Source organism: Balaenoptera physalus (genome assembly GCF_965194825.1).
Source record: "Balaenoptera physalus genome assembly, chromosome: 1".
NCBI lineage: Eukaryota > Metazoa > Chordata > Mammalia > Artiodactyla > Balaenopteridae > Balaenoptera > Balaenoptera physalus.
This window is the reverse complement of record NC_138882.1, coordinates 12628632-12700720: the sequence shown is the minus strand read 5'-3', so window position 1 is coordinate 12700720 and position 72089 is coordinate 12628632. Positions and strand designations below refer to the sequence as shown.

The 72089-nt window shown below is 34.0% G+C and overlaps 1 pseudogene across 1 annotated transcript; it reads right to left on the bottom strand.

Annotated features, from left to right (window-relative positions):
* Positions 1-44952: 44952 nt before the first annotated feature.
* LOC309644472 (cyclin-dependent kinase 2-associated protein 2 pseudogene) lies at positions 44953-58567 on the bottom strand (annotated as a pseudogene). Its single transcript has one exon. The product of its transcript is annotated as a cyclin-dependent kinase 2-associated protein 2 pseudogene (transcript).
* Positions 58568-72089: the final 13522 nt, after the last annotated feature.

Here is a 72089-nt window from a genome sequence, read left to right as displayed (position 1 = left end):
GAGAAAAATTTTAATGTAATTTAATATATTAACCTATCACTTTTGTCCTTTGGTATTGTAGTATATTTTAATGGCTTTATAATATAAATTTTAATAAAAGAAAATTCTAGTGTTTGAATATTTTTTGCAGCCATTATCAATATTTTTACTTCATAAATAAGACATTTCAAAATAATCTTGCAGTATAGAGAAGAATATATTAAAAAATGATCTGTTCCAGGTGTTAAATTTTACTTCAGAATGTATAACTATTGGTTCTTTGCCTCAGGCGTTCACTTTTAAAGTTATCATTCCCCTCAAAAGCTAACTCATTGCTTTAGTCAATGAATGTACCTGAAATTTATGTCCATTTAAGATCACTTTTTTTTTTTTTTTTTTTTTTGCTGATCCTACCAGTCTACCAGAAATTACTACTTTGAAGAAATTTTAGAAGTTGCATCTTGAATTTCTTTTAAGAAATGTTTTAGGAGCAGCGATCTAGTGAATTTGCATATAAGTGTATTTTTCTCTTAAATTTTCAGTTTTTCAGGACCAGTTGATGGTGTTAATGAGATTGTATTTATACAGGTGCTCCCTAAAGCTATTCCTTGGCATCTTGCTGAAAAAAAGAAATGTATGAAAATACTTTAGCTCATCGCACAGGATAATAACATAATAAGAGCATTTATTTTTCATAAGGAGCTTTTGATCCCAATTATTTGGGTAATCTGATTTTATGGTGTCAAGGAAACTTATTTTCTTCTAAATGCATAAAACAAGACTTCAGCCATCTGTCCACTGAGCTATGTAGAGGCAGAAAACCTAAAGGTGCATAGGCCATTTATTAATAAATTTGAAAAGGGAATAAGAGAAGGAAGATATTTAAATAATTCTACCTGATTTCATACTCTCTATATTTTATACTTACACTTTTTAAATTCTCATTTTTGTTGGATAATTTGCTGGTGATTTCATGTTTACATATTTCTGGTGGTGAACATCTATGAAAATAAAACGTTTCACTTATTTCCAGAAAGGAATCAGTATCCACATCAAGTGTATGTTACAGTGTCTACTACAGGGACTCGCTGAGGGTAAAAAAATCTTAGTCCAAGGAACATTGAATCTCTTCTTTCTTAGCCACAATTTATGGATATAATTTGAGCTACTATTTATTGTAGACATTTAGCCTTCTCCCTAATTTCCATTTTGATTGATGAATAAAACTCTTAAAAATATTTTGATTCTAAGAATAATTGTGTTTAAATATCAATGAAAAGATAGATATCCAAAAATACTGAATATATTTGCAAATGTACTTCTCTAAATATATCATTAGATCCCAGGAATAAGATAGAAATATGGATTATATTTGCTAATAAAGTCAATATTATTTTTGTTTTTTTTACTGTTAAATTTGGTTAGTTTTTTCTCCTTAAGGTTTATAATGGTTTTCTCACCACTGAGACCATGAATTTATAGGCTATTCTGCAGGAGATATTAATTATGATGTTTACTAAGCTGAAAAGAGTAGAATTCTTTCTTACTCTTACTCTTTTTTGCAGCTCAACTCAGAATTTAACACCTGTTTTGTGAGTACAGAATTTTCTCTCAGTCTGATTAAAAATACCTGATTGTCATCCACCCAAAATTAAAGTGTAATTTTCTTAGATTTTATTTGTCATTGTGTTTTTTTTTTTATGGTCTGCATTACTTATAAATTCATCATTACATAATAGTTGAAATGACAGGACTTTTAAAAAATTAAAATGGAAATGAAAATTTTAGTAAATTAAGTTATGAAAGAAAGGATTGGGATATTCCAGATATGTACATATTAATTTATCTTTGAAACACTGAATTGATATTTAATTATCTTTCAGAAGGTGAGACAGTTATAACATTACACATTAACACACATATCAGTTAGTTAGAATTAGTACAGATTCTGAATTTCATTTAGAGCTGTACTAATTGCTGATTAGCATTGAAAGAGGGAAATAGTACAATAGTATACATACAAACACACGTTTCAAATTATTCCCACCTAAACAAGTTGGACACATTGTGTGTGTGTGTGTGTGTGTGTGTTTTAACTAGCATTTACAGTACCTACATTCTATAAGCAAAACAATTTGGAGCAGATGAACATTCTGTAAATGAATCATACTAATCAGTGAACTCATTTGCTATGGTATGATTTAAAAAGATGGTATGAGTCTCATTTATTGGATATGATTCTACAACTGAAACTTAACTGAAAAAAAATGACCTTTGAAAAATGTTAAACACTTGCTATTTTCAAAAATATGTGATGAATTTTACTAAATAAATCTTTAATTTTTATTACCTATAATATAATCCCAAGACATAAAGCATAAGACATAGAATACACCAAACCAACACACTGAAATTTATTCAAAACGAGAGGAATTTGTTAGGTGTCTTTTTGAATTGGCAAACTTACTCCTAAAACTTTTAAACTCTAAAACTTTAGACACTAATTCTTAATACTCAACCGGTCAATTAGCAGATTTTCTGTTATGTTACCCAGAGATTGTATGAAATTGGAAATAGATTCTAAATATTCGGTGCTTACGGTGATGCAAGTAAATTATTGTGAAAACCATGTTGGATAAATACCCAACATTAACTAAATTCATCTCACTATAGATAAGGTTGTATTTTTTATAAATGAAGAAATAGAAAAGAAATTGTGATCATATTTTCAAGACACAATCAAAATTTTCTATCCATTCCTCAGTTAATTGGTTTCTTCCATTTAAAGAGAAAAATCTAAAATTGTTTTTTTATCTTGGTATTATTCTTGGAATAATTGGCTCTTTGTCATAGTTATTTTGTTTACAATACTTGGAAACGCATGCCTATGTATAATGTTCTCACAAAATAGGAGGAAATACGTTTTTTCCAAATTGCCAATTTTAATTTTTTAATTCTTTTATTAAGAGATGTTTTTAACAGTACATATGGGGACCTATTTAAGGTTTATGAAATACATATGGTTTATGAAATACATATTATTTTGTTTAGATATATTTTATTTTGAGGATAAAACAGAAGTTAACTCCTTTAGAAATAATAGTTCTAACATCTAGCATTTAATAATAAGAAAAAAATTACTCTAAAATCACATTCATGTTTGGAATCCAGTGTTAGCATATACTTAACTCACTAACAAGTATTAAAAAATTCTTTCTTTCAAGAGTCAATATTTCATAATTTCATAAGCACCACCACTGCAGCTTATTCACTGTGTCAGTGTTCACCATGTTTTTGACTAACTTTCTGAAAGTTAATTATTCATTTCTGCTTTCAAATGTTTGGAAACGTACCTGGAATTTTTCACACATTCGGATAATATTTTATGAAGATTTGAGAGTACTGAGAACACATTGGAGTTCTTCCATCTCCTCACTAAATAGCATTAGGAAAAAATCCAAGTATGTGGCTGATAGTGTTGTGAAAATTGTGTCCCTACTTCTTAAAATTGCTGAAACCCCACCAAGTTTTCAAGGTGGCCCACATCATAGTCAAATAAACCCTGATTCTCCACATCGGTCGAGTTAGTCATACTCATCTCAACATTTTTGAAACTCAAGAATATCTTCTTAAATTAAATGACTTCTAGTGTTTTGTTCAAGTTCTTGAAAAATGGCATCAAGAAAAGTTCAGTCTATCACGTCAATAAATTTTACTCGAATTTACACAATTTGTATAAATAAATATTAAAATCAAAAGCAAACTGTGGTCTCCCCTATTTTTTTTCATAGGGGATATCTAAATTCTAAATCTCTAAAATATTGTCATTAATTTTTTTAAAATAATTGCAGACTGAATAAAGTATTCATTGATTCAACATAGAGTTTTGTAACATCGACTCTGTGCATGAAGGCAGCTACTAGGGGTATAGCAATAGGAAAAAAAAGGAAAAAAAAAACAACAACAACAGAGAAGATCCCTCACTATATTCAGGCAATAAAATATAAGATTAATAAAATAAATTTATTATAATGGTCTTCAAATTTTGAGCATGTATGTTTGCATATTGATCTAACCATTTCATCACATTTGAATAAATAATTGTAAAGGATATACTTTTGCTTAGTATAAGTATTATAAATGTATTTGTGAAGAACTGTAAAGGGTCTAAGATTTTACCCTACTTGCAAGCTGACAAGTTAGCATGGCACAGTTTTATAGATGCTGGCAAAAAACTTGAGACTCCTGAATCATTGACAAAGATCTTCATTATTCTTGGCTGAGCAGAAAGCCTAAGCTTCAAGTTTGTAAATCTTATGTGGGCCATGCAGTGAGGCCCTGGTGGATGCTGCATGCATAGCCGAGAAGTAGTGACTATAGAAAACCCCCAGTGTGGGCTAGCAAATCTGTCCAAACTTTGCTGTGGATAGAGATCTTTATTATACTGCTCAGGACAGCAATGTGAACTCTGTCCCAGAGGGAGATACTATCTCTATCTTCCAAGGCTATTTTCTACACAAGGGTCTTGGAAAGACAGTCTGAGACAAAGCCTGTCACAAAAGTCATAGAATTGTTTTATTATAATGTACCGAATCATTTTACTATTATGGTACAATAAAACTGTTGCAATACTTTTAAACATATCCAGTGGAATCTGAAAACTGTTATGATTGTATAGCTGTCATTATTACTCCTTTTTTCATTTGACTCAAATTTCTAATTATGCACCATCAGAATACTATTCATGTATTATATTTCATGCAAAAGAGTATGTAAGTTGAAATTTATTTTTTCCATTGGACGTAAGACCCCAATTTTTTCTGCATTCAGTTAACTTGTAATTATTATTAATAGTAATTGATTAAAATAATACACTTATAAAAACATATAAATATGTTATGTAATAATGTTATAAAATTTAGATAAATTTTGTTTAACAAAGAGTATAATTTTATTAAAATGTATCTCTTAATTAGATGGATACCCCCTGTCCCCAATATACCCATTAAGGAATATTACATACTGATAGACTGAATCAAGTTTCAGCAGAAATTAACTTTCTGTTTAAACAAACATTAATTTTTAGTGTTAAAATTTTTGCTCATATAAATAAGTAGATGAAGATATATGTTTTGTTATAGAATTGTCACTAAGTTATTTGAATTTTTTAAAATATGCAAAAGTTATATAGGAATTAATTAATACATTTATTTTTATAAGATATTAACTAACAATTAAATAAGATTCTCTTTCAATTTGTTGAAAGCAAAGATTTGAAAATCAACTGACTTGCAAAAAACAAAATTGTTAGTGTGCCAACAGAATCATTCATGCCCCAATTTCTGGGAAGTAAACCAAAAATGATTTACCAAGTATTATCAACTGACTATTAATTACATCTGTTATTTTTTCACCTAGAGACCTGTATTTAATCTTATGTGTTCAAAAAGGGAAATGAAAACTGGAATACTTTTCATTCTAATTTACATTTACCAATGCAATATTTGTTAATAATGATTTGATCCCTTCACATAACCCAATTAAGAAAGCCAGTCTTCACTGTTAAACTAATTAGGCAAATCATAGTTGGTTTCTGTCAGAATAAAGGCCTGACTTCATTGTACAATTCAAATACCTATGTTAATACAAAGTTCAAGATATATTATGAAAACCACTGAGAAAACTAATTGGACATCAGCAAGAATGTCATTTTGTATTATTTGTTAATAAGAGATAGAGAATGTTAAGCATTTTATAAAACATTATTTCCCCTTTAGAATCAAGTAATGCTTCCTTTAATGTTTAATATTAATATACGATATGCACTTGAAAAAAAGGTTTTCTGTGTGTAAGTGAAGTGCTTTTTTTAACCAATCCAGGCTGCCATGACAGGATACTATGGACTGGGTGACTTAACTAAAATTTACTTGTCACGGTCCTGGAGGCTAGGAAGTGTAAGATTAAGGCACTTAAAGATTTGGTGATGTCTGGTGAGAGCCTTCTTCCTGGTTTCCAGAAGACCTTCTCTCTGTACCCTCAAGTGGCAGAAAGCAAGCAAGAGAGCTCTTTGGGGTGTTTTTTATAAGGATGATAATCCTCTTCAGGGAGTCTGAATGATCAAATTACCTCCCAAAAACCCCACCTCCTAACACCATCACATTGGGGTTAGAATTTCAGCATACAAATTTGGGGACAACACAAACATTCAGTGCATGACAGTGCCCCTTCCACATTTAGTAACTGAGCGCATTGATTACACTGCTCAGATCTTCAATGGCTCTATTTTATATTTTTAAAAATGTGTAGTCTACCTCATTTATAACTCTCTGTAATAATTATCACATTTTATTAAATTTTCCAGCTAGAATTGAGGATTTACCTGTTTCTCCCTTAAGTCCCTCAGTTACTATTTGAGGATCACTTGAGTTTGCATTGTTTGGTGGGTATGAGTTTAAGGTCAATGTATCTTTTTGTTATATTGTGTCATTTGCCAGTATATATTACCCTTCTTGGGCTCTTAATACTTTAACACATAATCATCCAAAGTTCATAGTTCACCTTTGATTCACTCTTGGTGTTGTACATTTTATGGCTAGCACAAACGTGTAATGACATATATTCACAATTATAATATCATAGGAGTATTTTTACTGTGAAGCCTAAAAATCCTCTGTGCTCCACGTATTTATCTTTCTCCTCCCCCAAGTCCTGGCAGCCACTGATCTTTTTACTGTGTTGCCTTTTCACAGAATGTCACATAGTTGAAATCATGCATTATGCAGGCTTTTCAGATTGGCTTCTTTCACTTACTAATATACATTTAAGTTTCCTCCATGTCTTTTTATGGCTTGAGAGCTTATGTCTTTTTAGCGCTGAGTAATATTCCACTATCTGGTTGTTAACACAATTGATTTATTCATTCATCTACTGAAGAACATTGTGGTTGCTTCCAACTTTGTGCAATTATGAATAAAGCTGCTATAAACATCTGTATGCAGGTTTTTGTGTTGGCATACGTTTTTCAACTCCTTGGGTAAATACCAAGGAGCAGGATCACTGGATCATATGGTAAAAGTACGTTTAGTTTTTAAAGAAACTCCTAAACTGTCTTCCAAAGTGGGTTTACCCATTTTGCATTCCCAGCAGCAATGAATAAGAGTTCCTGTTGCTTTATATCCTTGCCAGCATTTGCTGTTGTCAGTGTTCCAGATTTTGGACATTCTAATAGATCTGTAGTGGTATCTCACTGTTGTTTTAATTTACATTTCCTTGATGACATGTGATGTGGAGCATCTTTTAATATTCTTATTTGCCATCTGTATATCTTCTTTGGTGAGGTCTGTTAAGGCCTTGGCCCATTTTTTAAATTTGGCTGTTTTCTTATGTTCACTTTTAAGAGTTCTTTATTATTTTGAATAACAGTCCTTTATCAGATGTGTCTTTTGTAAATATTTTCTCCCAAACTGTGGCTTCTCTTCTAATTCTCTTGATAGTGTCTTTCATAGAGCAGAAGTTTTTAATTTTAATGAAGCTCAGCTTATCAATTATTTCTTCCATGGACTGTGTCTTTGGTGTCTTATCAAAAGGACATCACCATACACAAGGTTATCAAAATTTCCTTCTACTTTAACTTCTAGGAGTTTTATAATTTTGTATATTATGTTTAGATCTGTGATCAATTTTTTTTTAATTTATAGAGAGAATGTTTTGCTTATCTCTTTTAAATTTTATTTATTTATTTATTTATGGCTGTGTTGGGTCTTAGTTCCTGTGCGAGGGCTTTCTCCAGTTGTGGCAAGTGGGGGCCACTCTTCATCGCAGTGCGCGGGCCTCTCACTATCGCGGCCTCTCTTGTTGAGGAGCACCGGCTCCAGACGTGCAGGCTCAGTAATTGTGGCTCACGGGCCCAGCTGCTCCGTGGCATGTGGGATCTTCTGGGCCCAGGGCTCGAACCCGTGTCCCCTGCATTGGCAGGCAGATTCTTAACCACTGCGTCACCAGGGAAGCCCTGTGATCAATTTTTAATTAACTTTTGTGAAAGGTATAAGTTTGGTGTTTAGATTAATCTTTTTGCATATGGATTTCCTGTTGTTCCAGCACCATTTGTTGAAAATACTATCTATGCTCCATTGTATTGCCCTTGCTCTTTTGTCAAAGATCATGTGACTATATTTATGGGGTCTATTTCTGGGTTCTCTATTCTGTTCCACTGATATATTTAACTGTTCTTTAGCCAATACCACACTCTCTTGATTACTGTAGCTTTATAGTATGTTTTGAAGTCAAATAGCATCATTCCTCCAACTTTTTAAATCTCTTTCAATATAGTATTGGCTATTCTGGATCTTTTGCCCCTCCATATTAACTTTAGAATCAGTTTGTTAATAGCCATAAAATAACTTTCTGGAATTTTGATTGGGATTGCATTGAGTCAACAGATCAATTTGGGAAGAACTGAAATCTTGACAGTATTGAGTCTTCCTATCCATGAACATGGAATATCTCTCATTTGTTTAGTTCTTTGATTTCATTCATTATAATTGTGTAGTTTTCTTCACATAGATCTTAAACATATTTTGTTAAATTTATAGCTAAACATTTTATTTTTCTTTGTGCTAACATAAATAGTGTAATATTTTTAATTCCAAGTTCCACTTGTACATTGCTGGAGTACAGAAAAGCAATTAACTATTGTATATTAACTTTACAGCCTTCACTTTGCCCTAATCACTTATTAGTTTTGGAAGTTTGTGCTTTTTTTTTTGTCAATTCTTTGGGATTTTCTACATAGATGATTGTGTCATTTATGAACAAAGACAGTTTTATGTCTTCCTTCCCCCGTGTATATGTTTTAGTTCCTTTTCTTGCCTTACTGCATTAGCAAGAACTGCCAGTATGATGTTGAAAAGTAGCAGTGAGAGGGGACATCCTTGCCTTGTATCTGCTCTTAATGGAAAAGCTTCAAGTTTCTTATCATTAACTATGATGTTAACTGTAGGTTTTTATGTAAATATTCCTTATTATGTTGAGAAAATTTCTCTCTATTCCTAGTTTACTGAGAATTTTGATAATGAATGGGCATGGATTTTGTCAAATGCTTTTCTGAATCTATTGACATGATTGTATGATTTTTCTTTTTTAGTCTCTGATGTGGTGAATGACAGTCCATTAGTTGATTTTCAAGTGTTGAATCAGCCTTGTGTACCTGGGATAATTCCTACTTTGTCATGGTATATCATTCTTTTCATTCATTGCTGAATTTTATTTGCTGATATTTTGTTGAGGATTTTCATGAGAGGTATAGGATTGTAGTGTCTTTACTTGTAATGTCCTTGTCTGTTTTGGTATTAGGGTAATGCTGGCCTCATATAATGAGTTAGGAAGCATAGCCTCTTCTTCTGTCTTCTGAAAGAGATTGTAGAGAATTGATATAATTTCTTCCTTAAATGTTTGCTAGTATTCACCAGTGAATCCATCTGAGCCTGGTGTTTTACATTTTAGAAGGTTATTAATTATTGATTCAATTTATTTGATATGGGTTAATTCAGATAAAATATTTCTTCTGTGAGTTTTGGCAGATGGTGTCTTTTAAGAAATTGGTCCATTTTTCTAGGCTATCAATTTTTGGACATGGATTTGTATAAAGTATTCTTTTTGATCCTTTATTTTCCATCATATATGTACTGATATTCCAGCTTTAATTTTTTATGTTAGTAATTGGTGTTGTCTTTCTTTTTTTTTCTTAGTTGGCCTAGCTAGAGTCTAGTCAATTTTACTCATCTTTTCAAAGAACCAACTTTTACTTTTATTGATTTTTTTCTGATTTCCTGTTTTCAATTTCATGGATTTCTGCTCTAAATCTTATGGTTTATTTTTCTTCTGGTTCCCTCAACACAGTTTCTGCTAGTGACTCTCAGCTCAATTAAGTGGACTCCCTGTATTTGCTTATCTCTCCAATCTTGGGGTCAGTGGTTTCCCCTGCATCTTCCACTCTCACAGAACCAAGAAGAGTTGGTGATTTTTCAGCCTGTCCAGCTTTTTATTTGTTGTTAGAAACAGAGGGGCTACTCTAAGTTCCTTCCATGTGGAAACAGGAACTGGAACCCTTGTGTCTTTTTTCTTATTTTTGTCTTATGTTGCTAGTATTTTATCTTATACCGTTAAGAAATAATCTTACTCTTAATTATTTGTCTTTCTCTTAAAATAGCTTCCTTTCAGTGGAATATGTACTTTATTGTATTTTATATTTTTAAGGATTTGTATTCTTTAGGTATTTAGTTTTGGTCTATGAGTTTGTGCTCTCTTGGTAGCATGTTACTTTGATAATAAGATTGGTCCAGCAACAGGCTCTTATCCATGAGTTTGAAGAGGAGTGGAAGGCCCCAGGCACCTCCGATCCAGTGTGATCCCTCCTACTTGTGCCCTCACCTTAGTACTCCTCCTTCCTCACCCCCACGTGTCAGGTGAATATCTTTAGTCTTGGTTTCACCTTTAAATTCTTAGGGAGTAGCAGCATTTGTAGAGCAATTTCCTGGGTATAATTTACCCTGAGAGGGGAGGTAGAAGTGAAAACTCAAGAAGCCAAAGCTCTGGCCTTTGAACAAATTTTAAAACCAACTCTTTACTGCACTAAAACCTTTGCATTGCCTTGATATCCTGTGGACACCAGTATCAGCCGTTTTTGCCAATTTCTGCAGCAAAAGGACAGGTAGTCATTGTTCCAAAGCAATGTGGAGAGTAAAAGCAACAGCCAATTTTTAAAAGAATATCTTCAACCTAATCCCAGCACTTCATCTACTTGCCCTCTGATCCAGGCCAGCAGCCATGCATCTCCCACACTTACTGGTCATCCTGCATTGTCAGTATGTATACTTTGTTGTTTTTATTAGTTTCTTAAATCCGTGTTCTCTTCTTGCTTCTATAATTTCTTCAGGTTTGATTTTGGGTAAGGAAGCCCATATTCTATGCTATATATCCTCCTGACAGTAACTAGTAATCTCACTTTCTGAAATATCTAGTATTTTTTAACTATAACCCCTACACAATATGTATATACAACTCCCCACTTTATATAGATATAGATTTTTTAATGAAAATTACTGATAAATAAATCCTAAGATGTGGCAAAATAGCAAATGTATGGAATGCAGTAAGAAATGTGTGTATGAAAGGAGGCAGGGCTAGCCAGGTTTTGAAATGAGCAAAAGATGTTTGCAAGGCAAAATACCAGATTTAGTCAAACAAGACACTGGCAAAGTCAAGAAATCCCAAATGAAGGGTTAAGGCCAAATAAATATCAACAAAAGTGCTGATAAATGTTTATTACATTGTATATATTATAAAAATAACATATATAACATAATAAATTCATATTTAACAAGCTGATTAAAATGTACAACTTTTACATGTAGCAGACAGAAAGATGAGTTGAGATTTACAAGTTAGAAATTTGATCATCCTGTACTGTTATCAGTATTTTTAAGAGAATTTTAAATCCCCTTATCCAGAAAACTATTTTCAAAATACAATTTATCTTTTCCTTGACTGTAGAAAGTTCAGCTTTAAAAACATTGTGTCTATTTCCATTTTAATGTTCTATGTGCAAACTTATGCATATATTTTTCAAAGTAGGTACACTTTAATGATAAATGAAACATACACGTGATGCACAGAGTTTGTTTTTACTGAGCAATGCATTCAAACAACGTTAAATGTCTTAACATTCTATTTCTACAGTCAGTTGTTGCATTCATATGGCAGATTGCAGAGGCAAAATTATTTCGTTTCTTTTTTTTTTTTTTTTTTGGCATGCAGTATCTTAGTTCCACATCCAGGGATCAAGCCTGTGCCCCCTGAAGTGGAAACACAGAGTCCTAACCACTGCACCACCAGAGAATTCTATTTCTATTTTATGCTATGGTAAAATTTTGCCTACCTATAATCTGATTGGTGAATTATTTCAGAGAATGGAAAATATTTGTATGGTTTTCCCAATAAAAATTCCAAGAATTAAGTTTAAATAATAATGCTAGACTTAAAAATTACAACTTTGAAATAGTTGTAGAAATTGTGTTCTCTTAGCCATCAGCTCTCTTTACAATACCACAGTTGCACATCTTCCCCAGTCTGTATTTCATACTCCACACAGCACTTAGTGCATGTACTACATCTAAATTGTCACCTAATTAGAAATTTCACCTAAGTTTGCTTAGTATGGATCAATTGCTTCTTCCTTTGAAGATGCCACTTCCCCTGGAACTAAAAACATAGACCCGATGGCATATCCTATGTTTTTGGCAGTGATTCCAGAGAAGGCTATGTTGTCTTTTTTTTTTTTTTTAACATCTTTATTGAAGTATAATTGCCTTACAATGGTGTGTTAGCTTCTGCTTTATAACAAAGTGAATCAGTAATACATATACAATATGTTCCCATTTCTCTTCCCTCTTGCATCTCCCTCCCTCCCGCCCTCCCCATCCCATCCCTCTAGGTGGTCACAAAGCACCGAGCTGATCTCCCTGTGCTATGCGGCTGCTTCCCACTAGTTATCTATTTTACATTTGGTAGTGTATATATGTCCATGACACTCTCTTACCCTCTCACATCTCACCCCACCCCCTCCCCATATCCTCAAGTCCATTCTCTAGTAGGTCTGTGTCTTTATTCCCGTCTTGCCACTAGGTTCTTCATGGCCTTTTTTTTTTTTTTTTTTTTTTTCCCTTAGATTCCGTATATATATGTTGTCTTTGAGTTAGTTATTACAGTTGTAGTTCTTTCAGCTTCAAAATGTGCGTCACGTTAAATTTATGGAAGAGACAGTTTGGAGCATAGAAATTTACATGCAATGTAAAGAATCACACTCTTATTTGAAGAAATCTGTCATACAACAGTAGTCTCTGGGTCACAAATATAGACTTCTGTAATCTTTGTGTACCCAGGGACACCTGTATCTGAAGTGGCTTTACAGCTATGTTTTAAATTTTATATTACCATCTCTACAGTTACTTTTGAAAATTAGCTTTCAAAATATTGATTTTTAAAAGATTCTTAGGGAACATTTGGATTATCTTACTTAAAACTTGGAATTCACAGCTGCCTGTAAGAAAACAAACACACACCATAAAACTCCAAAAGAATACCCCAAATATTGACTTCTTCAACTTTAACAACTTTAATTTGTCTCATAAAATATAATGCTAACCAATAGTAAAATCTCTCTATGGAAACCCACCTCCTCAAATATGGTGGTTAGTTGATTTGTCTATGAGTCTGTCTAGGTTAGTTCACTTTAACCTTACCTTTTTGACTTCTGTATGTGGCCAAATGGGAAAAATATTTATGGTTTCTGCCCTTACAAAAGAAGAATTCAGTAAAAGCATCAGGTATAGTGTTGAGCTGAATCCTGCTTACTTTCAAATAGTGGTGAAAGTTGAGGGGCTTGTTGAGGCTGACACTTTGTTGAAGAAATTGACCTTGAAACAATGGGAAACTGTGAGAGACCCAATGAGTCTCAGGAACACTGAAAATAGACACATTTTATCAGTTTAATTAACATTTAAAAATATTTCCATCATTTTCTGGAAATTCTGAAAGTTACTCTGTTATATATAAGAATACTTGAGCAATTTATGAATCCCACAGAACTTTGGTTTTGTTAGGCAAGCATTATAAACTTTACCCGACCTGCTCTTCTGCAGGCATTCTTTCTGAGATCTGATAAGCATTTAAATATAATCACTCATTATGGTTTCAAAGACAAGTTAGCACTGGCGTATTTAACTAGATACTTGGAAATATTTTGTTCAGGGATTTAACAATGATTGTTGTCTTAGTTACTCTGGGTTGTTATAACAAAATACCAAAAACTTGCTGCCTTATAAACAAAATCAGTGTGCCAGCACAGTTGGGTTCTGGTGAGAGCCCTTTTCTGGTTTTCAGATGGCTGTCTTCTCATTGTATCCTCACATGGTAGAGAACAGAGCAAGATAAACAAGCTCTATCATGAATCTTATAAAGGCAATAATCCCGTCCTTGAGAGCTCTGCTCTTATGACTTCATCTAATTCTAATTACCCAGCAAAGACCCAACTTCCTAATACCGTCACATTAGGGGGCAGAATTTCAACAAGTAATTTGGAGAAAAACAAATATTCATTCCAGAACAATTATATATGTATTAAAATAATGATCAATTTACAAAGACTGTGTGTTGTTTTTAATATTTATATTTATTAATATTTTCCTGAATGCAAACACATGGTTTCCGGAACAAAGCAGATCTTTATTTACTTACAGCCAATAACCACACGAATTCTTCAAGGCCCAGTTTTCCTTTCAGGGCAACATAATGTGAGCAAGATAAGAGATCATCCCAGAGTTTGTACTGTAGGCAAGACCTTGAAAATACGAATCTAGGGGATTATATAGGAGTGGGTCAGCTGTCCCCTCCTCTCTTCCTTAAAGATGGAGAGAAGACTTTTGCTCCTAATATAAACAATTCTCTTGGAAGTTCAAAAGGAAAGGAGCTCGGAATATAAATTTATGTTTCTAGGGGGAATATCAAACTAGTATCTCTAAGCTTTAGAACCTCTGGGATATCTCAATGGTTTTGTGCCTTATCCCCCTTGAAATGCAAACAGATACAGCTCTGGAGGTAAATCTCTATCTAGAATTCTCTATTTAGTCAGTCATAAGTTAATTTTCATGAGCTCTTTTAATTCAGGTCCGAAGTTTTAGTAAAATTTCACAGAAAGCCCTAACTGTGCAGAAAGATACAAACATTTTCTCCATAGTTCCTTATTATAACTTTAGCTAATAAAAATAGCACAATAGTGTTGAAGAGACAATGCATGCTTTGTCATTTGGTTCACAAAATTGGCAACATTTGATATAACAAAATGAAAAATCCTTAATAAAATAAAAACATATCAGATAAAACACATCCCTCAATTATTCATAAAATCACTATAAAATCTATTCCAGACAGTTGAACAAATAAAGAAAATGTGGTCATTTATTTACTTTTGCTTCATTCATAGAATAGGGAACTCTTCTTCTATAAAAGACAATTCATAAAATTATTTTCATAATTATTTTAAATATTTTATTGTTTGATGGATAATCTTAAACAGAAATACAATCTCATAATACTTAGGTGTATAGTTTTGTTATTTTAATATATTCATTAATGGATAAAATATCTTGTGGTTCAAGAAGAGAATATCCCTCTTTGGAGAGTCTTAAGTAGGTAAAGGTCACAGCATATATAACTCTGCATTACAAAGAGGTATCCATATGGATATGATACTGACATTGCTCATCAAAAAACAAGGGGTCTTTTAAAATTTTTTTTTAATTTAAGACTATCCTTTGAAAAACAAACTTCAAAAATGTAAAGAATACACTGAAGCAGAAAGAAAAAAAAAAACCACTTGGTTTGTATAACATCAATGCATTTTTGCGTTTGTATTCAACATTACCCTAATAACTCAAATATATTGTTAACCTCAGGAATTTCATTAGATGATTTTTGTGTGCGATATCCAACCACCAGCGAATGGAACCATCACAATGGGAATAAAGAAAACAATAAATTGCCTCTTTATTTTTCCAAGAAGAGTATTAGAACAAATCATAAGGAGAGACAATCATTTTAAAACATTTCTTCTGTAAATCTAATAAAAAAAAAAAAAACTTGTATACTGATGTACAAGAGGGGAAAAAATGAATCTTATGAAGTATTTCTTAGGAAAAGTAACCAAACTTCCAATAGCATTAGGTAATTGCATTTGTATTATAGTGGTATTGATTGATAGTCTTATTTTGCTAAAATAAAGAATTATACCAATGGGAACAGATAAACATTATACAGATAAACATTATACCCTGTGAATAATGCAGATGAAATACACTAGAAATGATGATACACATGGCTAAGTAGAACTATCTTTCTTTAAACTATAATTTAAAAAATTTTAAAGCAATCCTAACTAAGTTCGTGCTATGAGTACCCTAATCTATACACCTTGCTCTTCCTGAATGTACACTTTTCAGTATCCACATATTCCTTGTCAGAACTATGCTTTAGCATACTGAGAAGTCAGCTTCTCAATCTTCTGAAAAGAATATTGCTGTAAGTGTTAGTAAGCTAACTTGATTGCCTTTTTATGTTTTCAATAGGTTAGCTTGAATAGCTTCATAATGTCAATAGTCATTTAGAAAATGGTGTTATTTGGAGAGAATGTGATCTCCTTTTCCCTATTGGCATCGTCAGGCCAGACTTCCACAGCCAAAGGAACGAGGAGCCATGAGGCAATTAAACAATAAATGTGAAGTCAGCCTCCTCACTTTTACTCAGAATTGGACTAATTCCATCAAACAGATTGGGACAAACACCCATGAAAGCCAGAACCAGAGGCAATGACTCCAAAGAAAAGAAGGTGTTGTAAAATTCCAGGCATGTCCTCTAGGCACAGGCCAAAGGGAGAATTTTCTAATGGTTTATGTGAAGGTACAACCCTCTTTCATTCTTAATATTAAGTGATTGCCTCAGTCATCCCCTTATTTCATCTGTTCACAGAAAAAATCGTATATACTTTTCTACTTTTCTCAAACTGACAATCCAAATCCAAGTTAAATATGAAATGTTCCACATGATAAACCAGAACTATATAGACAGGTAATGTAAACACAAAATCATCATTACATTTCCTAACCTTTTTTTAACGATCTATTCTTTCTCTAATCCTTGATGTAGAAATACTAACATTGTGTCTTCAAAATTTGTAACCTCTGAGCAACCTCTGAGAAATCTTAGTTTTACTCTGACTTTAATCTGTCAGAGTTAACTACATCTTCTTGTATATTATTCCTCTTACATTTCTAAGGGAAAAATTATGCTTCAATGGAAATCTATGCATTGTCTATAGCACACCCTCCCAGGTTACCTCATTCTGATTTTATGAGAACTATTTTTATAACTTTGCAAGTTGTAGGTAACTGACAACAATGCAAACATCATTCTTTTCTGTAGACATAGAAGTGATTTTTGTCCTGTGGAGAAAACACTAAATAATAAAAACTTTAAAGTGTGTTCCACTTTACATTTGTTTGAGAGTCACTATTTCATCCTTTAAAAAAACTCTCTCTGTTCATGTTGGCTCCATCATGGCTGGGTATACTTTGCCCAGTGGTCCCCATTTTATGCAGCTAAATTCACCAGGACTGCCACAAGTAGAATGAAAGGACATTTAGTATCCAGTACAATATTTCATTTCTTTACATGGTCTTCAAACTTCTTATGTAAGAATAGACATCATTATAAAGTTTCATTAATCACCTGTTACAGCAGGTTATTGAGTTAGTCAAGAAAAAAAAATAGGCAAATAGACTATAACCCTCAATATAATGGAAATGACATGAACAAGCTCAAGGAGATCAGAATGCACAGTGTAACAGTAAGTACATCAGATTAACTGGAATTCTGACTAAATAACTAGGAGAACTTGAAATGCAAAATGTCAGAAAAATTTCAGGAAAATATTTTAAGGAGGAAGAGTGACCGGTTGTATACAATACTTTGTCTTAAAAATTCCCTTTATTTTTGTATTTGAATAATAGAAATGATGGGTGACTTTAGTTTATACTTTTCTTTTATATGTAAAAATACTGTAATTAAATTAATTACCCAAGGAGCTGATGTACTGTGTGAGCTTTTGGCTTCTCAGATTTTCTATTAGCTGCAGCATTACAATGAAACACATGCATATTTAATTAATATATGAAATACATTATCCAATGATTTTGACAATAGTTAGTTAGGAGAATCATGCACAAATAGCTAATTATTTCAATGTACATTGAATAATGTACATTTTCTACATTTTTCCTTATTAGTAATAATTACTGTCCACACTATTGTCCTATAGTAGCATATATTTCTCAATTTTCTTAACTCTGTAAGTCTGTAACATATAGTGACTCTACAGTGTGGAGTAAGGATATTTGTGAAATGCTGCTTTCAAAAATGACAAATGAAAATACACACTGACAATGGTATAGACTTTAGTATACAATGCTGGGTGCTCTCTTTCTCTCTCTCTATTTAATGGATTCTGTCCCAGGGTACTGCTCAGAGAAGGAGCAGTCAAAATTGCTTCTTCCTTTGGCTCAAACATCTTAGAAAAATTGAGAACCCCACAGAGCTCAAAGCAAGAACACCCATAGGGTTGTGCAACTTTCTCATTTTTAGTTTTCTTTTCCTTTGTTATGGCCCTTTAAAAACTAAGATTTGTTATAGTTTAAAGAGGAAGGATTTCAAAGAAAAGAAAAACATTTGTGAAATGATAAATATTATGTTTATACCTTGTTAGTGAGCTTCTTGAAAGTGCTTACAGCTTTGAGATAGAGTAAAGAATATTGGGTAAATAATATTCCCTGCAGAGTGAAAGTCATGCATAGAGAGAAATCAAGCAGAGAAACTTAGAAAGCCTACATCACACGAGATGCTTTTCCACAGGAAATTCTCCCTCTGAACTTACACATAGTTCGGAATGACATAAAATGCTTTTTTATTGATAATGACAGAAGTTTAAATAATTTTCAGGTGATGTCTATACAAAAATTATAAATTGAATCATAATTCAAAGTTTCAGTTCAATCCAGTAATCCTACTTCCGGAACATAGAACACTTCTGATGTGATAATTCAAAGTGGAATACAGAGTTGACACAGTTTTCTTGTGAAATATTGCATTTTTTTCTCAGAGAACTACTGTATATAAAAAGTTAAAAATCAAACTAAATTTGACAAAACTATTCAACAAATATGTGTTACTTACCTACTATGTGTAGGCATGATTCTAGGATCTGGAAATACAATAAGAACAGATATAATATCTGCTTTCATTGAGTTACATTCTATTGGAGAAGGCAGGCTCTAAACATATAAACAAATGATACATAATATAATTTTAAAGAGTGGCAAGTGTTGTGAAGAGGAGATAGAGTAGTTGTAGGGAAGGAATAACTAGAAAAATTGAAGAGTGGAAGCTACTTTGGCTAGAGTGTCCAGAAAACTCTGACAGAATAGGTGAAATCTGAACAGAAATCTGGATGATGAGAAGGATTTAAGTATATGAAGATCTATGGCAGGAGTATTCAGACAGAGAGAGTAAGATACACAAAGATTTTGAGGCTACAATGAGTTTATATATTTTGGAGATGGAAAAAATTCCAGGGTGGCCTGAAAAGCATGAATATTGAGGAAGGGAGAAGTAGAAATGAGGACAGAGTTGGCTTTCTCAGGAAAAGGTTGACAAGATCCAAACAAAATGAAGGACATGGGTCAAAAAGATGGAATTCTGCTAAACAAATCTCCTACCCCCTCCAAAAATCATACCTATTCAAAACTAGGAGACAGGCTTTCTTCAAAACCTGTGTTTACATACATGTGACAGTTAATTTTATGTGTCAGCTTGACTGGGCTAAAGAATACTTAGATAGCTTGTAAAATATTATTTCTGGGGGAGTTTATGAGAATGTTTTCAGAAGAGATTAACATTTGAATCAGTAGACTGACTAAAGAAGATCTGCCCTTACCAATGTGAGGTGAGGCATCATCCAAACTGTTAATGGCCTGAATAGAACAGAAAGGCAGAAGAAGGGCCAATTCTCTCTTTCTTTTTGAGCTGGGAAATCTATCTTCTCCTGCCCTCCAACATTGGAGTTTCTGGTCCTCAGGCCTTTCATCTCTGGGACTTTATTGAGAAATGGTCTAAGAACCATTGAATCAGAGCTGAATACTAAGGAATCTAAAAGCTTAGTGTGGTAAGTGTGTTCACAGGCACAATAGTGTTTAGAAGATACTACTTTTGAGGAGGAGGAAAGACACTTGGAAGAGAAAGGCACCACTTAGAGGCCTAATGGTGGGGGAAAAAAAAAAAAAAGAACAAATCAGAGGATGAAAAGTAAGGGTCCCATCACAAAATCAGCAGATTCACCAAAAATTCTCAATCAAGAAAAGGTGCCATGTATTTAAGAAACTTCGTTTAACTACCAACAGGAAAGGGTACATAGAATTTTCATCCAAACAGAAAATAAATATAGAAACACAAGCTTTAAATGACAGAGTAGGGTACATAGAATGTTGACTTCTCTTTAAAAAGATTTGTAGGGCTTCCCTGGGGGCACAGTGGTTGAGAGTCTGCCTACCAATGCAGGGGGGTGTTAAAGTCACCTGCTATTTTTATGTTACTGTCGATTTCCCCTTTCATGGATGTTAGCATTTTCCTTATGTTTTGAGGTGCTCCTATGTTGGGTGCATAAATATTTACAGTTGTTATACCGTCGTCTTGGATTGATCCCTTGATCATTATGTAGTGTCATCTTTTGTCTCTTATAATAGTCTTTATTTTAACCATTTAACCATTGACCATTTCCTTTCCCATATTAGGGAAGTTTTCAACTATAATCTCTTCAAATATTTTCTCAGACCATTTCTTTTTTCTCTTCTTCTTCTGGGACCCCCTATAATTCAAATGTTGTGGTGGTTAATGTTGTCCCAGAGGTCTCTGAGACTGTCCTCAATTCTTTTTTCTTTATTCTGCTCCATGGCAGTTATTTCCACCATTCTATCTTCTAGGTCACTTATCCATTCTTCTCCCTCAGTTATTCTGCTATTGATTCCTTCTAGAGTATTTTTAATTTCAGTTATTGTGTTGTTCATCACTGTTTTTTTTTTTTTTTTTGCTCTTTAGTTCTTCTAGTTCTTTGTTGAATGTTTCTTGTATTTTCTCCATCTTATTTCCGAGATTTTGAAATATCTTTACTATCATTAGTGTGAATTCGTTTTCAGATAGACTGCCTATCTCCTCCTCATTTGTTTGGTCTTGTGGGTTTTTACCTTGCTCCTTCATCTGCTGCATATTTCTCTATCTTCTCATTTTGTTTAACTTACTTTGTTTGGGGTCTCCTTTCCACAGGCTGTAGGGTCATAGTTCCTCTTATTTCTGCTATCTGTCCCCCGTGGGTGAGGTCTTTAAATGACAGAGTAGACCAGATAGATTTAATTGATATTTATAGAGCATTCCATCTGAAAACAGCAGATTACACATTCTTCTCAGGAGCACACGAAACATTTTCCAGGATACATCACAACTTGGGTCACAAATCAAGCCTCGGTAAATTTAAGAAAATTGAAGAAATTTAAGAAAATTGAAATCGTATCAAGTATCTTTTCCGACCACAACGCTCTGAGACTAGATATTAATTACATGAAAAAATCTGTAAAAACACAAACCCATATAGGCTAAACAATACACTACTTAATAATGAAGAGATCACTGAAGAAATCAAAGAGGAAATAAAAAAATACCTAGAAACAAATGACAATGAAAATACAATGACCCAAAACCTATGGGATGCAGCAAAAGCAGTTCTAAGAGGGAAGTTTATAGCAATACAATCCTACCTTAAGAAACAAGAAACATCTCAAATAAACAACCTAACCTTACACCTAAAGCAATTAGAGAAAGAAGAACAAAAAAACCCCCAAAGTTAGCAGAAGGAAAGAGAGCAAAAAGATCAGATCAGAAATAAATGAAAAAGAAATTAAGGAAATGATAACAAAGATCAATAAAACTAAAAGCTAGTTCTTTGAGAGGATAAACAAAATTGATAAACCATTAGCCAGACTCATCAAGGAAAAAAGGGAGAAGACTCAAATCCGTAGAATTAGAAATGAAAAAGGAGAAGTAATAACTGACACTGCAGAAATACAAAGGATCGTGAGAGATGACTACAAGCAACTCTATGCCAATAAAATGGACAACCTGGAAGAAATGGACAAATTCTTAGAAATGCACAGCCTTCGGAGACTGAATCAGGAAGAAATAGAAAATATGAACAGACCAATCACAAAGCACTGAAATTGAAACTGTGATTTAAAAGCTTCCAACAAACAAAAGCCCAGGACCGGATGGCTTCACAGGCGAATTCTATTGAATATTTAGAGAAGAGCTAACACCTATCCTTCTCAAACTCTTCCAAAATATAGCAGAGGGAGGAACACTCCCAAACTCGTCTACAAGGCCACCATCACCCTGATACCAAAACCAGACAAAGATGTCATAAAGAAAGAAAACTACAGGCCAATATCACTGATGAACATAGATGCAAAAATCCTCAACAAAATACTAGCAAACAGAATCCAACAGCCTATTAAAAGTATCATAGGGCTTCCCTGGTGGCGCAGTGGTTGAGAATTTGCCTGCCAATGCAGGGGACACGGGTTCGAGCCCTGGTCTGGGAAGATCCCACATGCCGTGGAGCAACTAAGCCCGTGAGCCACAACTACTGAGCCTGCGCGTCTGGAGCCTGTGCTCCGCAACAAGAGAGGCCGTGATAGTGAGAGGCCCGCTCACCGCGATGAAGAGTGGCCCCTGCTTGCCGCAACTAGAGAAAGCCCTCGCACAGAAACGAAGACCCAACACAGCCAAAAATAAATAAATAAATTAAAAAAAAAAAAGTATCATACACCATGATAAACTGGGGTTTATCCCAGGAATGCAAGGATACTTCAATATACGCAAATCAATCAATGTGATACACCATATTAACAAACTGAAGGAGAAAAACCATATGATCATCTCAATAGATCCAGAGAAAGCTTTTGACAAAATTCAACACCGATTTATGAAAAAAACCCTCCAGAAAGTAGGCACAGAGGGGACTTTCCTCAACATAATAAAGGCCATATATGACAAACCCACAGCCCACATCGTCCTCAATGGTGAAACACTGAAACAATTTCCACTAAGATCAGAAACAAGACAAGGTTGCCCACTCTCAGCACTATTATTCAACATAGTTTTGGAAGGTTTAGCCACAGCAATCAGAGAAGACAAAGAAATAAAAGGAATCCAAATCAGAAAAGAATTAAAGCTGTCAATGTTTGCACATGACATGATACTAAACATAGAGAATCCTAAGGATGCTACCAGAAAACTACTAGAGCTAATCAATGAATTTTGTAAATAAGCAGGATACAAAATTAATGCACAGAAATCTCTTGCATTCCTACACACTAATGATGAAAAATCTGAAAGTGAAATTAAGAAAACACTCCCATTTACGATTGCAACAAAAAGAATAAAATATCTAGGAATAAACCTGCTTAAGGAGATAAAAGACCTGTATACAGAAAATTATAAGACACGGATGAAAGAAATTAAAGATGATACAAATAGGTGGAGAGATATACCATGTTCTTGGATTGGAAGAATCAACATTGTGAAAATGACTCTACTACCCAGAGCAATCTACTGATTCAATGCAATCCCTGTCAAACTACCACAGGCATTTTTCACAGAACTAGAACAAAAAGTTTCACAATTTGTATAGAAACACTAAAGACCCCGAAGAGCCAAAGAAAAACGGAGCTGGAGGAATCATGCTTCCTGACTTCAGACTATACTACAAAGCTACAGTAATCCAGACAGTATAGTAGTGGCACAAAAACAGAAATATAGATCAATGGAACAGGATAGAAAGTCCAGAGATAAACCCACGCACATATGGTCACCTTATCTTTGAAAAAGGAGACAAGAATATACAATGGAGAAAAGACAGCCTCTTCAATAAGTGGTGCTGGGAAAACTGGACAGCTACATGTAGAAGAATGAACTTACTACACTCCCTAACACCATACACAAAAATAAACTCAAAACGGATTAAAGACCTAAATGTAAGGCCAGAGACTATAAAATTCTTAGAGGAAAACATAGACACAACACTCTATGACATAAATCACAGCAAGATGCTTTTTGACCCACCTCCTAGAGAAATGGAAATAAAAAACAAAAATAAACAAATGAGACCTAATGAAACTTAAAAACACAGCAAAGGAAACCACAAACAAGATGAAAAGACAACCCTCAGAATGGGAGAAAACAGTTGCAAATGAAGCAACTGACAAAGGATTAATCTCCAAAATATACAACCAGCTAATGCAACTCAGTATCAAAAAAACAAACAACCCAATCCAAAAATGGGTAGAAGATCTAAACAGACATTTCTCCAAAGAAAATATACAGATTGCCAGGAAACACATGAAAGAATGCACAACATCATTAATCATTAGAGAAATGCAAATCAAAACTACAATGAGTTATCACCTCACACCGATCAGAATGGCCATCATGAAAATATCTACAAACAATAAATGCTGGAGCGGGTGTGGACAAAAGGGAACCCTCTTGCACTGTTGGTGGGAATGTAAATTGATACAGCCACTATGGAGAACAGTATGGAGGTTCCTTAAAGAATTAAAAATAGAACTACCATATGACCCAGCAATCCCACTACTGGGCATATACCCTGAGAAAACCATAATTCAAAAAGAGTCATGTACCAAAATGTTCTTTGCAGCTCTATTTACAATAGCCAGGACATGGAATCAACCTAAGTGTCCATCGACAGATGAATAGATAAAGAAGATATGGCACATATATACAATGGAATATTACTCAGCCATAAAAAGAAACAAAATTGAGTTATTTGTCGTGAGGTGGATGGACCTAGAGTCTGTCATACAGAGTAAAGTAAGTCAGAAAGAGAAAAACAAATACCATATGCTAACACATATATATGGAATCTAAAAAAAAAAAATGGTCATGAAGAACCTAGGGGCAAGACGGGCATAAAGACACAGACCTACTAGAGAATGGACTTGAGGATACGGGGAAGGGGAAGGGTAAGCTGGGACAAAGTGAGAGAATGGCATGGACATATATACACTACCAAATGTAAAATAGATAGCTAGTGGGAAGCAGCCGCATAGCACAGGGAGATCAGCTCGGTGCTTTGTGACCACCTAGAGGGGTGGGAGGGAGGGAGATGCAAGAGGGAAGGGATATGGGGACACATGTATATGTATAACTGATTCACTTTGTTATAAAGCAGAAGCTAACACACCATTGTAAAGCAATTATACTCCAGTAAAGATGTTTAAAAATAAATAAATAAATAAATAAATAAATAAAAATTAAAAAAAAAAGAATACCCCCCCCCAAAATAAATAAATAAATAAATAAAATGACATTTGGCAACACATTATCACCTTAATCCAGTTTCACATTTTGAGATTTGAAAGGACAATGACTTTAAGCAGGATAGAAATTCTTATCAGGGAAAATTTATGTCTGATTTGGAAAGTCCCTCACATTCATTCCTGCCAAAAGCTCTCTTCTATCTCAGCCACCTCTGAAACTCCCAAATGCTTCCATTTACTGGGTTTGTCTCTTGAAAATTCTGTCTTTTTCTCTATTGTGGCCAGTAATTTTTCACTATTTTGTTAGTTATTTGATACTTGAGAAGATATTTAGTTAAAAATAAATAGTTAAGTTTTAGGTCAAGAAATATACAAATATGATCTTTATTAGACAATGTAAGTTTTATCATCTTTGAAAAGCACTTATTCAAGTTCAGGATTTCGTTCAATGGAGTTTTAGCTGGTTTAACTCTGCTCTGTTATAAATGAACTCAATTAAAGGAGACTATTAATTGCTGCTTTTGTGCCATTTCATTTACAAGGAATTACCAAAGCCAGTACAACACTGAAGAAAAGACTTTTTTTTTTTCTCAAAGCAGCTGGTCATAGAGAAGGATTGTTCCCTCAAGAACCATAAAATTCTTCCATTTGACAGCTAAGCAGAAAGGTGAGAACAAAATAAACAGCACTGCTAACAGGAGCTGTCACCATGATGAATGCTCATGAGCAGTAATTAATGTGGATTCTTTTAAGCAAAGCCCAGAGGTCTAAGCTGATGCCCACTCAGAGATGGGGAGGCAGGAAAAAGGATAAAGAGTGAAGAAACAGAGGAAATACTGCTTTTTTACAAAATGGAAAGCAAGAATATTAGAGCTGTGTAAATGTGTGATCCTCCTGCATTTCTTTGAGCTCTTGAATATTATTCAGTTCTAGATCCCGTGTTCAACAAATATTACCTATAATACGTTTGATTATGCTGCCTATATTTATTTACTTGTTCACTGTTTGTCATACTGATACATTGTCTGACAAATACCTATTAACCATTCAAACTTACATGAAATTATTTCAGTAAAATTCTGGAGGAAAAATGATCACATTAAAAAAAAGAATGGCTAGTATTATTGTTATGTGTGTTAGTATAAATGATATTTCATAAATGTTTTTATAATCACATTATTCAATGCCAGAGCTTAGAAATAAACTCTAGCATGCTTTTTTTTTTTTTTTTTTTTTTTTCTTTAGAGAGAATTCCAGGCAGAGGGAACAAGCTTGGTTTTTTTGGGGTTTTTTTAAATTTTTATTTATTTATTTATTTATTAATGGCTGTGTTGGGTCTTCGTTTCTGTGCGAGGGCTTTCTCTAGTTGCGGCAAGTGGGGGCCATTCTTCATCGCGGTGCGCGGGCCTCTCACTGTCGCGGCCTCTCTTGTTGCGGAGCACAGGCTCCAGACGCGCAGGCTCAGTAGTTGTGGCTCACGGGCCTAGTTGCTCGGCAGCATGTGGCATCTTCCCAGCTCAGGGCTCGAACCCGTGTCCCCCGCATTGGCAGGCAGATTCTCAACCACTGCGCCACCAGGGAAGCCCCCTAGCATGCTTTTTGAGACGTTATCAAGGCATTTATTTCTTCAGCAGGCTAGGATTTAGGTCTTGGATTATTAGCCTGATCTCCATTAATCATTACTGTACAGGTATGTGTGATACATTTAACATGTCAGGGTTCACACACAAAGCAGGGTAGCATATTCCAGTATTACTTTTCTAGCCATTTTTCATCAGTTCCTTAAGAGCAGTGGGCTGTGTGCCTTTATTGTAATCTCTGAGACACCTGCAAGGAATTCTCAGAAATCATCTCTTAGGGACTGGAAATGTTACAACAAAAACATACGTTTATGATGAAGAGTTCTTTTCAGCTTTGGGGCAAACTCCAGAAACCACCCACAGGCAGTCCTTCCCTGGAAGCATATATCAATATGTTAATATCCTTTGATTAATTTTTCTTCTTTAGATATTGGTTATTTTTCCTGACTTTTATTCATTAAACATTGCCAAAGGCCTATGATCTGCGAAGCAGTATTTTAGGAACAAAGAATGAAAAAAACACACTTTCTGCTCTCATGGTATTTATATTTTTTAGGAATGCTACAATTATTTCTTTTCCAGTTTGACATTTAAGTATTGTCAATACTAGTTTTAGAGAGGAAATTTTGAATATTTATATAGTCAAATAAAATATTTAAAATTGTTTTTAGATAAAACTTTTTGTCAAGTTCTTATCATAATAAAAATTAATTTCTTCACCATGAATTATATTTATTTAAGTATATATTTTTAGTTTTTTATATATTTGTGTTTTCTTTTAAAATATTTAATTAATTTAAAATGTACTGGTATAAGACAGACCTAAATTTTTAAAATTGTTAATCAACACATACTTTTTTCTATACTTTGCATTTATTTCAATTTTTTTTATTTTAGCAAATTTTAATGATGTAATGAATTCCTGTATACATTCTCTTTGTACACATTCAAGGTTCACAAATAAAGCCAAAATCTATGGTGACTACCATTCCTGGTTCCATCGCTTGTTGTTAGTTCACTTTGTAAATTTTCAGATATTTTCTTCATGTACTTTCTGTATATATGTATATAAACATACATAGTGTGGCTTTGTGTGCATCTATTTGTATATAATTGATATCAGCTGTGCAAGTTGTATAAATTTCTCTGAAATAGCTTTCTTTACTCAATAATTTGTTCTATTGTTCCATATAAGCATAAATAGATTTGGATAATCATTTTAACTGTTTCCAAGTATTCCATAGTATAATGTACCTTTTTTTTAGCTTCATTAAGGTATAATTGACAAATAACATTGCAATGTATTCAAAGTGTACAATATGATGTTTTGATATACATGTACATTGTGAAAGGTTTAATTAACACATTCATTACCTCACATATTTAAATTTACTTTCTGGTGAGAACACAAATTCTACTCTCAACAAATTTCAATTATACAATACTGTATTATCAACTGTAGACACCATGTAATAATTAGATCTTCAGACCTTATTCATCTTATAATTGAAGGTTTGTACCCTTTTACCAAAGTCAAACTCTCCCTATTTCTACGAGTTCAAACTTTTCTTTTTTTTTAGATTCCACTTGCTAGTGATTCCATGCAGTACTTGTCTTCTCTGGCTTATTTTACTTAGCATATTGCCCTCCAGGTTTATTCATGTTATAGCAAGTGATAGAATTTCCTTTTTTTTAAGGGTTGAATATTATTCCATTTTATATATATAAATATATTTATATATATATATTCATATATATATGAATGTCAAGAATATCAAGGAATGAAAGCATAGAGAAAGTATTTATATATATATATAATTAAACAAATGACATTTAATCAAAGAAGGTATTCAAATGGCCAATAGGTACATGAAAAGGTGCTCAGCATCACTAATCATCAGAGAAAGGCAAAACAAAACCATAATGAGATTTCACCTCATATCTGTTAGAATGGCTATCATCAAAAAGATAAGAGATAACAGATGCTGGTGAGGAGATGGGCAAAAGAGAACCCTGTACACTGTTGGTGGGAATTAAATTTGTATAGCTACTCTGAAAAGCAGTATGAAATTTCTTCAATAAATTAAAAATAGAACTACCGCATGATCCAACAATTCCACTTGTGGGTATATATCCAAAGGAAACAAGTCAGTATTCCAAAGAGATATCTGTACCCCCATGTTCACGGCCGCATTATTCACAAATAGTGAAGACATGGAAACAACCTAAGTTTCCATCAGTGGATGAATGGATAAAGAAAATATGAGATTCACACACACACACACACACACACACACACATACACACACATGCACAATGGAATAGTATTCAGCTATAAAGACAAAAATATCCTGCCATTTGTGACAACATGGATGGACTTTGAGGGCATTATGCAAAGTGAAATAAATCAGACAAAGACAAATATTGTAATATCTCACTTATATGTGGAATCAAAAAAAAAAAAACCTCATAGAAACAGGGAACAGATTTGTGATTACTAGAAGCAGGAGGTGTGTGTGCAGGTCGGGGTGGGGGAGAACTGGGTAAAGATGGTCAAAAAATACAAACTTCCAGTTATAAGATAAATAATTTCTGAGGATGTAATGTACAGCAGGATGACTACAGTTAATGACACTACATTGTATATTTGAAAGTTGTTAAGAGAGTAGATCTTAAAAGCTCTCACTACAAGAAAAAAAAAAATGTAACTATGTGTGCTTTGTAAAAAGCTTTGGTAAAAGGGTACAAACTATGTAAGGTAACAGGTATTAACTAAATTTATTGTGGTGATCATTTGATAATATATAGATATATCAAATCATCGTGCTGTACACCATAAACTTATACACTTCTATATGTCAATTACATATCAATGAACCTGGAAAACAAAAAGAAAGAAATATAACAAAAAAAAATCTTTTAGGGTAAAGCTAGAGTAAAATCATTTTAGAGTAAAAGTAAATTTTCATGATTAAGTCATCAATTTGAGTGATGATAAGCTTTCAAAATAAACATAACATAATTATTATAAAAATAAAATTGTGAAATTACAAGTATCTGGGGCTCAAACATCACAAAAGTGACAGTGAAGTGGCTTCCAAAACGAGAGAAATGAGTGCTTTTTTTTAGACATTATTGTGATTTTTATTTAATTATTTAATTTGATATTCTAATTAGAATAAGAGAGTGTGAATTATGCTTTATAAACATTGTATTATTACTATGTCATTGTGATATGGCTTGACATTGATTGTATACAGAGATAAAATAGCATTGGAATTAAGGCACTAACCACATATGCAAATCAAGCACAATACCCTGACCCCGTCCTTAGTAAAAATCTATTTTGGTTAGATGATGGTTGATATTGTTGCATGTAGGTCAGTCATTGCTTTGAGGACGAGCTTGGAATAGCTTCATTCATTCATTCATTCATTCATGAACCAATATAATAAATCATATCAGATACAGAAAAATCAACTTATAAGTGATAAATGGCTCTAAGCTTTGAAATACGTTTGTAAAAATTTTCCAAATCCAGATAATTGTCATACAGCAGAGGTCTAGGTTTGAATATTATATATGTTTACCCTAGACTTCAGAAATGTCCAGAGAGTACAAGTTCACCATTGCTACATGTAGAACAGAGCAACCTTAGGGGAAAGAGACAGGACAGAAAGATTGATGGTGCACAATTAACTGTTAGAAGTGGGGCAAATTAAAAGTACAGAATAGTGTTCTCCAAATGGTGTTCCTTAACCTGTAGAGTTGGTGCTTCAGTCATAGGTGGAAAAACAGCAACAAAAATATGTAATCACACACACACACAAGAAAGAGTTAAACGCGTTGAATATAAAACTATGAAACATTAAATATAAAAGTCATCACCTGCAGCTTTTAATATCCTTTGTAATCAGGCATAACAAACCTGAAGTAGATATTGGCAGGAGCAGGATCAATCACATACAGTGGTTTCATGGGCAAGGATATTGGGAATTGGTGGCTTCGATGTAACCCATCATGACATTATATAATAGTTACCTCAACCCACAAATCAGAGAACATTACAAACAGTAATATCTTGGTGGGATACTCAGTAACGCTATTATTTTTTGCTTCGGGAGGAATAGAAACACACACACATACATACACAAGAAGCAGAGCAAGAAAGGTAGAAAATGATAGGTAGCATAATAGAGCCAAAAGGACCAATTTGAGGAGCACACAGGAACACCCCTAGACACTCAAATATGAACTTGAAGACATTCGAGGAGGATCAGTAAGTAGTGCTGAAGTAACAGTGTTTCACAGCTATGGGAGACTATTTTGTTTTGTTTTTGGTGATATATGTGAGACCTTTCTTTTCTTTCTTTTTTTTTTTTAATTGAAGTATAGGTGATATACAACATTATATAAGTTACCAGTGTACAATATAGTGACTCACAGTTTTTAAAGGTTACACACCATTTATAGTTATTATAAAATATTGGATATATTCCCCCTCTTATACAATATATACTTGTAGCTTATTTTATACATAATAGTTTGTACCTCTTAATCCCCTATCCCTATATTACCCCTCTCCCAGTCCCTCTCCCCACTTGTAACCACTAGTTTGTTGTGCATATCTGTAAGTCTGCTTTTTTTTGTTATATTCACTAGTTTGTTGTATTTTTTAGCTTCCACATATTAGTGGTATCACACAGCATTTGTTTTTGTCTGACTTATTTCACTTAACATAATACCCTCCAATTCCATCCATGTTGCTGCAAATGGCAAAATTTCAATCTTTTTTATGGCTGAGTAGTATTCAATTGTGTGTATATGTGTGTGTGTGTGTGTGTGTGTGTGTATTTAACATTTTCTTTTCAAATGTGTTTTGTGCCTTAAAAAATGAAACATATTGGCAGTCAGCATTTTATACTCTGACATGGTACTGGGCAAAATCCTGGCTCAAGGACTCAACTGGTTTTAGAAACATCTATGTGGTAGAGACATATTCACTGGGCTCTTACAGCTTATTATTATTAAAGCTTAAATTATGTAACTTATTTTTTCCAATATTACACTATACTTCTGAAATTCTGCAGTATAATAGTCAATATCCCTGTTATTTTGAAATATCTTTGAAAGTAGAGAAGTTGCGTATCTTTTTTTAAACGTATGCCCAGTGCATGTCATATAGGAAACTCAAAAATATATGTTGAGAATTTTTTATGAATACAGTGCTTGCCAAATGACACAAATTCCTTGAAAATCTCATTTTTCTTTTTAAATTGGTCTTCTGGTTAATCTATAATTCAGTTTAGCTCTAAGTCAATCTTGCTGAGTCTGATCAGTCCAAAGCTCTAACAAGATCAATTTTGTGAATGCATGAGGTTGACTACAGACTCCAGACAATTCTCAAAGAAAAGGGTCTTTTATTCTAATATCCATCTTCTCTTTCCATGGTAACACACTGCTTTCCCTAAAATTTTTCTTTCAAAGAGTTTCCAGCTTTTAAAATCCAATTTTAGTAAGGGATAATTAGGTGTTTGACAAGTATTGAAAAGTTTTTTATAAGCTATTTCTACTAGCAGCTCCTGGATTGATCAGTCACCTTGATTAGTAAATCAATTTATTTGATCAGTCTATATAGTAAAAGATTTAATCTATCTTTATAGGAAAAAATAAGAAGATAAAAAATTAAAGTGATACTAGAACTTATCAATGAAGTTGGTCACGTACACAAAATGGGTGAAAATTCTATCCTGATTTTGCTTCCCATAAAGAGATTCAGTGAGCAATTTACTCAACACACATTTAGTAACAGGTTAATAACTAGTAAATTCTACCAGAATAGTTAAACTTATTTGCATATATAGACATCATCAATAATTGAATGTCTTTAGATTTTTAAAATAAGTTGAACAGGACTCATCTGAATAAACAGAGTTGACATTATATGTATTCAACAGGATTTATACAATTATTAAAAGAAAACTCTCATTAGCAGTTTCATTAAGAAACAAAGAAACTAAAAACAATTTTGAAAAGTTTGGTTCAAAGACCTTAAGAGAGAAAAGGAAAACTTGATTGGGAGGAATAATCATCTCATATCAGGTTCAGGAAATAATACTTCAAAGATTTTTTTCTAGACCAATTTAGTAAAAGTGTTATACACATGAATTTATATGGCATAGTAAACAGAATTGGATATATGAGGTATTTGGTACCAATGATGAATATATGGCATGTTAAATTTTTGAAAAAGAGAGTGCCAAATAATATTACACTCTACCAAGTATCAATAGTTTTTGAATGATATTATGAACTCCCTAGAGAACCTCTTTATTTTGAATATTTACCTGAATATCTCTATACAACATTTTTAGATCCCATACATTCTATTTAAAGTTCTCTACGTGTAGCTCCATCCTTTGCTTCATTTGAAATAATTTTCTGCTTGGAAAAATAGGCTGCAGAAAGTAGAAAGAAAAAAAATCACTGTCTTGTGTGGTACAATGGCTATTTTATAAGAGCTATAACTCAAAAAGGAATAAAAACAATTTTAAAGGGTTGATGTTTCAGGAATTTTTCTCTGGAAATAATCAGGTAAATACCTGAAAGATGTAGCTAGATCTGATAAAAATATTATATGTTAGGAGCCAAAGCCAAAGGAGCCAAAATACATATATGTTAATGTATTGATACATTAAATAAATGTATCAATAAGTAACTGTTAGATATTTGGTTTTAAATACCATTGAGAAAAATGTGATTCAACCTTTTCACTTATTACTGACAAAGTTGAGTGAAATAAGTATGATAGATATTTATTTGTATATATATTAAACGTTAAATAATTTAAAAGTTATTGTGTGCCAGTACTGCTCTAAACATTTTACAAATATTCGCTCATTTAACCTTCATAGATGACTTTATAATGTTCATGAGGTAGGTACAATTACTAACCTTATCTAATAGATAAGAATATTGAGGTAGAAAAATGTAAAATAACTTATTCTAGGTCCTACTGCTAGAAAGCGGCAAGGCTTTTTATGCAAACCCAGGCTACCTGTCTCAAAGTCTATACTGTAACAACTTGCCAGGGACCCTGAGGAAAATATTAGAACCAAGAAGGATGAATTGAAATATAATAGATTATTTCATTCTATTCACCTAATTCCTTTACATTTCTGTATCTTACAAATATTTGACTTCATTAACCCCCATGCGTCCCTCTCCTTCATCCTGCCCTGGTGTATACTAACAGGCTTTTTTTTTTTTTTTTTAACTTACCATATGATCCAGCTATCCTACTTCTGAGTATTTATTCAAAGAATAGGAAAAACACTAGTTCTAAAACATATATGTACCCCTATGTTCACTGCAGCATTATTTATAATTAGTTGCGTTTTTTTAGGGTAGTCAGGACCATTGTACCCTTTCATTCCCCAGTAAGTAACTTCCTGGGAAATCAATTTCCAGCTGGCATTTATGTAAGAAGACAAGTTGCTTCCTATGTGGATTGTCACAGTGAAAAGAGACTGGAACTGAATAAATTTTAGTAACAATATACTCTGGGATTTTTAGTTTTCATTTACTTTTTACAACCAAGAAACATAACCAAAACTGCAGACTGCTTCATATTATTCAGAAATGAAATCCAATCCTGAACATTTCTGGAGAGAAAAGAAATAGATCCTTCTTTAGGGTAGCTGATCCAGATATTAAATACATATCTGCAAAAATACCAGAGAATTTGCTGTGTACATTTACCAGCCTACATTGTCACTAAGGAGGATTCTGAAAGCAAACTCATGTTTAAAAAGTGAAGGTAAGGTAATCCATAGGCCTGTTTTGGAAAACAGCAGGCCTGAATAGTTTTTTCATCATTCACAGATGTATAAACAGGAAAAATGAAAAAGAAAATCAGAATGAGCATTACGATATGAACCTAAAACAAAGCAAAGTGTAACTTTCACTCTGTCGATGCACAACTGCTGTCTTTTGAAATAGATTTAATATTGAACACAGAATAAATATTAGAAAGCATCTGCTTTTCACATTAGGATATCTGAGAGAATGGACTATATGAAACAAGGGAGGAAAAAAGGTAATAAGAAAACAGCTGAATTTAAAGGGGAACTGAGACTCAAGAAAAAAAAAAACCAACAAAGTAAGGACATATTATATAAAAGCAAAAAATACATTTAGAGTAAATATTAGTATTATTAGAAGTTTAGATCAGAAATAACACTATAGAAAAAAATTGTGATGTAAAAGACATAATTAACACCCAGAATTTAGAGAGAAAATTAAAAAAAAAAAGAACAAGTGAGGTGACAGAAACATGTAAAAAAGAGCCAGTGAGATGACAGAAACATGTGTCAGAAATAGAGATGCAGCAAATCATTATTTATATTATTGATTAAAAAGAAAGACCAAGGATTTGTTCAAGATAGCATAGTAGAAGGATGTGTTCTCACTCCCTCTTGTGAGAGCACTGGAATCACAACTAACTGCTGAACAATCATCAACAGGAAGACACTGGAGCTCACCAAAAAAGATACCCCACATCCAAAGACAAAGGAGAAGCCACAATGAGGCAGTAGGAAGGGTGTAATCACAATAAAATCAACTGCTGGGTGGGTGACTCACAAACTGGAGAACACTTATACCACAGAAGTCCACCCACTGGAGTGAAAGTTCTGAGCCCCATGTCAGTCTTCCCAACATGGGGGTCCAGCAATGGGAGGAGGAATTCCTAGAGAATCAGACTTTGAAGGCTGGTGGGATTTGATTACAGGACTTCAACAGGACTGGGGGAAACAGGGACTCCACTCTTGGAGGGCACACACAAAGTAGTGGGTGCATCGGTACCCAGAGGAAGGAGCAGTGACCCCATAGGAGACTGAACCAGACCTACCTGCTAGTGTTGGAGGGTTTCCTGCAGAGGCGGAAGGTGGCTGTGGCTCACCATGGGGACAAGGACACTGGCAGGAGAAGTTCTGGGAAGTACTCATTGGCGTGAGCCCTCCCAGAGTCCGCCATTAACCCCACCAAAGAGCCCGGGTAGGCTCTTTGTTGGGTTTAGTGTTGGGTTGCCTCAAGCCAAACAACCAACAGGGAGGGAACCCAGCCCCACCCATCAGCAGACAAGCAGATTAAAGTTTTACTGAGCTCTGCCTACCAGAGCAAGAGCCAGCTCTACCCATCACCAGTCCCTCCCATCAGGAAACTTGCACAAGCCTTTTAGATAGCCTCATCCACCAGAGGACAGACAGCAGAAGAAAGAAGAACTAAAATTCTGCAGCCTTTGGAACAAAAACCACATTCACAGAAAGACAGACAAGATGAAAATGCAAAGGGCTATGTACCAGATGAAGGAACAAGAAAAAAACCCAGAAAAACAACTAAGTGAAGTGGAGATAGGCAACCTTCCAGAAAAAGAATTCAGAATAATGATAGTGAAGATGATCCAGGACCTCGGAAAAAGAATGGAGGCAAAGATCGAGAAGATGCAAGAAATGTTTAACAAAGACCTAGAAAAATTAAAGAACAAACAAACAGAGATGAACAATAAGATAACTGAAATGAAAAATATACTAGAAGGAATCAATAGCAGAATAACTCAGGCAGAAGAACGGACAAGTGAAAAAGACAGAATGGTGGAATTCACTGCTGCAGAACAGAAGAAAAAAGAATGAAAAGAAATTAAGACAGCCTAAGAGATCTCTGGGACATTAAACGCAACAACATTCTCGTTATATGGGTCCCAGAAGGAGAAGAGGGAGAGAAAGGACCCGAGAAAATATTTGAAGAGATTATAGTCGAAAACTTCCCTAACATGGGAAAGGAAAGAGCCGCCCAAATCCAGGAAGTGCAGAGAGTCCCATACAGGATAAACCCAAGGAGAAACACACCGAGACACACAGTAATCAAATTGGTAAAAATTAAAGACAAAGAAAAACTATTGAAAGCAGCAAGGGAAAACCTACAAATAACATACAAGGGAACTCCCATAAGGTTAAAAGCTGATTTCTCAGCACAAACTCTACAAGCCAGAAGGAGGTGGCATGACATATTTAAAGTGATGAAAAGGAAGAACGTACAACCAAGATTACTCTACCGGACAAGGATCTCATTCAGATTCGATGGAGAAATCAAAAGCTTTACAGACAAGCAAAAGCTAAGAGAATTCAGCACCACCAAACCAGCTCTACAACAAATGCAAAGGAACTTCTCTAAATGGAAAACACAAGGGAAAAAAAGGACCTAACAAAACAAACCAAAAACAATTAAGAAAATTGTAATAGTAACATACATATCAATAATTACCTTAAATGTGAATGGATTAAATGCTCCAACCAAAAGACACAGGGTCGCTGAATGGATAAAAAAACAAGACCCATCTATGTGCTGTCTACAAGAGACCCACTTCAGACTTGGGACACATACAGACTGAACCTGGGGGGATGGAAAAAGATATTCCATGCAAATGGAAATCAAAATAAAGCTGGAGTAGCAATACTCATATCAGATAAAATAGACTTTAAAATAAAGAATGTTACAAGAAACAAGGAAGGACACTACATAATGATCAAGGGATCAAACCAAGAAGAAGATATAAAATTATAAATATATATGCACCCAACATAGGAGCACCTCAATACATAAGGCAACTGCTAACAGCTATAAAAGAGAAAATCTACAGTAACACAATAATAGTGGGGGACTTTAACACCTCACTTACACCAGTGGACAGATCATCCAAACAGAAAATAAGGAAACACAAGCTTTAAATGACACAATAGACCAGATAGATTTAATGGATATTTGTAGGACATTCCATTCAAAACCAGCAGATTACACTTTCTTCTCAACTGCGCACCGAACATTCTCCAGGATAGATCACATCTTGGGTCACAAATCAAGCCTCAGTAAATTTAAGAAAATTGAAATCATATCAAGCATCTTTTCTAACCACAACGCTATGAGATTAGAAATGAATTACAGGGAAAAAAAGTAAAAAAACACAAACACATGGAGGCTAAACAATACTTTACTAAATAACCAAGTGATCACTGAAGAAATCAAACAGGAAATCAAAAAATACCTACAGACAAATGACAATGGAAACACGACGACCCAAACCTTGTGGGATGCAGCAAAAGAAGTTCTAAAAGGGAAGTTTATAACAATACAGTCCTACCTCAAGAAACAACAAACACCTCAAATAAACAATCTAACCTTACACCTAATAGAACTGGAGAAAGAAGAACAAACAAAACCCAAAGTTAATAGAAGGAAAGAAATCATAAAATAGAGCAGAAATAAATGAAATAGAAACAAAGAAAGCAATAGCAAAGATCAATAAAATCAAAAGCTGGTTCTTTAAGAAGATTACAAAATTGAAAAACCATTAGCCAGACTCATCAAGAAAAAAAGGGAGAGGACGCAAATCATTAAAATTAGAAATGAAAAAGGAGAAGATACAACAGACACCGCAGAAATACAAAGCATCCTAAGAGAGTACTACAAGCAACGCTATGCCAATAAAATGGACAACCGGGGAGAAATGGACAAATTCTTAGAAAGGTATAACCTTCCAAGCCTGAACCAGGAAGAAATAGAAAATATGAACAGACCAATCACAAGTAATGAAATTGAAACTGATTAAAAATCTTCCAACAAGCGAAGGTCCAGGACCAGATAGCTTCACAGGTGAATTCTGTCAAACATTTAGAGAAGAGCTAACACCTATCCTTCTCAAATTCTTCCAAAAAACAGCAGAGGAAGGAACACTCTCAAACTCATTCTATGAGGCCACAATCACCCTGATAAGCTTTGATTGTCAAAGCATTCACTTCAAAGACAACTATCTGGAATAAACACATTGCCAGGCACAGGAATAGGTAAAAAGCCTGGTCATCGCTGCCCCCCACGCCCCTGCCCCCAACCTGAGGCTTCTTTGTTTTAGAGATCATGGTTGATTTAGACAACTGACCATTTGGGCTGCTTTGTTTTTTCTCTTCCCATGCTATGAATACCCACTCTTACGTTTAAATTCCCCAATAAAGAGTGAGCTGGCAAAACTTAAGCCCTCAACTTTGACCTCAATAAAAGCAGAACCCCCAGCTCTTGCCATCTACCTCTCTCTCTCTCTCTTTCTTTCTTACCTTCTATCTCACCCCCATGCCCTTGCCCACAACCTCACTGTGTGACCCCAGGTATACCATGTAATTTTCAGGACTTGTAAGTAATAAACCTGTCTCTTTCAATGTTTCCTGATGGTTATTACTGAAGGCAATAATAAGAACCACAAGGGTCAGTCCAGTCACAGACATTGGTTATTGATAGGCTGAGACTGGCATAAAATAGACATTTTTACATTTTGTTGATAGAACTGCCTAGGCCACAAATACCAGATTTACTCTAAAACTAAACAGTTGTTCAGTGTGGAACAGCCCAAGATGGCTAACTTTGAGGATCAAATGTTGGTTAGGAAGGATATTGGTTAGGAAGGAAGGAAAACTCATTTTTATGCCCTTTTTCACACCCCCAAGTTAATTTAATAAAACGTTTAATGATGCCAGACTCCTATCTAAAAAATAAAATTTTCTCATAGAAGTGGTAGCAAATGTGTTTGTCCCAAATAAATTAGAATAAGGAATCAATTCATAGCTAAGATAAAAAGGGATACAAAATCATGCCATGATTATGGAGTGCAGTGAACTGGAAAGTAGCAGAGCTTTAGACCCAAGACACAAAATTGGAAAGAAACAAATTACTCTGAATCGAAAAGCACAGATAAAGCTTTGAAGACAGAGAAAATCCTGTGATTAGGTATTAAGGGTCCATGTGAAAAATAATTATTACAATTATTTTGTTGTTTATTCTAAATGTATGTATAGAAAGAAAATTATTACATTCACTGGTTTTAAAGTTTCACTGGTTTCACTGAAAATTTTCTGGAATTGTCATTAGCAATTAGTGGTGATCAAAATAAATATTTACCAAACTATCAACAGCTCAGGAGGTTAGACTGTCATTAGTAGTATTTGGTCAAATAATGTGAAATACTTCATAACAGAGTCCTCTGTTGAACCTTTTCAACACATCAGCACATTAAAATCTGCTGTAATTATACCTATTTGTCTTAACATTATTTGGACATTTTTTGACATTCACTCTTTAGCATTCAGTAGACCAATGTTTACTGAATATCAATAATAGTAAAAGATAAATAAGAGTAGTTGATACATCAAAAGATAAATAAGAATGAAAACTTACAGGAAGAATAAAAGCAGAAAACAAGAAACAAGATGACACACAGCTAAGTGACATATGCATCAAAGAATAAATCTCAAAAGAAATTAAAAGATATTTTGAACTAAATGAAAATTAAACACAATTTAATGAAAATTTGTAAGGTACAGCAAAAGCAGTTGTTTTTTTTTTAACATCTTTATTGGAGTATAATTGCTTTACAATGCTGTGTTAGTTTCTGCTGTATAACAAAGTGACTCGGCTATACGTATACATGTATCCCCATATCTCCTCCCTCTTGCTAAAAGCAGTTTTTAGAGGAAAATTTATAGCATTTGAGTATGTTTTAGAAAAAAAGGAAATATCTAAAATCAAAATCTACATTTTTATCTTAAAAAACTAGAGAAAGAACAACAGATTAAGTCCAAAGTAAGTAGAAAAGAAATAATAAGATTTGGCATTGAAATCAATAAAATTGGAAACAGGAAATCAATAGAGAAAAATCAGTGAAACCAAAGGCTATTTTTGGAAAGATAAATAAAATGACTAAGCCTAAAACCAGACTAAGAGAGAGAGAGAACACACTATTAATACCAGAAATGAAAGAGGAGACATTACTAAAGATACCAAGAACATTAAAAGTATGATAAAAGAATATTGCGAACAACTCTGTCTACAAATTTGATAACAGATGAAAACAGACCAATTCCTTGAAAGATGCATTTTGCCAAACTCACAGAAGAAGAAATAGACAATCTGTATAGGCTTTTAACTATTAAAGAAATAGAATGAATAGTAAATAAATCAATAATAAATAAATAAATCTCTTTCCAAAAGAGAAAGCACCAGGCCCAGATGGATTCACTGGTGAATTCTACCAAACATTTAAGGAAGAAATTATACCAATTCTCTACAATCTCTTTCAGTGGATAGAAGCAGAGGTAATACTTCCTAACTCAATCTATGTGGCCTGCATTACCCCAGTACTAAAACCAGGCAAAGCTATTACAAGAAAACTATAGTCCAATATCTCTCATGAGCAGATGAGATACAAAAATCCCCAACAAAATATTAGCAAATCAAATTCAACAACATATAAAAAGAATTATACACCAGGTACACAAGGCTGATTCAATATTTGAAAATTAACTCATGTAATCCGTATCAGCAAGCTCAAGAAGAAAAATTACATGATCATATCTATATATTGTATAGAGTCAGTCTCAGCCTATCTATAATGATGATATAGGCTAGGAAAGCCTGAAGCACTCACCTGGGCCCATATTAGCTGTGGTGAGCGTCCACAAACATTTCCCCAATCAGAGCCAATGTAGTGGCTGGACCAATGCTTACAGTTCTTATAATTGCAAGATGCACCTCAGGAATAACATCAGAGAACTTTGAAAAGAATTTATTACCTAAAAATTCTGTATGGCACAGAACACATCCAAGGACCACACAGTGAGGTCATGATTAGAGCAAGGGTGAGGGTGGACCATCTGCCTTTATTGGGTTCAGAGAGTAGGGAAACTAGGGTTTTGCCAAGTTACTGTTTATTGGAAAATTAAAACATAAGAGCAGGAATTAGAGTGCAGGAAGAGAAAAGTGGAGTCACTCAAATGGTCAGGAATCTAGGTCACCCAGGACTTTTTATGAGGAAACTTCATGGGTGGGGCAGCCTGGTTTCTTACCTCACTGTTTTACTAGTAGCTGTGTCATACAGCTGGCAATATGTTTGTTTAAGATGGATGTCTTTGAAACGGATGCCTCATCAATCAAAAGCTTAATGTCAGGCATAGAAAAAGCATTTGACAAAATCCAACACCCATTCATAATACAAACTCTCAAGAAACTGGAAAAAGTGAAGAACTCCCTCAACTTAATAAAGAATGCTTTCAAAAATCTACAGCTAACATTATTTTTTAATGGTAAGAAACAAGAATCCTTCCTACTAAGATCAGGAACAAACCAAAAATGTCTTCTCTCACCATTCTTTTTCAATATCATACTGAAAGTTCCAGTTAATTCAATAAGGCAAGAAAAGGAAATAAAAGATAGATAAATTGTGAAGAAATAAAACTGTCTTTGTTCACAGATAACATGATAATCTCTGTAGAAAATCTGAAACAATCTACAGAAAAAAAAACCTGGAACTATTAAATGATATCAAGAGTGTAGGATACAGGGTCAACATACAAAAATAAATTTCTTTCCTCTATACCAGAAATAAACAAGTCAAATTTGAAATTAAAAACACAATACCATTAAACTTAGCACAAACATAAAATACTTAGGTATAAATCTAACAAAATATGCACAAGATCTATATGAGGAAAACTACAAAACTCTGGTGAACAAAATCAAAGAACTAAATAAATGGAGAGATGTTCCATGTTCATAGATAGAAAGATATAATATTATCAAGATGTCAATTCTTCATAACTTGATCTATAGACTTAAGACAATCTCAATCAAAATCTCAGCAAGTTATTTTGTGAAATAAACAAACTGACTCTAAAGTTTATATGGAAAGGCAAAAGACCCAGAATAGTGAGCAGAATATTGAATTGAAGGAGAAGAGAAACGTTGGCAGATTGTTACTACCCAACTTCAAGATTTACTGTAAAGCTATTGTAATCAAGGCAGTGTGGTATTGGCAAAAAAAAAAAAAAAAAAAGAGAAATAGATCATTGGAACAGAATAGAAAGCCCAGAAATAGACCCATATAAGTGTACTCAACTGATCTTTGCCAAAAGAGCAAAGGTGATACAATAGAACAAAGAAAATCCATGAACACAGGATATCTTTACATTTATTTTTGTTTTTCAATTTTGTTCATCAATGTCTTATAATTTTCAGTGTAGATTTGTTTTGCCTCCTTGCTTAAATTTATTCTTTTTAATTGTTTTTGATGCTACTGTAAATGTGATTGTGTTCTTTATTTAATTTTCAGCAAATTAATTGTTAGTGTATAAAAATGCTACTAATTTTTGTATGTTGATTTTTTATCCTGAAAATTAACTGAATTTATTGATTAGACCTAACAGTTTTTTGGTGGAGTCTTTAGGATTTTTTTATATGTAAAATCCTGTCAACTGCAAATAGAGACAGTTTCACTTCTCTGGTCCAATTCTGATGCATTTTATTTCTTTTTCTTAACTGATTTGCTTGGTTACAACTTCCATACTATGTTGAATAGGAGTAGTGAGAGTGGGCACCCTTGTCTTGTTCCTAGTCTTAGAAAAAAAAGCATTTAATCTTTTACCAGTAAGTATGATGTTAGCTGTGTGCTTGTCATATACGGTCTTTATTATGTTGACGCATATTATTTCTATGTCTAATTTGTTGAGAGTTTTTATCATAAACGGATGTTGAATTTTGTCAAACACTTTTTCTGCATTTATGAAGATGATCATATGATTTTTGTATTTCATTCTATCAATATGATGTATCACATTTATTGATTTATATATGTTGAACAAATTGGCTTCTTTACCTGGGTTTGGGCACAAAACAGATCCCTAGGCTGCAAAGGTTCATTCTTTGAGGACCAAATGAAGAAGAACTGTTCTCTAATTTCCCTGGTCAAGCGGGACCACTGGTTTAGTTCTGCATATGGGCAGAGCCACTGGCTGGGCTCTCTGCTGGAGTGCTGTTGGGTCACACAGTTCCCCTGGTGTCACAGCTCTGGCCACGTTTTCTGGTTACATAGGGCTGAGGGCTGAATTCAGCAGTGGGTGTGGATATTAATTAACTTCCCTTCCTGGGTGGAGACGCAGAAGAGGCTCCAAGGCCAACAAGCCTTGTTGTTTGGGGTCCCGAAGAACTGTGCATCAAGTTCCCTGGCCAGATGGGGACACCATCTTGGCTCTGCAGATGTACAAAGTCACTGGCTGGGATTTCTACTTGAGTGCTGCTGTGGGTAGAAACTCAGTCTGACGAGATCTGGACACCAGTTGTTGTATGTCCCACCCTCTTTCTCCATCACAATCTGATCTCCAGTATTCAAGCCCCACAAAGTTCCCCCCACAATCCCTGTGAGGCAAGACCTGAGTGGGGCCCCTGGGAAGTGCACCACAATGTTGGGGGAGCTGGATGTCTATCTGGGGCTCTTTTCTTCCCACTAGAGAAAGAATAGGCCCAGATGGACCCTCTTGGCGTGGCTCTGTGCCAGCCTGGGGGTAAGGCAGTGTGGCTAGAGGGTGGCCACTCCTCTTACCCTGCTAATACAGTCCTTCTCAGTCTCTTTGGTCAAGGAGTTGCTTCAACCTCACCTCCATATTCTAGAATTTTCACATGGTGTCTCCTCTATGGATAGTTGCTAATTGGTCTTCTTGTGAGGGAGACTGAAGTCAGGATCGACCTATGTTGCCATCTTGATGATGTCACCCTTTAAAAGATAATGTATTCTAAAAATTTATTTTTACTCTAAAGGTATTTTAGTCCAGGCAATAAATAACTGCCCACAGTGGAATAAGTGGAAATAATACTGGTTCTCAAATAATAAGATGAGGCTTCCAGTTCTTAGTCTACCATTTATGAACTGGGACCCCTTGGGAAAGCCATTTAATTCTCCAGTTGTTTTCATGTGTAAGGGAGGGGTGATATTTGCTGGCCTTTCCACAGCCTACTATTGTTCTGCTGACGATGACAATAATGGACACCAAAGGAGTCCAAGAGAATATAAAGACTATTCAGTTTTGTAATGACTATATTTACCAATAAAAACATGTGCTGAACCTTGCTTTCACATGTTTCATTTAATGCTAAAATAATATATTGAATAGTTGGGATAGTAGGACAGGAGAATAGAAGAATGTAATCTATTTTATTAACATGAAACAGGTACATCTTCATGGCCATGTAAAGAATAAGAATAAATAGGTCACTGGGGGTCTATCTTTTCATGTATAAATTTTACCTCTCTTTTCCCAAGAGTCTCTTTGCTCTAGCCTTTGCTGACTTCTGAATAAATATGCAAATGAATAACAGACAATGAATAGTTAACAAGCATTTATAAATAAGCATTTATCCATTACTATATTCATGAATGAACAAGCATTTTTGTCTATGTAGAAAACCTACATAGCAGCATTCTAAACCTAGCAATTTTTTAAATCTATGCTTTTTTCCATTTGTACTTTAATATATTTATTCAATAATTATAAAAGAAATATTGAGTGTCTATAAATTTTCAGGCTGTGAGATATGAAAGATACTGCCAACATTTTCTTCACTTTCTAACTGGGCAAATTTTGCATATGAGACTACCAGAACCAATCCCCATAGAAAACACTAATTACATATAACTCAATCGAAACTGTTTTCAGTATCTATCTAGATGGAAGTTTAAAGAAAAGTACTCATAGAACCTAACAAATACATAAATTTTTATGAATGAATTTATTAATATATATATAAGTGAATGAATACATGAAGGAAGAAAAATGAAAAGGCTCTGTGTAATATTCTTTCTTCTTGAGATAAGAATTTTTTTTTTAATTTAAGGCAGTAAATGATATACTTAATCTTAAGTACTGAAGTATTTTATATACACATTTCTCTTAACAAAACGTGTGCCTAAATTCTGGTTAGTAACTGATGAATTGGGGAATTGACTCAGGGATTTAGACATAGTGATGATGAAATAGTCAAATCAATACATCTATCTTAGTATAGCCATAATCAGTGAGAGCATTTAGTTATCTTTATAAGCAATACATCAAAAACACCATTATACTTATTATTTCCAAAATGTGGGTCTTTGAACATATACGCAACATCCACGTATTTTGCTTGATGGCATTAGCTGTAATAGTCATCTATCATGCAGAGAAATAGCACTGGTGTTGTGTGTAAAACAAAATATGGAGCAGCTGCTTCAACAGATCTCTTACTTGTCAAATACGGCAGTCCATGTATAGAAGAGCCAAATTCCAACCGAAAGCACAGGCCAAGAATATAAGCTTAAAATACAGAATTACATTAGATACAAGAGGGAATCTTTAGCTGGGAATGCCAACTCTACAACTCCACAACTTCTGTTAGTAAATATACACGGACACAATATTTTTACTCGTTTCCTTTGAGAATATTACTTATTTGAAATCTTGGAGCCTGTTATATATATATAACACTATACTACATAATTTGTAAATTGCTATTTGAACTGGTCTTATAGATTTAAATATTCTCTTTCTCATTCCCAAATCTCAGCAAATGTATACAGATTGGCAAATTCATTGTATCTGAGTTTGAAACTGCAGTAAATCCTTACTCTTGTATAATTTACTAATATGTAATGTTAGGTGATTAAGCAAGTGTACTTTGGGATTCTCCTTAAACAATAAGTACTTGAAAAGAAAATTATCAGAGTTAATTCCAAACTGCTACTGAAAGGAGCTCTTTTAATATATATATAAAATCATATAGTATATATAGGATAATATATAGGAAGGGTGTATATATGGAAGGCACTCTTTTACATTATATATTATGTTATTATATAATTAGATATTACAATTCAATTATATATAACATATTACATTATATATGTATATTACATTATATATATAATATAATCCCCACTTACGGTTCAGATTTAATTTCTTGTATTTGTCTTTTAGTTATTATTGATACCTTGATTAGTTGCATAGACCTATGACAATTATGCTTTTTTTTTTTTTTGCAATTGGTAGGTTTATAAGATTTATAAGATCTAGTGTGTAGAACAGACCTTTTTCTCTAACTGTTGGATCTTGGTCATGTTGTCAAGACTAAGAAGGATCTAAGATTTTGTTCTCCTTGCAAGCTAACAAGTTAGTCTAGCTATCTTCCATGGTTGCTTGCTATATAAACGTACCTGGAAATCTAGTTTGGAATAAAAGCTATGGAGGCCTCTTCTCACACGATGTACAAAAATATTAGGCCCATGAAGAATTATCTTCCAACACACAGCCTTAGTCTTCTGTATGCTAGAGTTTAATCCACTTACTTATTTAGGACATTTGGACTAGGTATTTGTATCCATCAGCTAAGGCTGCAGTGATATGTAGCAACAATTATTTGAAACTCAGTGTCTTAAAATATCAATGTCTTAAAATAGCAAGAAGGATGTATTTCTTGGTCCTGTGTCTACTGCTGCACTTTGGCTGATCTAGGCTGCTTCAGGCTGTTGAGTCAGCTGAGCTTGCCCAGGTTTTTGTTAAATTCTGTGTATGGATCTGAGTCCCAGGCTGAAGTAGCAGCAATCGCCAGGAGGATGTTTGTCTCATAACTGATGGCCAGAACCCAAACAGTAGCCAAATCCCTTGAGTGCACTTTGATGCTTTGCTTACATAATGTTCTCTCTCATTCTGTTATCCAAAGCAAGTTTTTAAAAGTGTTTTCTAAACATCAGTGACCATAATTTGACTTTTCATTTGCTGAATATCCATGGCAAAAATAGAAATACTCAGACAAAGTTTGATCACACTTGCTGACAGCCTGATTTAAGGGCCAGTCATGCTCAGAGTAATATATTAAAAGACAATGCAGTAATATTTCAGTCTCTCTCTGTTCATAAAGAGGTAATATGTTCACAAAGCCAGTACATAAAACATGTTCATAATTGCTCCACAATATCTTGAAAAGCATCACATACATTTTGTTACTATACAGAACTGGAGAAAAATAATAACAAGAATAGCAACTAAATTATGCATGATTTTCCAGTTTTAAAATATTGTTTATGTCTATTTTTTCACAGGATGCCCCAAGCAACAATGTAGATGGGAAAATTTACAATAGCCCTCATTTTCCAGTGAGGATACTAAGGTTTCAGAGGTTAAGTTGTTTACCACGACCAACCTGTGCAAACCTGGGGCTCAACTGCTTATCTTCAGAACCATGCTGAGTAATTAACATTAAAATTTAGCATCATGTCACTAATTAAAACTTTTGTCTTATATTAAAACAATATATTTAACTTTAAGACACTTTGTTGATCCAGTTCCTTGGGTTTAGAATTAGTATTCCTTTTTAAAAATCTGTAATTCAGAATGCATCATCATTTTTTACTGACCTTAAGCTGATTTATTAGTGTTTTATATAAGTCAAATTACTTTCATATACATTTTATCTTAATTTAATTTTCATTGTCACTGTTCACTATATATATTTATTTATTTTAATGTGGCATTAAATCTCTTTGTAAATTAAATCTGAGATGTGTTCACAAAGAGAGATTGTATAACAATCTGAACTTCAGAAAAGTCCTTGCAATTGGATTTTAAACTCTGTGATAACATCAATTGCTTTTAGCTTAGCCTTGCCTTCAATCTTCCGGAATCCATAACATCCTGCCACGCACGAGCATCTTAAACTTCAGCCCTGTTTTTGGTCATAGCACATCACAAAACAGTAATTTATTCAGTGAAGCCTCGTGCAGCAGAGCTTTTAAATGTATGCAGGATTTGTGAAATACAGCATAAATGCATATACATTTATCTGTGTATGTATAATTCAAATTATATTACAGAATAGTTTTCTCTCAATGAAAGGTGGAAAACACTACATAGTTCTTCAAGTGAACTTCAATTTTCTTCTAAATGTTCATTGTGTGCTTTAACCTGCCTCTTTTTTTTTTTTTTTTTTGATGTGTATGGCAAGGGAGTCTACAGCTGTGGTCCAACCTTTAGTCTTCTATGCTTTACATTTAAAGTGCTTCATTAGGTTTGAAGATTTTCCACTAAGTTTTGTTAAACTCATTAAGCTGAGAGACTAAGTGCCACTTTACATGCAAAGAACAAAAGACTCAGAGAAACTTCACTGCGAGACCAAAAAGCCTATTATCGTTACTCTCTGTGTAATAGCTTCAGATTCTTTTGATAGTGAAACAGAAATTAAAATCACAAATGCAGAGTCTACTAAATAATTTGTCAATAATTTTTTTGATCGATTTGGCCAAGTACGTTTATATTTGGACCATTTCCACAGGTGAACAAGTTGGAGCCGTTCTGCACATGCTTTTATATATATATTTTAAGGCATATCATTGCGATATTTAAAAATAATTTTCAATCTCTTGTGTTTGTACATAATAGTTTTCCCAACCATCAAAAAAAATTTTAGATACTGTAAGTACAGTCAATTTTGTAATCTTTGAGATAGTGGAGGTGAAAAAATTTTTTCTTACATCTTAGCTTACGCAAATGGTCCTTTTTGACGTGTGACTTTGTTCAATGCATCTCTTTGAAGGATTGAATCGATCTTCATGAGCTAAAGTAATATATTATGTAATATAATTTTACAATGGAGAACACATGCTGGGATTATTTTTAAAAAGAGAAAAAAATTTGTTGGCCTCTTACTTTCTACAAATCAGCCTATAAACTGCTAAATTAATGAGACAGCCTAACTCAAGTTTTATAGGAACACCTTGGTGGATAAGATAAAATCCTATAAGCAGAATGTTCAATCCTCTGGAGGAAATCACAGAAGAGCATAATCTTGCAGAATCACTTAACTAGAAGTTTCTTAAAGATTTAGAAGACTTAGTTGAGTAAATTTGGCATTGGAAATATTGAACCTACAAGCAAGAACCTATGATAATAAGGTACAGATTTTATAAACTGGGGTATGATAACAAGAAGCCAGGAACTATCAAGACCGGTATTCACTTTTATCTATAACTCAGAAGGTCAATTCTGAGTTAGAGTTCAACCAGTATTTGGCAATTAATAAATTAATGAAACAAATATGGAGAAACCTCAGATGTGTTGATGTTTCTTGGTCTTTGTTCTATCTGACTTTACTTAATGCAGTAAAACATGTAAATTTATAAGAAATATATTTTCAGTCATTGAGACAGCAAAGGAAAATAGATAAACTCTTCTATGAAAACCATCCATCTTTTATGCTATTTGTGACTGAAGTCAAAAGATTACTTGCTGAAATACAAGAAATCTCTTGTAAAAAAAAATCTAGCAACTTTTAAGAAAATATTAATCAAATATTCATTGAACATTTATTTTAACTTGAATTCTACAGTAAGTAATATGAAGGCACAAAATATTTATATGATAAGGTAGTTCCAATTCTTAGTAAATTTAAATTATATTTGGGGAAAAGAAACATGCAATAATACTTTTTCTTCTGTCATACCCCCATTTTCCTGTACTCATTATGATACTTCTCTAAATTCTTCAAATAATTACAATTTATATATATTAATATATATTTATTTATATAAATATAAAAATATAAATTAAGGGGGGATATATATATATATACATATATCCACATATAGGTATATATATAGATATACATTTGATTCCACTTCTATTTATCCTAGCCCCTTTGAGTAGAGTCAATCTTTCTTGGAAGCAGCAAGGTGGCAATTAAGGCAGAAAGATCCCCAAATTTGTTAAACAACTAGGCTTATTACCAAAACCCTCCACATTAATGGAATGAGATCTACAGTCTGTCTCCCCAATCTGGATTACTTCCTATCCCACCAGCTAGAACAGCTACAGTAACCCAGGAGGCTTTACCTTCTATTATTATATATCTTCACTTTGTGATCTTATTCTTTGAGCACTATTCAAATATCTCCTAAATTCCTCTACAGACATTTCCCCAGCAAGATCACCTCCACTTTTAGCTACTACTTGCTTCATTTGTATGTTTTTTGTTTGTTTTAATTAATTAATTAATTTATTTATTTATTTTTGGCTGTGTTGGGTCTTCGTTTCTGTGCGAGGGCTTTCTCTAGTTGCGGTGAGCAGGGGCCACTCTTCATTGCAGTGCGTGGGCCTCTCACTATCGCGGCCTCTCTTGTTGCGGATCACAGGCTCCAGACGCGCAGGCTCAGTAGTTGTGGCTCACGGGCCCAGTTGCTCTGCGGCATGTGGGATCTTCCCAGACCACGGCTCGAACCCGTGTCCCCTGCATTGGCAGGCAGATTCTCAACCACTGTGCCACCAAGGAAGCCCCCTGTATGTTCTTTTTTAAAATTATATTTTGTTAATGTCAGAGAGGTACCCTGGACCTGGACGTCCAGGAGTGCTGCCTGCACAGTTTGGTCTCATTTGGACACTTTGTGCCATTTAGATGGATTCCAACTCATAGTTCACCTCATTCATCCACTGGAGCTATGTAAATACTGTGCATATTCTCCTTATCCTACCCACTTCTTCTAATATCTCCTCTGAATTCAGTGATGTTATGCTTCCTTTTTTTGCTAGCTAAATCTAAAACATATTCCTGTGGATTATGACAAGTACTAACTCCATGCTTATTTCTAAAATTTGCATCTCCCTATAAAAAGTAACCTAACTTTGTCTTTTTCAAATCTTTTTATTTTAAACAGTGGTAGTTATCATTCCTCTGCGACTTTAATTTTGGGGAAGAAAAGTATACATGAGATACATGAGCTCAGAAAAAGACCAGATTAAATATTTTAATGATCTTATTGTGATAAAGTGACACGGTTGGTGTGCCTGGCTAATGTTGACCCAGAGGACCCATTTTCTTCTGAGCAAAAGAACCCTAGATGTTTTTGTTCAGTCCTGGATTGTCAGACTTTGGAGTGCCTCTGGGATTATGACCCAATTCTGAGTTCAAACTGTTTGGACATACCAGTAGAGTCTGGGAAATGCAATATACTGGCAAGAAAACTCCTTTGGAAGAAAATATGTATTGTAATAGGAAAACCTGAAATGAAGTTTGAATCTTACTTAACTTTTTGTCTGCAAAAAGAACTATTAAAAAACACTCAGGAGCTAGCAGATAAAAAAGTTAGAAGCAGAATGACATTGTTTCATTAGCTATAAATCCCATAAAATATTGTCACAATGTAATATATGTTTATCTTACCTTAAATGCTTAATAAATTTTAGAATGTATATATTTATAATATGTCTCTATTTTCTACTTAGATAACTATAGTTTGTCCCACTTTTACATTCTCAAAACTTTTACATTAACTATTTCCAAAAAAGTAGGATACAACTTATTCTCCATTCCATATCCATACGTTTTTCAAAGAATCGAATGCATAAAAAAGAACAAATTAATTTCCTTTATGTCCCTTGCATTTTTTTAAGGAATTCTACATAGAAAACTTTGAATTTGTAAATAAGTAAGTTAAAACAACCAAAAATATTTTCTAGTTATCTATCATATAAATAAATTATTTGGATTGAATTAAAGCATAACAACAATTTCATAGCTGACGTATGACTTATGCACTAGGTATATATAGCAATATGTCGTATCTATCTACAGATTATTAATAAAAAATTTGTGGACAAGATGACTAAGCAAATGTAAGAAGTCCCACCTCTCTCTCCAAATATGTATACAGAAATGCTAAATATAATCAATAAGTATACTTTTGAAAGTTTTAATTCAATAAAATTTTCTGGATATCAAAAATTAATAGCTATACACCACAGAGTGATTATCAGTTGTCATGATTTATCTGATGGGGACAAAGATCAGATACACTCTTGTATGACTGTAGTGAAAACACCATCATGGAAACTGCAGTTTAGGTAACAGGACTGGAGCTGAGGTGAAATATTTGGGATGGACCAGAAGGCATCTATCACACCCAGGAAAGAAAACTCAAAAATATCTGCCTATTGTCTTAGCATCATTTCTGAGGTTAGTCTGTGTGTAGAAATGGAGTTACCTGTGAGAAATTACAGCTCCAGCCTCAAAAAGTTGAGTTACAGGGGACAATTAATATAATCACAGAGGTGCAAAAGTACAAAAAGAAAAATTGGACAATCAAGGAAAAAGATAATAGAGCAAAATAAAAGACATAAACAATGCTTATATTTAAAATATGACATCAGGATGAAAAAATAGATCACAAAATAAGAAAGTGAAAATACAGAAATGGTATTGACGGATATTAAATGATCAATATAGAATTGAAAAAACTATTAAAATAAAAAAATACAATATATTTTTAAAACTTTAAGATAGGTAGGTAATTCAGAGGGTAAAAAATTGTATAAACCTTCAAATATTTAACTTTATTTAAAACATTAAATTTGTAGTCACTCATATATTCATCTACTTATTCATCATTCATTTATTCCTCCACATATACAATACAAACATTTACATAGTTATTAACAGTTTTGGCTAGCATTAACAAATTATACTTTTCTTCTGACAAATATAAAAACAGAAATATAAAAACTTAAAAATATAAAAAGTAAGCTATGGTATTAAATGCAGTATATATTCCACACATCTTTTAATATTTTTTTCCAAAATCTATTTTTCCTTATAATGAAATATATTATTGATCTGAATAATGTATTTTTATATAATGTGAGGAAAAAGTCAAATTTTGTTTTAGTCCAGGTGCATAGCTAATTTTGACACCCACAATTTTTTTTAAAGAAACATAGTTTTCTCATTGAAATTTTAAAAAAATTTGTTACGTATCAAACTCAGAAATATACTCAGGAACTTAGAATGGCTCTCTAAGAACAATAAAAAATTCAGAAGATAAAGTAAAATATAGACATATTTGAATTTATACATATTTTTAAACATTATGCAGAAATTCAAAAAATAAACAAATGCAAATCAAAATGATTGGGAAGCTTTTTAAAACATGTATTAAAGATAAAGAATTCTTCTACAACATATAGAAATTATTTCTACCAGAGCGCGAGTTGGATCAACACTGTTGGCAGGTCGTGGGGGGGATTCACAGTGACCTCTCTGCTAACTCTTTTGGGGGTTTCCAGTTAGTGCTGCTGACTGGAGTGAGAGCCGCCCACTGGTTCCTGGAGGGCACCCACCAAAGGACACAGGACAGGAAGCCCAGGATGGGAAGTGCAACTCAGGGTGAAGGCCAGGGAGAAGCAGCTGCTCTGCAGTGGCCAGAAAAGGTCCAGATGCTGAGACGGAGTCGATCCTGTTACGTGCGGGCGTTCCACTCTGTCTCTGCCAGGCACTCTCTGACTAGGGCCCGGGCATGGTTGATGCCTCTCTTCAGGCGCTCCATGGCGCTCTTGCTGCCAGCATAGGTGGGCCGGATCTCTTTGCCCATCTCCTCTATGACCGACAGCAGGTCGGTGTAAGTGCTCTGGGAGCCCTGGGCACCAGGTGGTTTCATTGCCTGCACATAGCCCATGGAGGGCGGTCCAAAGTCGTTAAACAGTGGTCTGAAAGGGGCAGCAGCTCCTGGCACCGAGCCCGACGGCGATGGGACACTTCCGGCTATAGGGACCGGGGTGCAGGGCCCAGGGGTGCTGCTGGGGGCGATGGGTTTGTAGGACATCCCCAACTCCTGGGTGCGGCAGACGCCGGCCGGCCGCTCCTCCTGGGTTGGCTGCCTGGCCAGTCAGCCGCGCTCTGAATTTTTAAGGAAAGATAATATGTAAAGAAAAGTGGACCAAGGAGATTTGACTAGAAAACTCACAAACTAAGCATTGCAGCACACACATTTAAAGGTGCTTTCAACATCTATACTTGTAAGGAAATTTCAATATAATTTAAAATTAAAAGTCCACATATAGAAAAGCCAAGAAATTTTAGTTCTGGAGCTCTATATGAGAAAGTAAAATATACCATTACCATAATTCAAGGATGATATATACAAGATTTAGAAAAAGATCAATTAAACCTATTGAAAATATTGAAAAAATCTTTGTCTAGTAAATGGTAAGAATTTTCATGTTACATTGTTTTTTGAGAAAAACTAAGCACTGTATGGAATGATTCAACATTTGTAAAATAGAAAAGGGAACAATCCCTCATTTGTAAGTGTGTGTGCACACACGTGTGCATATGTTTATGAGCTTGAGGGTATTGCTACTTTGAGGTGATAGAAGATGGAGAAGAAGAAGATTAGCAAAGGAGAAGAAGAAAAAAGGTATCAGAATTGGAAAGGAAGAAGTAAAATTGTCTCTATTTATAGATGACATGATTTTATATAGAGAAGCTGGATTAATTTTTAACTGAAAACAATATCAAACTATGTTTTAAGTAATGCATACACATTGAATATGTGTATGGCAAGGATTACAAGTCGAGATAGATAAAAATGTTTGAGGTCTATACAAAGCTAGTTTTGGACTTTCATCATATTATTATAGTGTCTACAATAAGCTATTACTTTAAAAAAAGTTATATTACTTTTTATCTTATGCATATTGCACATATTCAAACATCATGTTAACTGAAGAGGTCCATTAAATAGAGCTATAAAAGTTATCTCACAGGGTTTATTAGCCTTTCAAGTGCAGCCTAATCCCAACTATTAGTCACTTTGGAAAAATAATTCCATTGTTTTCCCATACTAATAAAGATGTTCATTCAAGTTGTCAGCTAGGATAGATATAAGAAATCAATTTTAGCTATGAAATTACAGTTTCACCTGGCAGTGGTCTAGGAATATCACTTACTTCATTTCTCATTCTGAGATATCTACAAGATATAACTTGGCATTTGAAATGCTATAAAATACGTGTATCAAGGAAATACTGGAACTTAGATTTTATCAGAAAACCTAGATTTCAGATATGTTTCTGTTTCCTCAGTAATGTATAATTACTCATTTCAATTAACTGGTTTTGAACCCAATCAACACATCAACAAAATTCATTGATCACATTAAATTATTAAGTTAGCTCCCAGCTCTATAAAGATATAGTTTCTTTAACATTTATGCTTTTAATGAATTTCAATTTTTCATTTATAAAATAACAGCCACTATTTTAAAAGTTTTTGTATAAATTTCACTGAGTGTGAGAAATGCATTGATATCGTATTTCTGGGAACCAGTTTTTCCCCATATATCTGAAAAGTCATTAATATATTCATGCCTTTTGATCTTGCTATTCTATTTCTAGAAACTTATTCTAAGGAACTAATTAGAAACACACTCTGCACCCCTGTTGCTGCGCTCTCCTCCGTGGCTCCGAAGCTTCCCCCTTGCCCAACCCCCGTTCCCACCAGTGAAGGGGCTTCCTAGTGTGTGGAAACTTTTCCTCCTTCACAGCTCCCTCCCAGAGGTGCAGATCCTGTCCCTATTCTTTTGTCTTTGTTTTTTCTTTTTTCTTTTGCCCTACCCATATATGTGGGGAGTTTCTTGCCTTTTGGGAAGTCTGAGGTCTTCTGCCAGCGTTCAGTAAGTGTTCTGTAGGAGTTGTTCCACGTGTAGATGTATTTTTGATGTATTTGTTGGGAGGAAGGTGTTCTCCACCTCTCACTCTTCTGCCATCTTGAAGGTCTCCTTGAGATTATGCTCATTTTTAAGATTATCATTAAAAAGAAATAATTATTAAAACCTATTTTTAGACAGAAATTATCTTCAAGTATATTTACATGAACTCACCACAGATTTGTACAAATTTTAATTTGAGAAACACTGATGTATAGAAAATTACCTTGTTCAGGAAATAACTGTCCAGATAGATTTGTGTTTCCTTTTCCATTGTGTACAGTTATTGCTGGGAATAGGCCATTCAGCCAAGGACTCTGTATTCCAAGTGCCCTTGTGATTAGATGCTATTATGTTTCTCACCAAATAAGTATTAGTAGAAATGATGTTACTGTGTAGCAGAGAATTTACCTTTGCTCAAAGAAAGGTCTTTGCCCTTGGCTCCTAAGATATAATTGCTAAACCCTTGGGATGCCCTACCTTATAAATGTTCCTCTGTTTACCTGAGGGCTTCAGGCCATGCCAGATAGTCTAACTATGTGATTTAGCATGAGGTCTTTAGTTCACATTACATGAGCTTGACCACTGGAGGTGGAAAGGTGGTTGGGACTGAGGTCAACCATGTAGGCAGTCAACCAGGTCTTGTGATATGCTCCAATAAAAACTGTAGACACTAAGGCTTGGGTGAGCTACCATGGTGGCATATTGTCACACATCCTTGCTGGGAAGTTAGCATTGTCCATGACTCCACTGGAAGAGGACAAACAGAAGCTCCACACATGGAACTTTTCTAGACTCTGCCCGGTAGTGTCTTCCCTTGACTATATTTAATCTCTATCCTTTCCCTGTAGTAAATCATAACTGTGAATGTAAAAGCTTTCAATGAGTTCTATGAATCCTTCTAGCAAATTACTGACTCTGAGGATAATCTGAGGGCTGCAAAACTCTTCAGGTGTTGTCAGAAGTGAGGGTGTTTTAGTGGACTATTCCCTAACCTCACTGTCAATTTCTGGCTAACGTGTATAAGAAATGTGTGTACCTTCTCTAAGCTTATAGCCTGTTCACAAACTTGATCCAAAGTATTTCTGACCCTAAGGGCAGATAGATCTTTAAGATGAAAGGAGTCTGGTCCATGAACCAGGCTTGTGGACAATTAGTGGGAATGCTGCCCACTGACCAGGAACATCCAAATGACATTGTTTCATGAGCAAAAAGTGAACTTCTATTTATTTAATTGAAATTATTGCCAATATTATAACAGTATTGGCATAACTAATATACTCCTTATCAAGGTTTTAATATTTCTTTGATTGAGACACGTTCTTTGAAAAAATGACATAAGTTTAAACAAAAAATAAACAAACTTGTTGCAGACATATCAAATAGTGTCTGTTACTATAATATGTTGACTTTGGAATCCATATTTTCTTGACTCTTTATGTCCGGAGTTCTGGTAGATGCATTTAGGGGTATTTTGGGTAGCAAAAATATTTTACTAGTAGTGACTATTCTCACTCAAGTGAAAACTATACCTTTCTTATCACTTATTTCTTTCAATTATAAATATACCTCCACATTAAGTTATAATATGAATGAGCAAAAATTATCTCTACATCCTCTATAAATTATTTTAAAAGAACATAATATTTTGAAATTTGTTTAAAGACACCAAACCAAAAAAAAAAAAAAAATTTAAAGACATTAAAATTGTCTGTCCACAACTTGGAATTTAATTCTACTTCATTGTTTCATTATTTCACCCAGTATCAATTGCCACTTAATTTACCCTAACTCTGTTTTCCTCTTATTCCTATTAGAATTTCCTTTGAAGTTTCCTGGCCATTGAAGTGCAGCCCCAGGTTTTGGCCTCTATGTAGCCAGTAGTGTTTCAGATGTCAATACAACAGGCTGTGAAACAGAGTTTCATTAGCCTGAAAAAGGTGATTTATTAGCTTGCCTTCTAGCAAGTTTGAACATTCAATAGCTGCTAAAAATCTGCAAATAAAATAATACCACTCTCTACACTGAACCTTTAAATATTTTTTTTAACTCAATATTTTCAAAAAGTAGCTTCCTCACACAATGTTTCAAGCTTTTATATTAATTATTGACTATTAGAAGATGATAAATAGATAATAAGAGGAATTCTTTTATATCTGTAGTTAGAATTATGAATATGTTTTGGTCTTATTGGTTTATTTAAAAATCAATTCAAAATCGTCAATAGATGTCCATTCACTTGATGGTTTAACATTTTGCTAGGCTTAAGAAATAATAAGCAATATATATCAAATGAAAATGGGCAATCTACTTTCTGTGGTTCCCTTTTACAGTCGAGTTATTTAATAGGAATTTAGAAAAGTGAACTTAGGAAACACAGAAAACTTCCTAAGCAAGTAACATAAAAATGTTTTTTATTTCCACATCTCATTTAAATATGACATACAATCCTAGTTGAGAATTTCAGGTTTTCACTAGATTTTGTGAAGACAGAGGCACTATATCTATCTATCTATCTATCTATCTATCTATCTATCTATCTATCATCTATCATCTATCTATCTATATGATCTGAAAACAAATTCAAACTTTTTGGATCAATTCTTTTGAAAATATACTGTCATGAAAGTTTATTCATTTAGAAATTCTTGCCCATACTGATATTGCACCAAATTATTGATGTGTACCCTATAAAATTTTGACTAGGGAGAAATATGATTCAAACCCTTTTAAAATTCTTTTTGTTTCCTTGTAACTTTTCTCTCTTACAATGTTTGTTCATGTCAATGAGAAAGGATGGTCTGAAGCTTTTTACATTCATAGCCAAGTCAAGAATCACCTAAAATACACTTTAATAATAATACGATCCTCCCAAATCCAACCCTGCCTTTTTTAAAATTAATTTTTATAGGAGTATAGTTGATTTACAATGTTGTGTTAGTTTCTGCTGTACAGCAAAGTGAATCAGTTATACATATACATATACCCACTCTTTTTTAGATTCTACTCCCATATAGGTCATTACAGAGTACTGAGTAGAGCTCCCTGTGCTATACAGTAGGTTTTTATTAGTTATCTGTTTTATATATAGTAGTGTGTATATGTCAATCCCAATCTCCCAATGCATTGGGGCCATCCCTGCCTTTTAATAACATTGATTCTGGATCAACACTTCCATCCTCGTCAGGGTCACTCACGTACCCATATGTGTCCACATATTGTAGTGATTCCCTTGAGACTCCTATTTTTACTATTTTTCATTTCAAAAACTTGTTACTGTATGTAGTTAAACCAGCAATGTTTGTGTTTACCGTCTCATCACCACAATTCTCTTGATTTCCGTTCCTTCATGTACCCTCATTCTTTCCACTAGTTCCTTATCTTGGTATATGCATGTGACTGTGTGCTTTCCAGTCTAAAGTACAACTTTACAATAGCAATTTTACCACCACTCCTCTTCTACATATGGGATCCATTCCACTGCTTCCTAAGGAGCTCTTAGGAGCTAAACTTTCCTCTTTGTACTTTACTTTCAGTATTTTCCCAAAAGGCTGAGAGGCAGGGGGGATGTACCAAGGAAGCCAAAAACCAGGAAAGGCATTAACATTGGTACAAAGTGGAGGTAGCAGTAATAGGAGTTGACTTATGTTGGAAGATGTGCAGATACTCATGTATGTTTTATTCCATGTCTTGCTCCAGTTCTGCATTTCTCAGGAATGTATTTCAAAATATCTGCATATGTTATTGAATACCTCTGACAAAATATGTAAAGATATCAGAAGGCCAATATAGACTGACCCTTAGCCCAGATAACATAACCAAACTTTTTAAAAAGTTATTATGCTTTCTGACCTTTACTTTCTCATCATCCATCCTCTCCTCCAATAATGAAGAGTTCCATCAGATGATTTCATTGACTTTCTATAGCTAAGATGATTAAGAATGACAATCTTTGTCCTAGCTGCTACCCACAGTCTGTGACTCTACTGAGAATCCTCTCCTTTTACCTATCAGCTTGTAGGAAGAAACCAGGTTTTTCTATTTTTTTAAATTATTTGTTACCACTTCTTTGTTTCCTCTGTCAGCTTCTCTTCTTATATTTATTTGTTCAGAGTTCCATCTGTGATACATTTCTGATGATTCATACTTGTTCTATAATATTTTGTCCATGCCTCTGGCTCTATACTACTGATATATGTGTGACTATATTTCCAACTCAGGTTGAGCTAAAAATGTATACATCAAGATACCCCTTAGATAATTTCACCTGAAAGTTTCCTCAAAGCTTAACTTCAATATGCCTAAAATTAAACTCCTTATCCTTTTTGCCAAATTTGCTTTTACTGCCATATTGCCTATCCTGTTGATGATGTATACCACTTTGATCAGATATCCATGGGCATTATGCTAAATGAGATAAGCCAGTTACAAAAGGACAAATACTGTATAATTCCACTCATATAAAGAAGCTAATGTAGTCAAATCATAGAAAAGAAAGGGCTGGTGGTAGGGGGAGAGGGGGAATTAATGTTTAATTAGTATAGTTTTAGTTTTGCAAGGTGAAAAACTTCCAGAGATGTGTTGCACAACAATGTGGATATACTTAACAATATTGAAATATACACTTGAAAATAGTTAAGAGAGTAAATTTAATGTTATATGTATTTTACCACAATAAAAAATTAATAAATGAATAACTGGATAATTTAGAACTAAATGCTTAAAAATAGAAGACACTCCTATTTACACATATATTTTATCTGTCTAGACATATAGAAGTCAGCCTAGAAGCCATAATCCTGACCTTATTTGAACACTTTAATTTGGAATAAGTGTAAGAGATGCTTAGGCACCAGACCTATGTTCATAAATCCCCTTTTCACTTTATAAGAAAACCATGGATTAATTTTCTAACAACTTTCCCTTCGTTATTATAGTAAGCTAAATAATAGCTTACAAAAATGTCAAGTCCTAATTCCTTTAAATGTTACCCTACTTTGAAAATGGGATTTCGAAGATGTGATTACATTAAGAATTTTGAGATGATGAGATTATCCTAGTTTAGCCTGGTGAACCTTAAATGGAATCATGAGTGTCCTTCTCAGAAAAGGTTCAGAAGGAGATCTGACAGCACGCACAGAGAAGACAATATGAAGTCAGAAAGGAGTGATGTCCCCAGGAGCTAAAAATGCCGGCAGCCACCAAAAGCTCAAAGAGACAAGGAATGGACCCTCCCCACGAGCTGCTGTAGGGAGTGTGGCCCTACTGGAATCTTGATTTTAGCCCAGTAACACTGATTTCTTACTTCTGGCCTCCAGAAATGTGAGAAAATAAATTTAAAATGTTTTAAGCTTACCCAGTCTGTGGTAATTTGTTACAGAAGCTACAGGAAAATAATACAGCTGCTAACTTCATAGGTACATGAGTTGTGCTTTGAATGCAAATAAACAAGTAAAAGCCATAAAATAAATGATACAGACTGAGTCAAAAAGAGCTAGGAAAGAAAGAAATTAAGAACTAAGAACCCAAGGGATATGGTTAGTATCTGAGAAAGTAATTTGGTTATAGTATTAAGCATGCAGTAATTTGCATTTGGCTAAAGGAAAATTAATTTCCAGGGTTTTCATACTATCATGCATAAATGCTCAATTATCATTTCAAAAAACATAAGAGCAAAAAGTGAAGTAATTGAAGTGAATGGATAATTATTAATACAGTTTAAAAATTTGCTAAAATTATTGCTATGAATCTAACAGCATGAGTCACTTACAGTCTCCAAGCTTTTCTTAAAATAGAGACCATGAATGAAGTTGCTAAAAAGGATATATATATAAGCACATACCATATATCATATTGTAATTTTTAAAAAAGATAAAAAGTATAGTCCTTAAGAGCAGAGAGTCTGGTACTAAAATTCTTCTGTCTAAATCCCAGTTCTGTTCTTTACCAGCTGTGTGAACTTGGGTAAATTACTTCCCCTTTCTGTGCCTTGGTTTATTCAATCTGTAAACTAGTGATAAAAATAGACTTCACTGGGTTCTCTGTGAATTAAGTGGGTTGATATTTGTATAATACTTAGAACAATGCCAGGCATTTAGTTCTTTAAAAATGCCTGTTAATAAATAAACAAGAGCGACTAAAGTACTCCATTACCACTCAGGGCATAACCTAAATTTATGATTTTTAAGACACACTGGTGATTTTAAGAAGTTTTACCAATTTTACAAAAGTCTTAGTCTGTTCTGACTATTATAACAAAAATATCACAGACTGTGTGGCTTAAATAACAAACATTTATTTCTCACAGATCTGGAGGCTGGGAAGTTCAAGATCAAAGCACAGGCAGTTTCAGTCTGATGAGAGTCTGCATACTTGTGCACAGAAGGCTGTCTTCTCCCTGTTTCATCATGTGGTAGAAGGGGTGAGGGAGCCCTTTGGGGCATCTTTTATCAGGGCACTAATCCCATTCATGAGGGCTCCACCCTCAAGACCTAATCACCTCCCAAAGGGCACACCTCCAAATACCATCACTTTGTGGGTTTCAACAAATGAATTTGGTGGAACACAAGCATTCAGTCAGTAGCAATAAAAAGCTGCTAGTTTTGGAAAACTAACAGAAAAATAAAATAATACTCCCATATTAATGCTACGTATTAGGAGTAACTTGTTTCAGAAATGTTAACATAGAAAACAAATATTTAAAACAGGAAATAGCCTGATCAGGGCATGCATGCCTCAGGATGGTATTGGAGAACCATAGATGAATCATGACCTTGGACTCTCCTTTCTTTAGAATCCACGTAGGCAACTTTACTTTTGTTGAGATATTCTTCCTTTGTAAATGGCAATTCGATTGAAAATGTTAGAGCCATCTTTTACATTGATCTATTTTGAAAGTTTTTTTTTTAATTAACATTTCTGAATAGACAGGTAAATCTCTTATGTGCTGATTTTAACAATTCATCTTTTGGAAAGGTAGCATGTCTCTAAATTTTAGGTATACTTTTCTGTAACCCCTGTATTCAACATGACTAACAAATTTTCAGGAATTTAATTTACTGTAGAAAGTGAGTTAACCTAATAAATCATTCATTGTATTTTCTTTCTATTCAATCTCACCCTTCAGTCATCATGGGACAATAGACATTATGATTTTAGCAACTGCTGTATTGGGAAACTTAATTGTGGCTTTGTTATAGCAAGTGCCAAATATATCTGATTGTGTATAGGAACTTTTGCCAGGGGAAAGTGGCATTAATTTTTAAATCTCTCTGAACAATGAGTATATCATTGTCTTCAGCAATGTTTAAAATTTTTTTTACTCTTCTAAAATCAAAGTGTTTGGATCAAAGGTGAAAATTAAACTTTCAAACAATGATAAACACATATATTTCTTGTTACCAGCACATGCATTTGCATTCCTAAATTATATGGCATTTGCTTTATCTGGAATGTCCTCTCAAACCCTATTAATTTATTAAGATCCTACTCTCATGTCAAGGCTCAGCCAGGAGCCGTCATCACCATCAATATTTTCCAACCACTTTCACCCAAATAGAGCTCTATTATTTGAATCATTTTGCACATGAGGTCATAAAAATTTTAAAGTTGAAAAAGAAATTAAAGCACAAGTAGACATAACTTTATATGGGAGAAATCCAGGTCCCAGAGGAGTTAAGTGGCTTCCCCACTGCAACAAAATGCTTAGCATACACACACACAAAATTAGAGTTCCTGGCTGTAATTTATTATTAAAATAGTAGTTTTTATATTGTATATTTGTGTTTTTAGGGGTCCATGAAAATCAGTCAGGTGCTGCCGAAGAGGTCAATGGTGTTGTTGAATGACCAAGGCTTAGTTTCTCACATGATACTTCAAACTGATTTCAAACTAGAGTGCAAGGATCATTTTAATTTGTATTGTTTACATGAGTTTCAGTTAGAAGAAATGGTCTTATTGTTAAAAAATAAACTACTACATTGAAATTTTGCTCTTTTCCATGTACTTTTTCCTTTGTGTTGCTGTCTAGCTATCATTTATATATCCATTCATCCATCCATCTATCTGTATGAGTAGATAAGAAACAATGTATATTTCCTGTCACATGATTTTAATGTTACTGTCTTCAAAGGGAATGACAATGCCCTATATCATCTCCCACCTACCCAGTTGATTCACAACTGCCTAGAATAAACTATGCATTCAGTATAATTTCTGATATTGATGATAATGAGAGTAATGAAATCAGCTGAAGTGGAAACAGTATGTAAATTTTATATGTATCAACATTTGACATAACTGACATCAACATTAATTAATGAAATTAATGATTCATTAAATGAAATCAAATATCAGAGAAACATGTCTTATAAAGCAGAGTACAATAAGCATATGCTCAACTGTATTAAAGGCAGTTTAAGATCACCTTAATAAATAACATTCTATCTAGTGTACCTATTCAGCTTTAAATTATAACTCTAGAAATTGAACATAACGATAATGAAAAATTAACTCTGTGGGTATTGAAATAACAGAGTCAAATTTATAAGGTGGCCTTTTGAAAATGTGTGCATGTAACTTTGTCATCAGTCTATAATGAAGGTACTAAAACTTACAATAGCTGATATAAAATTTCTATTTCTATCTCACATAATATTGAAGGAATACATAATTAGCCCAGCGATAATGGGTAGCTGTTTCATTTCTCATTACGTGGCTTTTATCTTTGGATCCATGGCTCTTCCAGGTCCTAACATAATTTTTGTATCCCAGCAAGTAAGGAAGGGATAAATGTACAAAAAACTGTTCAACCATATTTCTGTTAAGAAAACGTTTCAGGGATGTGCCACCGACGCAGATTCCAAGGACGCCAGACTTAGAAGAGCCTCATGCTTGGGTTAATGCTCTATTGTCATGATCTTGAAATTATTAATAATTTTTTAAAAAGCCCCTGCATTTTCACTTTGCATTGAACCCTGAAAATTTGTAGCTGTCCTTGTTAGATTGACCCAGACACATTACTTCTTTTCATCTCTTATTTGCCAGAATTTGGTCATATGACCACAACTAGTCCCAAGAAATACTAAGGAACATACTATCTTGCTGGCAGCCAATGCCTGCTAAAACTCAGGAGTTCTAATATTAAAAGAAGAAAAGAATATTGCTGCAAATGGCATTAGTTCATTCTTTTTTATGATTGCATAATATTCCATTGTATATATATTTACCACATCATCTTTATCCATTCATCTGTTGATGGACACTTAGGTTGCTTCCATGTCTTGGCTATTGTAAATAAGTGCTGAAATGAACATCAGGGTCCACGTGTCTTTTTGAATTAGAGCTTTTGTCTTTTCTGGCTAGATTATCATACTAAGTGAAGTAAGTCAGACAGAGAAAAGACAAATATTATATGATATCACTTATATGTGGAATCTAAAAAATAGTACAAATGAACTTATTTACCAAACAGAAACAGACTACAGACATAGAAAACAAACTATGGCTACCAAAGGGGAAGGAGGGGAGAGAGAAATTGGGAGTATGGGATTAACAGGTACACACTACTATATATAAAATAGATAAACCACAGCATTTACTGTATAGCACAGGGAACTATATTCAATACCTTGTAATAAACTATAGTGGAAAAGAAGCAAAAGAGAATATAAACATACGCATATATATGTATAACCAAATCACTGCTGTACACCTGAAACTAATACAATATTGTAAATCAACTATACTTTAATTTAAAAAGGAAAGGATGAATATTACTTATATCTAGTGAATTCAACCACACTGTCTGCATTTTCCTTTTTCATTCCCAGAACATAGCAATAGGGCAGGCACATGGTTGGTGCTTGGCATTTTGTTGTTGTTGTTGAATAAATGAACATGTGGATCAATAACTGAATCAACAGAACAGAAACAAACGTAAACCTTTCAATTTTAGGTAAATGCATGCATGCCATCAAGGCCATTAAGAAAATGAGACTGGTCCAATCTAATAATATTAATATATCAGGTAAACATTTCCAAAGATTAGAAAATACTTCCAAAATTTTGGCTCATGATAAGCAAAAGTAGATAAGTAGTAGTCCTGTGGAGTTCTAGTTTTATAAGTATAAATCATATTTGATCAAACCATATGTTACAGAGGTTTAAAACCTCATGTTCTCTAATCTCTCAGTATGTTCTATCACTCCTGGAAAAAGAAGTCTTAATTCAGACACATTTGGGTGTCCTAACTTCCTCTTTGTAACCACCTTAACTAAGAGAAATATGTTTTTAAAAAAGAGGGTTAACATGAGCTAGTGGCTGCTGTTTTGGACAGTATAGCATTTGGCTGGCAAGTAGGATATAGGAGAAAAATACCTTTATATTTTACATGTGAAGCCCCATTAGAGGATTAATAAAGCACAGAGATGGTTTTACATAAAGAAGATAATTTTTTTTTAATTAACTTGTTTTAAAAAATTTCAAATAAACTTGCTCTTGACAAAATAAAAAGTAAGTATAAATAAATAAATAAATAAATAAGAAGGTTAGAACAATTGCTACGTGATGCTAGGTACCCAAATGTAGTGTGATGCTCATAAAAATCACTTAAACACAAAAATTATAGCAATATAAAGTCAGTATAGAGCAAAAGAATCTTACGTGCCAAAATAATCACTATGTTTTATATGCTATTACAACAGCATAAGGTAGCTAACGGTCATTTTGATTACTTAGCGTACTTGTATGTGAAATTTAGGAAAAGCTTCTTCAAAGAATTACAGCAAAACAGTGAGGAAATAAGCGGATTTCATATAAAAAATTTCATATAAAAAATTTCATATAAAAAAATCTATTTAGTTCCTGCTAAGTTACTGAATAAATGAAGAATTTCTATAAATTTTTGTAGATTGTAAATTTTGTGCCCACTACTATAAAAATACATTAAAGTAGTTAAATATTCAATCAGAGGATGCACTGGAGAAAAAGTAATGCATAGGATGTGTTACTATATTAGAATGAAAGCTGAACAAAAATTTTTTTAAGTCCTAAGATAGAATGAATCAAAAAAGAGATACATTTATTTCTCTCTTATGTAATGTGTAGGATCTGCTTAAAGAACTCATTTCAGGAACAGTTAGTGGCTCTGTCATCCTTGAAACATGATTTTCCAGGCAGCTCCATTCATGGTCACTCACAGGCAAGGAGGAAAGTAAGAATGCGCTCAGGTCAAGTTTCTTTTAAGCAATTGGGAGGGAGCTGTCGATATGATTTCCATTCACATTTCATTGGTGAGAATTTAGACACATAGCCGTGCTTACTTACAAGTGAGGCCAAGAAATATAATCTAGCTGGGAAGCTTTGTACCTAGGGGAAAGGAGAAGATAAATTTGAAGGAATAAACAAATATTGTAACAATACTTCCCAGGATACATTATTTAATTTTTGAGAGTTTTGTTTGAAAATGATTTACACTTGTGAAATTTCTAGTAATACAGTGAATGTTCTATAGGATTATGATTTCTGAAACAGCTTTTATTTAGAGAAGACTTAAACTTGCAGAGAAATTACAAAGATAGAGCAGTGTTCCGCTCTCAGTTTCCCCTATTATTAACATTTTATATTAGTATGGCACCTTTATTATAATTTTAAAATATTATATTAATAACTGAAGTCTCTACTCAGCTTTCTTTAGTTTTTAACCTAGTGACCTTTGTTCATTGCTGGTTCATAAGAAATAGTTGACTTTTTAATATTTACCTCGTATCCTTGCTCTGTTAGTTGATAGGGCCTAGCAACAGACAACTCTGTGACAATGGCCATACCTAGTGCCCAGATTTTCATTTCTAATGTCATTCTCCAATAAAAGGAACCAGAGCCCTTTGAAGAAATGGCTGATTCTAGAACCAGGATAGGAAATATACATGAGCTGGAATCATCTCATGGAGACAGTGAGTAAGGAGGTGCTCAAAAACAAACAAAAAGCCCCAAAACCATTATGATGGGAATACGTCAAAGGGACATAGGAGTCAACTTAAAGAGTTTCAATAGCAAAAGCTGGAAAATTTGAGCATAAACTAAATTAAGTTGTCGCAGATTGTAACCCAAAGTATAAAATAAACATCTATGATTCCATACTGATACAAATAAATGGAGGAGAAGAGACATAGCTCCCAAGCAGAATTTCAATTAATTTTTGTAGCCCCTATGCTCTCAAGGAGGTAAAACATAACTACTCACACCTTAAGTGTGGGGGTAAACACAGTGACTTCCTTCCAAAGAATACAATATGGAAAGGGGAAAAAATAAGGTTACAGAACAGAATTCTGAAAAACACTACTTCAGCAGGTCATTTAGGCCAACATCAACAGCTATAATTCATGTGGAGAGAATGTACCCTTTATATGACATGGTAAATGGCACTCTGCAGTCTTTTCCCAAAAACACATAGCCCCAGTATAATCACAATAAGAATGTGTGTTCAACTGTTGTTGGATGGAGTATTCTATCAATGTTGATTAGAACAACTTGATTGATATGTCTAAACGTAGAATTTTTTTTATGTTTATCCTATTTGTTGTTTTCTAACCTTCCTGGATCTGTAGTTTTGTGTACATCATTGATTTTGGTGAGTTCTTTGCTATTACTACTTCAAATAATTTTTTGTTCTTTCTTCTGTTATTCTGATTATCTCTCTGTTAAAGCATTTTAAATTGTTTCATAGTTATATTAGTTTGATAGGGCTGCCATAATAAAGTACCACAGACTAGGTGGCTTAAAGAATAGAAATGTAGTTTCTTATAATTCTGGAGGCTAGAAGTCTGAAATCAAGGTGACTGCAGCATTGGTTTCTTCCGAGGCTTCTCTCCTTGGCTAGTAGGTGGCAGTCTTTTCCCACGTCTTCACATGGTTTTCACTGTATCTGTGTCCTAATCTTTCCTTATAAGGACACCAGTCATATTGTATCAGATCCCACCCTAATGATTCTCATTTTATTGTAATTTAATTACCTCTTTAAAGTTCCTGTCTCCAAATACAGTCACCTTCTGAGGTACTGGTGGTTTGGGGGTACACAGTTCAGCCCATAACAACAGTTCTTGGATATTCTGTTGTGCTGCTGTTTTCATTCTTTTCCTCTTTGATTTCTAGTTTGGGAAATTTTTATTGACCTAACTTTAAACACATGGATTCTTTGATTTTTTTTTTTTTTTTTTTAAATTTATTTATTTATTATTTATGGCTGTGTTGGGTCTTCGTTTCTGTGCGAGGGCTTTCTCTAGTTGCGGCAAGCGGGGGCCACTCTTCATCGCAGTGCGCAGGCCTCTTCACTATCACGGCCTCTCTTGTTGCGGAGCACAGGCTCCAGACGCGCAGGCTCAGTAATTGTGGCTCACGGGCCCAGTTGCTCCGCGGCATATGGGATCTTCCCAGACCAGGGCTCGAACCCGTGTCCCCTGCATTGGCAGGCAGATTCTCAACCACTGCGCCACCAGGGAAGCCCTCTTTGATTTTTTTTTTCAACTGGGTACAATCTACTAATAAACTTATTGATGGCATTTCTCATTTATGTCAGTATGTTTTTGTTTTCAAGCATTTCCCCTTGATACTTTATTAGAATATTTTTCTCTCTGCTTATATTACTAATATGTTTTTGCAGGCTGTCTACATTTTCCATTAGAAGCTTTAACGTATTAATTATCGTTATTTTAAATTCCCAGTCAGAAAATTCTAATATCTCTTTTTTTTCTCTCTTTGGCATGCCTTGTAATTTTTTTGTTGAAATGTAGACCTGTTGTATTGGGTAATAGACACTGAGGTGAATATGCCTTAGTGAAAACTGGCAATGTCGACCTGCCGGTTGGGCTGTTTAATGTTTGCTGGAGCTGTAGACACCAGAGGCTTCAAATCCCTCTATTTCACTTGTTTTTGTCTCCCCTTTTCACTTTGTTCCCTTAGTATTTCCTCTCAGAAAGAGTCTGCAACTTGCAGCTATTTCAGTTTTATCCACTGTTATTATATTGGAGCCCTGTCGGTGTGATGGTAAGTATGGGAGAAAGAGCGGAAGTATTCTATAATTTTTTTTTTTTTTTTTGGCTGCGTTGGGTCTTCGTTGCGGTGTGCAGGCTTCTCATTGCCGTGGCTTCTCTTGTTGCAGAGCCCAGGCTCTAGGCGCGCGGGCTTCAGTGGCTGTGGCACACGGGCTTAGTTGCTCAGCAGCATGTGGGATCTTCCCAGACCAGGGCTCGAACTCGTGTCCCCTGCAGTGGCAGGTGGATTCTTAACCACTGCGCAACCAGGGAAGTCTCCTATAATCTTCTGATTAAACGTTAGTCTTTCAGTGGATCTCTGGCTCTGGTTGTGAACAAGTGTTTTTCTTTAGTGGTATAGCTTTCTTGCCACCACTTACACAAGAAAAGAAGTCTACTGGGGTCTAGAATAAGCAGAATCCCCTTCCATCAGATGGGATAGGCTCTGGTAAAAGCTTTTCACCTGGAGAAAGCTCTGGGCATATTTCACGACGACTTCTCTTCCCCATTCTCTGTCAGACGTGGGTGGTTTTCCTTTTTGATCTTCACTATGAGGACCAGTTGGGGTTCTGAAAGGTAAAATTTACAAAAATGGAAGACAAGCTAAGAATGCCCCCAGGAGATTCTTAACATTGTGCTGGACCAAACTCAGCTTCCAGTAATTCATCAAAATTACTATTTAGATCTTCCCACTGGTTTGATTCCAGCAGTTTCTGTTCCAGATAAGAGTATCTTGGCTTTTATTCTCTAGATGCACTTGTTTCTCCAGATATGAGGGTTGAGGTTTGTTCTGCAAACACAGTTCTCTAATAGAGTCAATGAAAGTCACTGATTTTAAGTTAGATCCATTTTTTTCTTACTCTGTGGAGAGAAGTGATGACTTCCAAGGTCTTTATATGTTAACATTGAATCTGGAAGTCAAATTATGAGGTTTTATTTTATATACTTAATGCATTATTATTTTACTGCATATTATTTTCCTATGAATTTAACATATAAAATTTAATTATGATCATATTTGATTGAGAGGATATTGCATGATTTAATTTTTAAGAGTTTAGAAGATTCCATCAGCTTTCTGTATGAAATTAGATGGTTAGTACAGCCAATGTTAAATTATATAAAGTAAACAGGATGGAAGCAAAGCATAGAAAATAAAATTTATTTGGTCAAATTTTATTTGTGTAATTCCACTAACCCTCTCATTACAGATACAAAAGTAAAAGAGTAAAAGCCCCTTCTACCCAACCCTTTCTATTTATTTTTGTTGTTTTTTTACCATACTGAGACACTTAAGAGCAGTGATAAGATTAAAAATTCTTTGTATGCTCAACACCTAACACAGTCTCTGGCATATATTAGCAAATATTTATATGATAAATCAATAAGTGATTTAATAAATACTGATAACAATGAAATGAATCAAATGCAAAAAAATAGTAAGCAGTAAACTGGAAAGTGAATGATCATCAAGGCCTTGATACTCTATATTTACCTAAATTAATTTTAAGTAATTCAATTAAATTTTGAATAAAAAGTACATTTTAGAATTTCTAAGTTAACAGCAAGTGAGTATTTTATCATTTTAAACTAAATATAGGCTATTAAAATTTGTAAAAATCTTTCTAGGAAAAAACATCACAGATGGTAATGTGGTAAGCTGAATAATAGAAACTTGTGTGTTTTTTCCCCCTTATTTCTCTCTTTTTTTTAACCAGTCCAATATTAATTAATAACAACAAAAATAACAAAACAATATTTGAATTCCTTTAGTGGGGCATCACTGTACAATTCACTTCTTGCTATTATTTTGCTTCATATGTTTTAATTTCCTGGTGAAACTGAATGTATTTGTGATTAGTATACCTGATTTAGATTTTTGCTATTTCAAAAGAATATAACAGTTACATATAATGCAAATTGATGAGAATACTTTTGTTAGAAAGAGGCATTTATTAAACTGTGAATTTAGTGTAGGAGATAAGAGACTACCTGGTAAAGTTGTTTTGTAGAGACAGAGAACATAAAA